General features: G+C 40.9%; 2 protein-coding genes across 3 annotated transcripts in view; both read left to right on the plus strand.

The window, feature by feature from the left end:
• The window catches only part of LOC119480674 (serine/threonine-protein kinase H1-like), an 11675-nt gene extending 9037 nt beyond the window's left edge, over positions 1-2638 (plus strand). The window contains exon 3 of the mRNA XM_037757177.1: positions 923-2638. Within this exon, the coding sequence (XP_037613105.1) occupies positions 923-1297 (375 nt within the window). The 3' untranslated portion in view covers positions 1298-2638. The remainder of the gene's footprint in view (positions 1-922) is intronic.
• Positions 2639-20488: 17850 nt separating this feature from the next.
• epc1a (enhancer of polycomb homolog 1 (Drosophila) a) lies at positions 20489-59228 on the plus strand. Of its 2 annotated transcripts, XM_037756756.1 has the most exons (15): positions 20489-20773; positions 22768-22891; positions 39586-39745; positions 41855-42000; positions 42540-42746; positions 43072-43220; positions 44430-44583; positions 46238-46396; positions 46598-46687; positions 46919-47067; positions 49034-49455; positions 54604-54749; positions 55176-55317; positions 56542-56956; positions 57559-59228. In XM_037756756.1, the coding sequence occupies exons 3-15, from the start codon at positions 39646-39648 to the stop codon at positions 57629-57631; spliced, it is 2352 nt and encodes a 783-aa protein (XP_037612684.1). In that variant the 5' UTR covers positions 20489-20773; positions 22768-22891; positions 39586-39645; the 3' UTR covers positions 57632-59228. The 2 variants fall into 2 exon arrangements, with proteins under 2 accessions (XP_037612684.1, XP_037612683.1); XM_037756755.1 differs by lacking the exons at positions 20489-20773; positions 22768-22891 and adding an exon at positions 27306-27921.
• Positions 59229-72089: the final 12861 nt, after the last annotated feature.

The following is a 72089-nucleotide window of genomic DNA, read 5'->3' on the forward strand; positions in this document are numbered from 1 at the left end:
TAAGTGGTGGGGAAATATTTGTGCATCTCACAGTTTCTCTCAATCGTTTTGGCTAATTTTTCGAAACGGTTTTAACAATCTCTAAAGTACAATTGTCACAACTGTTTGATGGGGCATCATAACTCTATTGTTGTGTTTGATACCTATCATCACCTGACTTCATTCAAACAAATAGAGAAAGAGCATTTTGACACTGTTAAAGGTCATAGTGTCGCGGCCCAATCTCCATAACCAGCGCCGACTTTTTTTAATCTGATGCCACATCATTCTAATTCAATGCCTGCATCAGTAATATGTTATTTAAAGTAAGATTGAAGCACAAAGGTCATCAATTTCCTGCGGCAGGGCCTCCACAATGTTGTCTTCATGACAAAGAACCGAAAGCCGTGATGAATAATTTAATGATTCTGAATTATGATAATGATTCGGATGTCTTCTCTCCCACCGGAGAGATGGCGTGGTCGATTTCAAAGCGTTCCTCAATGTCAGCTTGGGTCATGACAAGGTGGATGATTTCCTATTTGAATTAACAAAAGACCCCAGTGAGGCTCATCTGGGGGTGCCTTTATTGAGAAGCTAATGCGGGCTTAGAATAAACATGTGCCCAAATCCCACACATACGGCGGGGCTGCCATAAGTCCCCGGCTTCGTATTCTTTCAGCCAACACTGCTGCTTCCTTTTGCCCGCTGACATTTAGCTTTCCTTTGAGTTTAGTTCTGCTTGTTAGGCCTGCAGAGCACCGGGATCATAGTTTTATTTCTTTATTAGAATGAAATCTTTCATCCCGCTATGAGGAGGCTTTGAACCTGCGCAGGCGCCGGCGCTCCTAGAGTGTCTGTGTGTGTAGGCTGAATTGACATGTGGGGTGTTTTTATATTCACATATTTTGACGCCAACTACTCTGCTTCTTCTATTCCGCAGCCTTGGCCCTCAGTGTCCAACCTGGCCAAGGACTTCATCCAACGCCTGCTGCCGTTGGACCCGGCTTCGCGCCTGACCGCCGACCAAGCCATCCGTCACCCCTGGGTGGTCACCATGGCAGCCAGCTCCTCCATGAGGAACCTCCATCGATCCATTTCTCAGAACCTCAGGCAGCGCACATCACGCAGCTCCTCCCGGTGCATGAGCAGCGCCGTGAGCTCTGGCGAGTCCAACGGCGCGGGCCCGGGGAGGCTGGTGTCGCTGGAGGAAAACCAAGAGCAGCAGCAGGGCAGAGCATCTGGACCGACTCTGCCTCAGAGAGCCGTACAAACATCCAGCCAGAGGGTTCCAGGAGCATCATCACCACCCAACTAAAGCACCAGATTCATGAGAGGGCTAATGGGTGGAACCAGCTGCCCCGGCTCAGTGTGTGCTGCAATCTCAAACCTCAGAGCTGCAAACGGGGAGCCAAAGTGTCTGGGACAGGTGTTGTGACAAAAAAAGTTTCCTCCCATCTCTGGACTTGATACAGGCTTCTCCACTAGACTAATAACCCCGCTTCCCCTGAAGGCTGAGTTCCATCCTCCATTAGTTTCTCGTGGTCGGGTTAAGCTGTTAGTGAATATCCTTCGGTTTTGAGGTCCAGGCTTATATTGAGACGGAGCTGTCGTCCTCCACAAGGTCTCTAGCCCCTGGTTATTCACACAGCTCAGACTAATGGGTCCAAGGTCTCATCTAGATCATTATGAGTCACCACATTACCTGCCTGTGAGGAGGTTCATTCCAAAAAATGAGAAATTCATCATTTGAGAAATGGGAGCTAATCTTAGCGAGGATGATGCAAAAGTAGAAGCTTCTTCCGCTCCCATCTTTTTGTTTTAACTCCCCAACACCAAACAACAGGAAGATTTATCCTTTTTTAACATTTCGAGGAAGAGAGAAGCACATTTTCTTTTGTGTTCAACTCCGCCTACATAGCAGCACCCACAGCCCTGTTTAACCACTGAAAGCACAATCCAGATATTTGGTGACAGGCCTCTGTCAAGTTAAAATGAAGCTCTCTGGGTTTAAAGAGCTCTCCCCCAAACATTATGTAAGCTGCAAACAACAGCGTTCTCCAAATAAACCCTTTTTTTTTTTTTTTCCAGTGAGAAGTTTTGAATTAAAATGCTAATATTAGTATGCGACAGGAGTGCATTAAGCTGCGAATAGCATGCAAAACATAATTACCAGTGAGGTTCAGTCATGTTTAGCAACATCATTATGTATTGTGGATTTGTTCCTGTTTTATGTTTTAATCATTTATGATTAATGCTTTTGGTTGCAGATGATAAGTAATGCATCGGAGTCTACATACAAGGATGTATAATATCTGGATGATAGACGCATTTGAACAGAAGGACTAGTAGAGGGAATAGACAAAAACAATGTAAACACCATGGGGAAAGGACTGGAAAAGTGGTATTTTGTCATCTAAGAACATGCAATGTTTCCTTCTGCCCTTTTGGACTTACATTAATTTATTGATGTTTTGTGCAATCGTGTATTTTTCAACGGAGATGAAAGACAATTTTGTCCTGTTCATGGACGTCATACTTCACCGACAGTCACTCAAGTCCCAGATGGAAATACGATTTTTAGCTGTTTTGTGCTATTACAGATGTTTTTTTTTAGCTTCAGATATATATGTATCTTTTTAATTATTGAATAAATTCAATCAAGCAACATTAATATGATGTGGGGCAGCTATAACGTCATAATATTAGCGAATTAATATGGCATGAAAGTGCATGCTTGACCTTGGAAATAACTACAGATCCCCCTACTTACTTTTTCTTGAGTTTTCAGACACTTTGGATGGTCTTCATTGGTGGGAGACTGCAAAACGTGGTTAAAAGCCTCATGCTTGACCTTTAAAATAGCATATTTGATCAAATTTAAAAGTCCATATTCTAGTTTTTGTGCTGAGCTTTCAGTCACATTTTCTAGTTTGATAAAAAAGAATATATCTTAACTCAAGGTCCATTGATTGCTTTTGCTTTGAGCTTTAGCGGAAGACTGCAAAATGCCGCCAAAACCTCTGGAGAAAGTCATGCTTTTGACCTCGGAAACAATTCGACAGAGTTTGCTCATCTGCTAATGAAGGCAGTGAGATGCGGTTGAAAGCACCAAAAAAAAGCCATAGTAGACCTTGAGATTTTTTTGATTGTTTTTGTCAAGCTGGTCAATTAGTGTTAGTTTGCTGCTCTTGCAACTCTGTTTGGTTAGAACCAACACTTTACTCGCTCTCATTCTAACAGATATACAACAAGGCTCTATTTAGTGTCTTACTAAATTGCGAATACACACATGATGTCATTTGGAAGAGGCTCATGCATTATTTCTCCAGCAAGGGGCATTGGAGAGTTGTTAATGCCTTCCAATGGCTGCCCATACCCAGTGACCTGAGATCAATGTCCCTTTGGGAAGGAGATGAGCACCGCCGGTGTATTTTGGAAGCAACGTGTCAGCAAGTAGAAATACTGAGAGGGCAGCGAACTGAAAGCAGGATTTTAGTGGGCAGAGAGGAAATCTCCTTAAATTGCTGGAGTAAACGGTGCGTGGTCTGCTTCCTTTGTGCCCTGACGAGAACTCCACACTCTGCTTTAAAAAAAAAAAGACGGCCTCGTGTGGCTGTGAGAAAACATTTTCTACTGAATTGTTTGAACTGCATTGTGCAATTGACTCCATATCTGGCATAATCAAATGATGTTTGACTGCATGGTCGAGGAAGAGGTGATTTGTTATGCGTTTTTTTTATTTTAAACTCCGTCTGCAAACAAAATTCCACTCACAGGCTGATAAAGAAATTGGAATTGAATTAAACCAAATAGAAGTCAGCAATAATGGAAAGTGGTCTTTTTTTTTTTTTTTCTTCCCCCTAACTGTTATCGTCCCATTCTCAGTGCCATTATCTTCCAAAGGGGGATAACAAACCAACTGTCGCTTCGACGTATTGTCCGTCTCGTTTCTGCACACTGACTAATTCCATTGTCTTGTGCAGCTACAGTGGGTTTTAGAGTGGGCGGTGAAAGCAGCTTGATCTCCAAGAAATGCACCGTATATTTATTATACTGCAGATAATCCTTCTGTTATTTTAGTCTGATGCTATGTGATCATTGGGCAGGTTATTTACACATAGCCCTGGGAAGTGACTCCTCTATGGATCAGCTTTCATATTAATGGACTCATCTGTGCAGCAGGACAGTTGATCTGACCACTGAGGTTTAAACGGTTCTGCTCTTGCTAGAAGAGAAGCTTCCACATAGGTACGGTGGAGTTTGAGGAGGAAAAAAAACACATCCTCAAAACTAATTTAGCTTTGTGCGCAGCTGGGTCAATATCTTCCCGTATGGGCTTTAGTCTCATGCAGTGGTCAGCAAGGCCGAACAATTGAGAAAGCAGAGCGTGGCAAAGATTGTAGCGGATATCGTCTGGCTCTCTTAACACCAGCCCCGTGCTACACGAGGACAAGTATGACAGAGAGTGTCTTTTTCTTTTCTTCGGCTTCTCTCAGCAGAAAACCGAGGACTTATTTGCTTTATCTTTGGCCTTACTTGAAGAGATCATTTGCTGCTCAGGACCCTGAAACATAAGCTGGCAGATCCACTTGTGGATGCTATAAAAAAAGAGAGGATAACAGAGGGAGGGAGTGGTGGTGAGTCCCCCAGCTTGTGTCCTGTATAAGAGAGGAACCGTCTGGTCCCAGAGGGAATACACCCCGTCTTCCCTTCATGTTTGTCTCCACACCGAATCGCTCAATGAAAGTGCTCCTTATTTGTATAAACCAAACACCCAGTAGATCAAATATAGGGGTCTTTTGTGAGCTGCTCGCTGTAGAGATTATTTTCCCTAAACAGCAATTACAACTGCACTCCACCTTAATGATTTGAGAGGAAAGAATGGTTCACATTTTCAGTCGGTAAATTGCTTTCTTTTTTTTTTTTCCCAGATGAGCCTTTCCCCCTATTTGCCGCTGTCCTGTTATTGTGCTGCAGATACAACGCCACAGGAACACAAGGTGGGTCAATACTTTCCTCATTGAGGATGCAATAAAAGTAAACTGTCTCATTATTCTTCCTACTCAGAAATTCTCATTTAGATTGTAGCCTGGATCCCACCAGTTGTTTGGCACTTAAAATTTGCTCTTGTCATCTCCTCGGGGCTGAGTGGCTCTGGTTTAAATGCAGTGTAGACTCAAGACGTGATGGGACAGCAGGTGGATGAGTATTCACTACGGTGAGGCATTTCAGCAGAGTGTCGTGTTGATCAAAGAAAACAGGTTGGATTCAGATGATGAGTTAAAGGAATAGTTTAACATTTTGGGAAATGGGTATTTTGCTTTCTTGCCTACAGTCAGATGAGAAGATCACTCTTATGTCCGTCCGTTAAATCTCAAGCTGCAGCCAGCAGCTGCTTACCATATCTTAGCATAAGTGGAAACAGAGGCTCTGTCCAAAGGTAACAAGGTGCCTGCCAGCACCTCTAAACCTCACTAACACATGCATATCTCATTTGTTCAATCCACAAAAAAGGTGCAGAAAAAAATGTTTGGTTTTACCAGGTGGCAACCTCTGAAGTGCCTTAAACTTGCATTCTTTCTAATAGCCAGCAGGGGGCGACTCCTCTGGTTGCAAGAAGAACCAGTAAAAAATATGAATATACAAAAATGCATGAGATTGTGATGATTTAAAATCGATTTGTGGCTTGAAAATGGACAGGAAAAATCTCTAGTGGTCATATTTCCTTAAACTCTGTGTCCATTGCGTGTGAATAAGTTGGTATAGAAGTGTCCAGTGTGGCTGGATGGCCTCCGGACTGACAGCAGTAGAATTCAGATCACAGGCTGCCTTCAAATGGAATATTTGAGGTTGTATTTTTGATATGGAAATTCAAGTACAAGATACAAGTGGTAAATTGTGAGAACACTGTTGCTATGCAACTGACAACAAAAATGGAGTCTGACGATTGATAGTTTTGTGGGGTTTTGAGAGGAAAAGAAAAAACTGATCTAAAGTAACTTCCCTTTGTTCCGAAGTGAACCCTTCTCATACCAAAAACCAGCATGTGAAAGAAAACTTCACAAATATGGTCGCCTTCATTTGTGCGGTGGAAAAGTGTAACTTTCTGCTGGTTTCTCATTCCACCTACAGACCATTCAGATCACGAATGCCAAAGTCGGGGGGTCAGGAGCTGTGGAGAGCGTCTGGCAGCAGGGCCACACTGTGCTTGGTGAGCTGAGGAGGTGAGTGGCCTCGGAAATACACTCTGTCTTCTTCTTGGAAGGGATCACTGTTAACACAACCCTTTGTACCGTTTGGGACCGTGAAGAAGCTTCTCAATGCACAAATTCAGCTCCTTTGTCAGAGTGACTCTTATTGGGAAATCCTTTGTGAATTCATCCTTTGTGTAAAAGCCCAATCAGTCATTTATTTGACCGTATAAATGACATTACAGATGTAGAGTTTGACCTACAGATGTGAGTGTTTTGGAGTATGGAAAGTTGGACATTTTTTTTCTATGGTATTTCATAGGCTTTTTCTACGACTTTCTCTGGCAGGAATAAAATAATTGTGGGGAAAAATTGAAGGCCAAAACACATCGTCGCAGAACGGCTTGCGTCAAAATAAATGAGTTTATGGTCTCAATCGCTAGTTTCAAGTCTTCTTCAATACATCATGATGTTCATTTAGTAAATCATGGACCCATTTAGAGTCAAATAGACCATAAAGCAGGGGATGCTTTAGGGCGTGGCTACCTTGGGATTGACCAAATACAGCCAAATACCAAGATGACGACGGAAAAAATGCCGAACTCGAGGCTTCAAAATGTCAGTCCACAAACCAACTGACGTCATGGTGACTACGTCCACTTCTTATACACAGTCTATGGGCGGCAGTGTGTTTTCACCTTGAGAAATCTATCAAGTTTTCAATGCAAAGGCTTGCATGTCCCCATAATTATCTGTCGATATTAGGATATAACTAATCACAGACAGTTGGCTTCAAATTCCAGTTATAAAATGTAGTAAACAACATGTCTCTGCTGTGCCAGACACATATGTTAAAGACCATATGTTAGAAATGATTTATATTATATGTGACACATCCTCTGTTGCTCTATTTTGTCCCAACAGAATTACCATGAAGCAATATATAGCCTGAGTATTAAATGTGTCATTTTGAATCATATTTATTTGCACATTGAAAGCCGTGTTGTGAGAGAGAAATACATGCACACAAGCTGCTTTTAATTATCCCATTCACACTGTCTCATTATTGACTCGTCATATTTCTTTATGTAAATGGCTGTTTAGCACTATCAGTAGTGTCATTTAGTCTTAGCTGTCTCAGTATTGTGTTTATATAAGGGGTTTAACTCAACCTAAACGTGTGTCAAGAATTTTTCTAGAAGTGGGCCAGCACATATGGGAGCACTGTGACCCAGCCAGGGCGCTGCAGAGGAGGGGCCGTCCTTCTGGTCGCCTGGACGCCCCCCCAGAGGTTCCACTGTCCTTCTGCACGACCGAAAGATCACCTTCGACATCAGCGATGGCACAGACAGGCCACACAACTCCAGCCTCAGACTGTCCTGCTGTATCTTACCATCAGGGATGATAGATAAAATGCTTTTGTTTTTGACTACATGACAATACAATTTTACAGTGTTACACTTGTGGAATTATGTTAAAAAAAAAAAAGACATCACGCAAATGTCTGCAGTTAGGTTCAGGCAAGAAAACCACTTAGTTGGCGTGAGGAAAAAGGTCATGGTTGGGCTTAAAATAAGTAAGTAAACTAAGTAAAACCCGTACAGAAACAACGTAACATAACTACGGAAAACACGTCACAAACGTCACTAACATAACTTACAAAACAAAACACCGGTCAAGGTCTCGAACATGTGTCTCCTGGTTAAAGATCCGGTGTTTGTTGGGCCTTTTTTGCTTTTTGAACTATGTCACTCACTCATACGGTAGAATTTATACGTGGATGCGTTTACATTGCAGTCAGTACAGGATACATGATGTAGAAATGACGCGCGGAAATCAAGAAAGGCGTACATATTGCACGCTAAACGCCTTGTGCATTATCGTAGCATTTATACACCTTTTCTTGCGAAAGGGGTGGAAGTTCAACTACCCCTTAGACCTGATGGATCTGTCCTTCTCCATGGAGGACGACCTGCCAGATGTCAAGTAGTTGGGAGCTAACCTAATGGAAAAAATGAGGAATATTACTAGTGACTTCGGTCTCTCTGCCTCAATTTCCTCCTCACCTGAAATGTAGACTAACATCATTTTTCTTCACTTTTTTTCTTTTATACCTCCATACTCCTTTATGGTATACCCTTGTGTCACATTCACACAGTTACACACCTGGGAGCTGCCCGGTCCAATCATAATCTTACTACTGGCCGCTGAGTAGCACCGCTAGTAGCGATTGGGGATTAAGAGCTTTGTTCAAGGACAACTGGTAGCTTTTGAGAGAATGGAGAGCATCAGTTATTCACTTTCCACCCTTCAGTTTCAAAATCACTTCTCCAAACTTTACGTCGCTTCTTACTCCCCTTCCACTCACTCCAAAAGGCTTTGGTGCATTTGCGGATAAGATCTGGGAGACTGCGAGGGGACATGCTCAGGAACGCCCGTAAGAGGACTGAGCCCTACACCTTTCACCTACCACCGCGTCCTGAGCCTCACCGCCAACGGAAGCCTCTTTGCAGAGCTAGTAGGGGGCCAGCGGATCTCTGGTAACCTGGATTAACCAGAGGGGGGGGGCTGGATGCCCTGATGCAGGCCGCCGTGTGTGAGGTGATGTGAGGACGCCCAGCGGGGGGGGGGGGGCGGGACTGCAATACAGAGATTGTTGTTTTTGTTTTGGTGGGCGTTATGTGAAGGAAGTGGAAAGACTGCAGACAATAGATGAGAGGGGTATTTCAGAATACTAAGCTTCCTTTGGGAAAACGCACCAGTCCGTTTTGGGTGGATTCTAAACTCATTATGAGTTTTCAAAATATGAAGATTTGCCTTCAATAATTTCATAATGGCAGGTTTTAGGTTTCAGCCCTAAAGAGCGTGAATGCATGAAGTATTACTCATCCGCAGTCATTTGATTACATGCAAAAGCAGAAAGGTAATTCTTTTCCCAAAGCCTGTCAGAAACACTTATATCAGTCACGGGGCTCTGCTTGCTGCCAATTGGCTGCTCATTGACTGATGCTCTTCTCTTGCAGGAGCAGATCGGCTGGAGGAATGTGACTCGTCTGCTGGTGTTTTCTACGGATGCCCATCCAAACTCGTCACATACGGCCGCTTTGTCACGCCCCTTGGTGTCACTTTATTTTTGGCATCAAAACCACCATAGTTACCCCTTTGTTTCACTTTAAGATTAGGCAACAAAACCACTTAGTTGGTGGTGGGGCTTAAAGGACCAGTGTGTAACAATTAGGGGGATCTATTGGCAAGTAGGTTTTCTTTAGTGTATAATCACCTGAAAATAAGAATCATTGTGTTTTCGGTACCTAAGAATGAGCCGTTTATATTTACATAGGTAGCGGGTTCTCTTCACAGAGTTCGCCATGTTGCACCGCTATGTTTCTAGAAGCCCAGATTGGCTTGGGGCCGGAGTCGACAACGTTACTCGCTCCCATCACCACCGCTCTCTATCTCTCTCTTGCTTCACCACTCATTTCCCACATACAAACACACACTCTACGCACTGGCTCTGCTCCAAATTACCTACATTACTCTTACAACAAATGGCTCTAGAGAGGGCCATTTGCGTTTTTGCGTCATCCACCATAGCCCTCTTATACGCTCGGCACACTGAAAAGGCTTCAGCTGGTTGCAATCTCAACCTCGCCGCTAGACACCGCTAGATCCTACACACTGCACCTTTGTAAAAAGTGAAAATGAAACTGAATGTTGTGAACTCGGGACATGAACGAAGAGCTGATTGTAACGTGAAAATGAAACTTAACACACGGGACATGAACAGGGGTCTCCTGGATAAAAGCCTTTTGTTTGTTGCATGTTTTGGCTTCATGCCCCACTGAGGAACTTTCATAGGAACCAACGATCTATATCCAGTTCTCTTTATGCATCCAGGGTCTCAGGTTTGCTACCGTAGGAAGAGCATAACTTGTACTGTTTGACACCTGAGCACCTGAATAGTGACTGCCTTCAATAATGTGAATGATGACCTGTGTTTTGACCATCAAAAACATTATTAGTGCTCGCTGATTTCTTGTTTCGAATAGGCCGACAACCTGTCTAAAATGTAAAAAACCAAAGCAATTAAAGACACTTGGAAAAGAAGAATGTGTATAAAAGATGATCTTCATATAATTACAACGGGAACATTTTCATATCTATCAATGTGATGTTCTCCCCTTGGGTTTGATAGGTTTATTCATTTTTATTTTTCATGTCTTTTTATGTCTCATTTTTATGTCTTTATGTCATCTTAGAATCTGTTCTAAATCTTACTTTATGTCTTTTTTGTTTTTGCCCTCTTAGAAATTCACTGCAACACAAAGAGATAGCGCAGCTGACCTTCAGCGATTCAGAGAAGAAGAGCACTGGAGAGAGAGAGAGGCTGAGATGAAGAGGACAGGAGGAACAAAGGGAATGCTTCAGATGAAAAATAATTTAATTTCTACAAGTGTGAAATCACCTGAGGTGATCGCATTAATATTGTAGGAGTATTCCACTCACTGTTTAATTTGCAAGACTGTGATTTTGCATTTTACTTTATTTGATCCGTAATATTCCAAGGCACATTTAATCATTTTGTCAGTAAACATGTAAATTTAAATTGATCCTACTGCAGTTATTTAGTGTTTTTGGAAATGTTTGTGAGTTAGCTAATTGAATATATATTTTTTTTAATGAAAGCAAAAGTTTTCTTGAACTTTATTTACATGTTGAGAACAATACACACGTTGGACCAATAAATAAAATGTCATGAAAAGGTCTGGTTTCTTGTTGTTCATTAGTGTGACATTGTTTCAATAGAGCAAAATCAATTCAAATTAAATCCCTGGCATCCTCTTAGATAATGAGTGAATCAGTGTTGATTCAATTTGGGTTCAATGTCAGGCATCAGTGGAGTTTCAATACCTCTGCCTGACATTATCTTACTGTTGATTCAATCACATTTTGGGCTGCTAGACGCCAAACAGACAAACGAAGTTAGCAACTATAGCTTAAAAAATCTTGAATATCTAGCAGCTAAAGATCAAGATCATTTTCTCAGAAGTTAATTGAGATTAAACAAGAACTAAAAGGAGAGTAAATGTCAGATTTCTATTCATTCAGTGGACAAAAACACAATTTTAAAGGGATAATAATGTTGCAGGGACGTTTTTTGTCTGTTTGTTTTCAACTTCTTCTCCTTTGTGGAAACAAATTTATTTGAAGCAGCTTTGTGATATCTCATGCTTATATTCACAAACAAAGACCAAAGCTTTAGCTCAGAGAACAAGCCATCACAGCAGTGTGTGTGTGTGTGTTTGTGTGTGTTTTCCCGAGGAGCATATACCATGTTTATCCTATGGACCAGATATTGCAGCGTGTGCTAAATTGATTCCCGTCAGCAATCCTAGCAGCGAAATAGAGGTCCAGGCTTCTGCAGACAGAAGTCAAAGACAGTGATTTAAAGGTCAGAATCAACAGCACAGTTCCCTGGGTAAAGAAGATGCTGACAGGCACACCCTGATGGAAAACAGCTGGAGTGTTTGTGGAGTAATCCAAACCAAAGCTTTCATCTCTCAATCTCGCTGTGTTTCTGTGTGTAGGTTGGGGGGTGGTTGGGTGTATGTGTATGCCTTATTTATCTGCTTGTGAGTGCGCTGTATGTCTTTGTCCCAGGGTATTATACATCCATGCAGCTCTCTCATCGGGTTCATTAGAGTGCTATGTTTCTTGACCTCATTGCAGTCCAGGCCGCTGACAGGTGGAGTGAATATAGATACATTATTAATCTATTTCTGTCTGGATAAATGGCCACCCAAGGCGGAGAATGGATGTGCGAGATGCGGGTGCCGCTCCTCTCTGAATGGTACTTATTTATCTATTTGGAGGAAATGGAAAGTCTGTCAGGGAGAGTGAATGAAATGAGCAATTGAAAGAGTTGTTAGATGGGAGGGGAGTGGGGAGGACAGGGATAGAGGGAAGAGGGAGAGGATGCTTAACTACTGATTACACATACATATATTCTTGTCTGAGTGTTATGCATTACATTCTGCATCTACTCCGACTGCCTTCTATCAGGACTCTGCTTTGATGGCTCACATCACAGAAACATTGAGACAGGAGAAAATCCAGATCGTCTTCGCTGTCACTGACTACGCTTACGTATCACAAAACATTCCAGCCTTGCCCGAAATATTCCTACTAAGCTGTTTACATGGAAATGAATATTCCACCAACATTCCCGTTTACATGCAGCCGTGCATACTCCCACTAACGTAACCGTTGGAGGACTTGTTTAACCATGCGAACCATAGACTATAAAGATGGACGACTCGTCTCCCTCCCACTGTACAGAAGTGAAGCCAAAATATCCCTGAGCTGCCATCTTGAGATATTGACGTCATTTGGAGTCTGCGCAGTAGTGATCAGGCGGTGGAGCCACAATATCCAGGTCACCCAACCATACCAATCGCATACCAAGTACAGCCGCAGCTTGTCAGCGAGTGAGAGTCAAAGCTGCCAATCATGATGTCTCACCGCCTTTATAAAGCATCAAATAACTCATTAAAACCAAACGTATCAGAGATATAAACATCAGCATGATGAGAACTACCTAAAATGACAGAAACCATCTTTGGGAAAAATTTATTTGACGTATACTTTGACTTTTTATTTTGGCCCATCCGCTAACATGGAGGGGGCGGGATTTATGACCTACACTGCAGCCAGCCACCAGGGGGCGATCAAGATGTTTCGGCTTCACTTTTGAGGCGCTGTCATGTCATCCATCTTTATATACAGCCGATGATGTGAACACAGCCTCCCTCTTTCATTCTTGCAACCACCTTCAGTGTAGGGATATTTCATATATATCAAATCCATATCCAAAAACCTGTTGATATCCAAGTCTTTCATGATGTTTAAAAGTGGGTGTGCTTCTCCTTCCGACCAGAAATGTAGGCTTTTCTTTTGGGCATGCATCTCTGCAAACTGTTGGCTAGTTGGTTTGTGTACAACACACAGAGCTGGCTGCAAACAGCCATAAAAACCCCAATTGAGACTCATATTCCGAATGTGCTGTATACATGTCCAAAGAATGCTCCTAAACCAGAATAATATCAGCATATCCCACGTCTTAATCGGAAAATACTCCATTTGGAATAAGGCCTAAGTCAGAATATCCCAACAGAATATGCTGTTTACATGACCCGTATCAAGTTTTCGAATATTGTCATATTCTAAATAATAGAGGAATATTTGTGTTCATGTAAACATAGTCGCTGAGGAAGCCACACACTTGTATGAGGTATACAGCAGAGACTATCTGTATTCATTCATTATTCATCCATGTTTTCATAAATGCATACTTTGGAGCTATGAAGAGTTGCTTTCAATATACTGTACAGTATATGAGAATATACTATAACTATACCAGTCCAGAGGGAATAGCTGGGAAGTCGCTGTTACAGTGGTGGCACCACAGTTGTAAACTCCTGCAATGTTGCTGTAACAATTTCACTTTTAAACCACTTTTATGGAGCTTTTTCCCCAAGAAGTACATGCTAAATTCACAAGCCTCCCCTTCATGAAATGGAGATATTCTGCATTTTTGTTACTGTCAGATAAGTATTATGAAAAGTCCAAAACTAACAATGTGTTTCAAGAAATAATTTCCTAAAAGAGCCAAGTGCAAACAGGAGTAAATGGTGTATTTGTTTGGGACTGTTTTCAGCAGTGGAGTTGGTGCTGCAGCAGCAGGATGGTGTATGTAGGATCGAATCCAAAATAAACTATAGTGCCCGAGTGCATTGTAATGAAGAAACATGTCACCCAGTGCAACAGTGTGGCACACTGATGTGTTTTTAATAGTTTTTGGACAACCGTGGAGCTCTATGGCACACAGGAATAAGCTATATCAGGCTTTGCCAACACTGGCAATACTATGGATCAATTTATTGTTTAGTTCTGATCTTTTATGGGATTTGTTAACAATTACAAAATTATAGAATATCCACAGACATCATGCACATATATCCTGTGAAGGTCAATCAAAAAAAGTTGTTCAACCACTTTCTCATATACTGCCTTCATCAATCCGAGGGGGTGACTTCCAACCGTCACCGATTCAAGCATCCACGCTTCGACACTACGTTCAGTTTGTCTATGCCGCCGTAACGAAAAGGTTGCTAGAGAGAGTCGCACATAAATCAGCTGGCAGACTGTCAATGAGCACATATTCATTCATCTGTGTTGAGGATATTGTTGTTTCGCTGCAGGGCCTAAGAAGCATCTTCCCAAAAATGTGCTTTCTAACAACTCCCACAACATCCTGCAGATAATAGCCGGAGCGTATCGTGTAAGTGAGGCATGAAACTCCCTTCCTACAAAGGCCATTAGCCTCATGTGTGTAGCATGCTGACACCTCCTCCAGTTGAAGAGGTTAACTGCTCTATTGACTGCGTGCGCTGACCTCTGAGGTTGCTATGGAGAACAGCAAGCTGCCGCCAGGATATCACACCTCCTATACGTCACGCTGTAAAGGCCGTGAGCCGAGGCGGCGCAACGAAGCTCTCCAAAATCTCCTCAGGTGACAAGGTGTGTAGTCATGTGGCTTGCTCTGTGTGTGGTAAGTGCTGCGCGTTAGCATGTGGCCATTCACAGTTGAAGCAGCGCTAATGCTAATTATGATGATTCCCTCATTAGTGGAGCATTGGAATTGTGCTCAAGGAATTCTCCCCTCCCCTCCAGGTGAGCGTTAATGTAAGCATTACAGCGCCTCTGTGCGTGACTGCTTCACAAAGACCACCCGTGTTATTATTAAGCCCCAAGGCTATGATGAAGAGGTGGAGGTCCTGCTGAGCCCCATATGTGAGTGCTCATGTCAAAAGGACGTGGTCCTACGCAGTCCTCCGTGTAGCCATGGCAACGGCACTCTGGAGTGTGGCACATGCAGGTACAGGTGAAGTAGCTTTGATGGCATCAGTTTTGCTAACAAGCTTAATTTCATGGTAATCAGGCAACAGATATTTGTTTCCGTGTGTTACACGTGTAAAGAGGGCTGAGTGCAATCAAGCAGAGTCGGGCGAGGCGAGGCTGACTCATACCTTTGCAGCGGGCATGGAGAGTGTGGGGAAGTGTGTTGGTCGTAAGAGCAGCAAAAAGCCCAACCATGCGTGTTACAGGCTGTTCTGTGAATGCAGTGATTTCAGCTGTGATCACTACAGAGGACTGGGGGTATGGGTAGATTCACAAGTCAGTCATTTTGCTCAACTAGAGACTGACGACACTCGCTGTTTGAGCTTTTCTCGCGCCAGTAAACAGCTCCAGAATGTGACTTGCGGTCGCAGGTTTTATTCCTCCAGAATCGCCGGCTCCCTCCCGGCTCTATCCCCAGAGCTGCGTCCTAAAAACAGTGCATTATCCCCATGTGGCACCCATGTAGATAAATGGTTGTGATTGGCCTGTCCAAATCCAGGACATGTAAGGGAGCTAGGTTTGTTTACGGCTGTTCTTGCCAGCGCTCTTGCAACAACTTCGATAGGGATCCAATTATCTGGTATCGCTATAGATAAAGGTATGGGTAACACATGAACAACTACTGTTAAACATCTCCCACATACCACAAGAGGTGATCATATCTCATTTTGAACTAAAACTCCATTATCCTGTTTTTTCTTTATCCCAGGACATGGACCCAGCATATTCGTGGTCAAGCATGTGAGTGCCCTCTCAGCTTGGAGTCTTGCCTGTCTCAGGATAAAAAGATGTGTGCAGGCAGAGGGGACTGTCGCTGTGGCACCTGCATTTGCCATGACAACCGCTTCCGAGGCCCAACTTGTGAGCTTTGCCCTTCCTGCCACCAGCCATCTGCACCTTGCACAGGCGCCATGACCTTTTTTAGTACTGGCAAATTATTTGAAAATCCCAAAAGGAGGATGGATGTGTTTTTTGTATGAACTGGATATATAAAGATAAAAAAGGTACAAGAGGACTCTGTCTTCTTCCTGTAAATACTTTTTCAGCTCTGAAAACACGCTCTGAAAAGATGGTTCTTTCCCAGAGAATGCATCTTGTGCTTGGCCTTCTCAATGTGTGCGAGACGAGGAGTTCCCCTCCTGAACCTCGCTCCGGTAGGTCATGCTGGTGTCTTAGCAACAGGGCCTTCACAGCTATATGGAAGTGGGCAGAGTACACTTCCTGCTGATGACTGATGACAAAAAGAAGTCTCTGTCCATGTTCACGTAGCTCTTGAACGAAGCAGGCAGACCATGTTCTCTTTTCTCTTCTTGTACAGCACCAGTACATCCATAACAATAGAACAATTCAAGTCTTGTCAAGTTAAAGCAGCTCTAGGGATTCTTTTCTTAATATAAAAGTGTATCTTCTGTATGTCATGATAATGTGTCACAAAGTAGGGCTTCAACAGGGAAGCTTATCTTTTAGATTAAATTAGGGCTGTCAAAGTTAACGCGATAATAATGCATTAACGCAAAATTGTTTTAACGCCACTAATTTCTTTAATGCATTAACGCAACTTGCGATTTTTAGGTTGTAGCGGAATCAATTTTAAAGCTAAAGTGTAGTTGCTGGTATCACGAGAACCTAGAAAACCTTAAGAATCCTTTAGTACCAACCATGTGATACTAGCTTCTCGAGAAGGAGGCCCTTGATTTCTGACCTCAAGATATGTGAATGTAAATGGGTTCTACGGGTACCCACGAGTCTCCCCTTTACAGACATGCCCACTTTATGATAATCCCATGCAGTTTTGGGCAAGTCCTAGTCAAATCAGCACACTGACACACTGACAGCTGTTGTTGCCTGTTATGATTTGAGCATTGTTTTGTGTTGTTGATTTCCAATAATAGAATATATACATATGGTACACATGGTTCCTTCTACACCCACACAAATCAAGAAATTGAATAAAAGCACAAACTGCAGTCTGTTCAGAGAATAGAGCGACCATTATTTGATCTTTTTTCCCCATCTCATCAGTTTTATGGTTTGGTAGTCATTTGTGTATCATGTGCAGTGCAAAGGGGTCTGTATATTTTAATCCACTATCCAAAAAGTCACTTAATGCTGCTTGCATTTGCCACCATGAGATTTAACATGCATATTAATTTCATATGAAATACATTTCCGGAATGATTATCGACAATCTGTTTCCGATAAAGATCTTCGGCTTCCCCTCTATCAAGCATGCCCATCGGGTCCGAACGTGATCCTGATCACTGCAGTGCTATCAGCATCTGTTGTGGTGCTGGGGTGTGGCTTTGTTGCTGCTATGGAAACTACTCACCAGCATCCATGACCGGAGGGAGTTTGCCCGCTTCCAGAGAGAGACAGAGAGAGAGAGCTGGAGCAGGGAGAGCCCTGCCCAAACAAACCCTTCTGTCAGTGCCTGTCAGTCAGAGGCTGTGCAATAAATGCAGGAATTTGTCTTGGTGACATTGCTGCAGGGACATTTTGACAACTAACATGGTAGAACAAGAGCATAGTGGTAAAAGTGGTACAGATGGAACAGAGAAATACAATAAGTGCTAAGGTGAAGCATGAGACATGTTTTAAATATGGCCGCATGTACATATTCTTTAATAAATAAATAGTATGCGTACGTGTCGTTGAGACTATATTATGGCAAAACAACACTTTTTATCAGCAGCAATGTGACACAAAATGAATGTCTAAGAATAACTATGTTGTTTCCACTCTGTTGCAGAGGGACAACCCCATCTCCAAGAGTGCCATCACGACAACTGTCAACAACAATATGAAGAACCGTAATAGCAGCCATGGAAACAGATCTACTTTTCAATCAGGAACCCTGTTGTGAAGCACAATGGAACAGAGTCCTTCATCTGAACTGTTGACAGCAGTTGGTCCAACTTGTTTGGCGGAGTTGAGGGGGAGGAAAAAGGATGTTGATGTCTGACTTACTCTCCTTTGATCTCAATATGCAACCCCGGACAGCCAGTCTCCGACTCTTCCCTTCCCAGCATGCACTGCACGCACACAAACAGCATCCCCCAACATATAGGCTACTGCTTCTTCTTAAGGGTATAGTTGTCTGTGGGATGCATGCAAAGTTAATGTCCTCACATTATTATATAATACATTATTCACATTAAATCCACAAAAGCTAATTACACATAGTGTAATATTTTGTAAGGCATATGCAAGTCTCCCATATATGCTGACAGTTGGCTCAGCTGTGTAACTTGGGTCTCAGAAGGCTAAGAGATAGTGAGGCGAGCATTCTGCATTATGCACTGTAATCCCAGTGGAGACTCAGGTCTTTGTATGGGTCTCCACTGCCCTCTAGATGAGAGGAGAAGAAATTGACACCCTGCTGGAAATGATGAAGAAGCTTCACATCCATTTACAGTTCAGAGAAGATGCTATTTTGGATGCCAACGTGCAACCGAGACTCTTGTTGTATTTCAAAAGACACCTGTGAATTCATCAAACAGAACACTGCAGGCTTAATATGGTGCAGTGTACTGTACAACTTTAATAGAGCAGCCAGCGTACGTGCCTGCCACTTTGCCAGTGCACTGGGCTGAATCGTGTAAGCGCAGAGAAACAATGGGATGTTCAAATCTAAATGGATATTAGGGTTTTTTCGCTGCCTACAGATGGCTGCTGATAACCTTGCTGGGAGAGTTGAGCAAAGCGATATTAATCATAGCGATGCCTCCTCCACTCCCAGAGTCACCGGGCAGGCGTGCATGCAGCTTTAACAGCCAGTGGGAGGTGGTGGTAGTGGTGATGGTGTTGGCGGTGGTGGTGGTGGAGCATGACTCCTGAAATGACTCCATATGCTTCCACTATGCAGCATTCTCTTTCATCTGTGTCTCATCATAAAAAATGTGGGGTGCAAATATCACAGCTTCAGAGGAGGCAGCCCTGCCCTGCGACGGTGGGGGGGTTGAGGGAGGTGACTAGCCTTGGAGACAGTTACATAACAAATAATATGCTGCAACCATGTTGGGAAAAAAACACTGTAGCTTTTGCATCTCATCACTTGTTGGTCTGTGAGTGGTTTAAATAAATTAGTAATTTTAGTTAAAAATTAGTATAATTTTTTTTATATTGTTATGTGTAGCCTTTGCTCTTCTACTGCATAATTTGAACACAAAAAATACAATAAAAATGCACTATTATTATTATTATTGACAAGTTATTATTATTATTATTATTATTATTATTATTTTAAATATTATTTTATTATTTTATTATAGACAAATTATTATTATTATTATTGTTATTATTATTATTATTATTATTATTATTATTATTATTATTATTATTATTACTGTTATAGTTATTTTTATTATTATATTTGTATTATTAACAAGTTATTTTTATTATTTAAGTTATAATAAATTATTAAAATAAATTATATATATATATATTTATTATTTTAAATGTATTATTATTATTTCATCTGTATTATTGGCTGATTATTGATTGTTATTATTACTATTTACGTTATATATATATTATTTATATTTATTATCATTATTTTATCTGTATTATTGACTGATTATTGATTGTTATTATTATTATTTACGTTTTATATATATATATACATATATTTATACTATGCAAGTTATATTTATTGTTTTAATTATAATTATTATTATTATTATCATTATTATTATTATTATTATCATTATTATTATGATGATGATGATGATGATTATTATTATTATCATTATCATTATTATTATCATTATCATTATTATTATCATTATTATTATTATTATTATTATTATTATTATTACTATTATTATTATTATATATTATTATTATTATCATTATTATTATTATTATTATTATTATTATTATTACTATTATTATTATTATTATATTATTATTATTATTATTATTATTATCATTATTATTATTATTATTACTATCATTACTAATATTATTATTATTATCATTATTATTATATTTATTATTATTATTATTATTATTATTATCATTATTATTATTATTATTACTATCATTACTAATATTATTATTATATTTATTATTATTATTATTATTATCATTATTATTATTATTATTACTATCATTACTAATATTATTATTATTATCATTATTATTATTATTATTATTATTATTATTATATGTATTATTATTATTATTATTATTATTATTATTATATGTATTATTATTATTATTATTACATGCATTATTGTTATTATTAGTGGGTGGGCTAATACCAGTGAGCTCATCCTCCCCGAGCTCTCTACAGGTGATTGGTTTTCTTCCCCCTCCAATCACAACCCGCCTGCAAAGTGGCTCTGTGGTCAGTTTGGATCTCTTTTCTTTTAGTCGAAGTAACCTTTTAGCGAACTATCCAAGTTTACCATCACCGACAGGATATAACACTTCCTCCACCGTGGCTTTCTGCATCCATCCTCCTCTCTACAGCGAGTTAACCTCACTTTTATAACACAAATAACATTTAATAAATCCCTCTGAGAGGCGTCCTGCAGGGAGCTAACCAGCGTTAGCATCGAGGCTAGCATGACAACCAGAAGAAGAAGAGCCATCATCATCTTCATCATCCTCTCCTGTGGCTCTAATAGCAGCAGGTAAGTTGAAACTCCTTCTCAAGCTAGTTTTCTTTCTGTTGTCTCCGTGGGAATCGAGTGGGAAGCCTTTTAATAACACACAAGTTAGTTGCGAGTTGAAATGAAAGTGTTAGCTGGCTGCTAAATGGCGCAGGGTTCAGGGTAAACTGAGGCTAAGCTAATGTTAGCAGCCCTGTCAGCTAGCCTCAGTGTCTCTGTTCCTTATGCAAACACAGCTGTCTGATGTCTGATCTTTGGGCTTCAAAAGCTGCTTTGCAATCGGCTGCATGGTGGTGCATGGTTGTCGTGCACATTTGCACAGAAGATATGTCTTTTTTTCTGTCGTGTCCTCTTTTATTTACCACTCTACTCTTCCATATGTGGGTTTCTGCACTAATGTGCACTCTGTGGTGTTGAAGCAACAAAACTTGTTCTACATTACTAAAGACTAAAGGAAATGTGAATTGGAAAAAGAGCAAATGGGAACTTGAGAATGCTAGTGTAGGTGTGTGTTATACATATTTTCCTTTTTTTTTTTTTACTTTATTGTCATTAATACAAATTAACAGGCTATTTACATATTTACATGTTACATATATATGTTATATGTTTACATATTACATATTTACACATATTTCAGTTTATGATGTAATTATTGCTCAATAGAGAAGGAAAATACATCATGTGACAACAATTTGCTGAGACATGGTGCATCTCATGGTGGCTAATAAAATCATATTAATCATGTATTTTTATTTATTTAATAAAATTAATCATGCATTTTTATTAATCATGCATTTTTAAATAGGGAGATACAGATATGTGACAACAATTTGCTGAGACATGGTGCATCTTCTGTTGCTAATAAATCATATTAATCATGTATTTATTAAATAGATTAGACTGTTTTATATTAGTCTGTCTTTCTTGCATCTCTCTGTCATATATGGGTTTTTGCACTAATGTGTGCACTGTGGTGCTGTTGTAGCAACAAAACTTGTTCAACATTATTCATTTATTTTTATTATTATTATTAATATTATTTTCAAAATCTAGCTCCATATTGTATCCCACAGTGATCCCACATGTTTCAGCTTATGATGTAATTAATGCCCAATAGAGAAGGAAAATACAGACAACAATTTGCTGATACATGGTGCATCTTCTGTGGCTAATACATCATAGTAATCATGTATTTTAAATAGATTAGACTGATGTATTTTTATATTAGTCTGTCTTTCTTGCCCTCTGTGGTGGTGTTGTAGCAACAAAACTTATTCTACATTATTAAAGACTAAAGGAAATCGCATCATATCATATTGTGTCCCACAGTGATCCCACATATTTCAATTTATGATGTAATTAATGCCCAATAGAGAAGGAAAATACAGAAATGTGACAACAATTTGCTGAGATATGGTGCATCTTCTGTGGCTAATAAATCATATTAATCATGTATTTTAAATAGATTAGACTGTTTTATATTAGTCTGTCTTTCTTGCACTCTGTGGTGGTGTTGTAGCAACACAACTTGTTCTACATTATTAAAGACTAAAGGAAATTGGAATTGGAAAAAGAGCAAATAGGAACTTGAGAATGCTAGTGTGGGTGTGTGTTGTGCATATTTTCAAAATCTAGCTCCATATTGTATCCCACAGTGATCCCACATATTTCAGTTTAGGATAGAATAGAATAGAGACTTTATTGTCATTGTCATGGAAAACAACGAAAAACAGTTGAGCAACTCTTGGCAGTAAAAGCAAACATAAAAACATTCAAATTAAAATATAGACAAATAAAAGGATCATAAAGTGCAGGTGCCATGATTATGGTTCAGCAGCTAGTGTGATGTAATTAAAAGCATGATGTAATTAATGCCCAATAGAGAAGGAAAATACAGAAATGTGACAACAATTGCTGAGACATGGTGCATCTTCTGTGGCTAATAAATCATGTATTTTAAATAGATTAGACTGATTATTAGTCTGTCTTTCATGCATCTCTCTGTTTCACAGGTCTCCATTATGGTGTACAGCTGTGAGCCTATTGTTCCCAAATGGATGATGATTATTATGATGTCAGCCTCCCACATCTGTATCATTCACTCATGCCTGCAGGAATTCTCACCAACCCCTACAGGTTATTTGCATTTCTTTTTTTATCTTTCTCATTTGGTTTGACTATAAAATATGTATATTTGCATATATTGTACCCCTGTGTATCACAATGTAGCTAAGATCAGGGCTGTGTTCAATGCCCACCTTAAAAATGTCTGCACACTCATTTCTTATTTCTCAGTATTGCATATGCAGTGAATTGGTGTTTGCACAGTTCATCTGGTGTTAGACATATGTATTGCAGTGTCAAACGTTACCCACAGATGTGTTGTAATCATGAATATATCTAATGATGTTATACACAAACTATTGTTTGTGTGTAGACAGGTGTTGTGTGCAAACAGTATGATAGTTGGTAATGCCTGAGAATGCAGATATTATACTTTGAAACATCTGTATAGAGGCTTCCTTGAGTTTCCATATTGATTCTTACTGAAAATACTTAATAATAGGATTATTAACTAGGCTTTACACTCTTACATCTGAAGCAAGGAGTTACAGTTAATGCACTTCTGTGTGTATACCTCTACAGCTGCAACGATTAATTGATTAGTTGTCAACTATTAAATTAATCGGCAACAATTTTGACAATCGATTAATTGGTTTTGAGTAATTTCTTTTAAGAAAAAAAGTCCAAATTTTCTGATTTCAGCTTCTTAAATGTGAATATATTCTGGTTTCTTTACTCCTCTATGACAGTAAACTGAATATCTTTGAGTTGTGAACAAAACAAGAGACGTCATCTTGGGCTTTGGGAAACACTGATCGACCATTTTTCACCTTTCTGACATTTTATAGACCAAACGACTAATCGATTAATTGAGAAATAACTGACAGGTTAATCGACAATGAAAATAATCGTTAGTTGCAGTCCTATATACCTCTCTGTCTGTCTTTGGGCCAGTGTTGAGTACCATATGCTGAGTAACCACATATCCATTCTTTATGCAAGCCACTCTTTTGGGACACATTTAAATCAAACATAAACATTAAACCTTGTGTTGAAATGTTCAGCAGCTGTTGGCCTACATATTAAAAATGGATGAGGCGTATCATTTTGTTGACTTAGAAAGTAGTCTGATCATTTGTGCCAAACACATTGCCTTCAGCATTTCAGAAATGATCAGCTTTGGAAGTCGGTGACTGATTTGTGTGCAGTAACTGAGAGTTGTTTGATTTAAACAAACATCCAGACAGCTGCAGTATGTCGTCAGTGGAAAAGGCACGACATGTCTCATCTAACAGGTGATCAAATGTAAATAACATCGCAGTACGTCAGTAATGTGCAGGGGGACCTGTCAGGATGCACAGTTTGCCCACCCTCCAAGCTTTTGTGCTGCAGCAGCCAGAAGACTGTGCTGGTTTCCACATCTGACAGTTACGAACAAGAAGATGAAGCTACACTGGGATGAAGCAACACTTGTTGGCAGTTGACAAATTAAACAATGTTGTCTGTCTGAGTGTATCTTGATTTCTGTTTGCTTGACAAAGCGTGAATCCATGGATCTATCCTGCGTTTGTTTTGGTCATAACATCATATACCGACCATTACAAACAATTACAACACCACAGCGTACTATTTTTTATTGTTTATGGCCAGGCACATTGTCAAAAATTACATAAGAGTATCAGTAATTTTAGGTAAAGAGTGTTTGTTTTGGACTGTTAATTAACTTCAAGAATAAGTCAACTTCAGTATTTTCTTCCTGGCTGTATTTGTATAGCTTTTGCCATATTGCCAATCTTAATTTTATCAATTTCTTAATTATAAGCATGGCATACTTTCAGTTTGCAGGGTGTACTCCTCTCCAGCACTGCTTGAGACAATGAATAATTCATCCCTAAACCAACATTACATAGCTTTACTAAATTGGATTTTACTGCCCAACCATTTTATAATGAGTAGGGATGCACCGATCCAATTTTTTCAGTCCCGATACCGATAGCGATCCCTGGGCTTTGGGTATCGGCTGATACCGAGTACCGATCCGATACCGGTGTTTAATGAAGAAGATGTATGCCTCACTGGGTGGAAGTGACCAAGATCATTCTTTTATGTGTAAGACAGCATCAGACTCGACTTAAAAATTGCTTTCCTAATAAATAAATACATAGATATACATTTACTGAATTGTTATTTATTAATAAAATAATAAGTCGTACTCCAGCAACTTGGTAATTTTTTTTCAAAATTAACAGTTGAAATGTGAAGTTTTTTAATGCAGCAACAAATTGGTCAAAACTTAAACAGGAATTAAAATTCCAATATAAAATGTATATAAACATAGAGTCAATATCAAACCGGTATCGTTATTGGTGCATCCCTAATTATGAGATATTCTATTTGTTGTGTCCAGTCTCTGCAGGTGCATGCATAGTATGTGAGTAAACACAATATTTTGTATTTTTGTATAACAAATATATATATTGATGGCAACACAGTTGTAGGGGATGTGAATGTTTCCCCACTTTTCTAGCTTTAACCCTGTTTAGCAGATACAGTTCACTTGTAATAATAGTGGAGAATTGTAGTATGTTGGTGCTTGTACCACAGGGTGGCGCTACCTGCAAAATAATTTAATCTACCGGGCAGAACAGGTGTCCTATTTTTGGTTGCACATTAATTTCAACACACGAGACGGAAGTTTGAAATTGTGACCTTTCAAGGTTAAAAAAAAAAAATCTAACAAAACCATATGTGATTGTGTTTTTACCTGGAAATATAATGTGTTTTATTGCTGTAGTGTGACAGTTTTTCCTTTTTCTTTTATTGCTGCAAAATAAATAATAGATATGGTCAAAAGAAGGATTTTCTGTGAAATAATATGAGTTTAGAATGATTTATTCCAGATGTGTTCAACATTGTTTTTATCTGCTTTATACATATTTAGTTATAGTTCTAGATATTCACATGGTCTAAAATTAACTTTTTTCACTGCCTGCCACTGTGGCAGGTAAGTATTTTTTTTTTGTCTGCCACTCAGAAATTGTATCTGCCACTTTTAAAATCTATGCGCTAAATGAAGGAATAACATTTTAGATCTGATGTAATTCAATGTTCAATATAATTTACATGAAAAACATTCTATACATGGTAAATTACAGTGTTCAAATGACACCGTAGCTTCCAGGGGAGCCCTGTTTTTGGGGGGTGGGAGGGTACTGTAGCCTACACACTACTGTACTGTAGTTTGTTATTGCCATCTGTAGTGGTTATTTGCATAAAAACTTAATTGTGATTATTTAAATATAATATTTATAATCAGGTCATAATTCCCTTTCCCTTATATTGCTGTGAAAAAAATATTTTTTTTTTCTCAAATATTGCTTCATTTTTTTTTTATAGAGAATAAATCAAAAATCTAATCTAACATAATTAGGTGATTGTGTTTTTACCTGGAAACAATGTATTTTATTGCTGTGTGGCGACAGTTTTTCTTTTTCTTTTATTGCTGTAAAAAAAAAAAAAATAGATATGGTCAAAAGAATTATTTTCTGTGAAATAATATGAGTTTAGAATGATTTATTCCAGATGTGTTCAACATTATTGTTTTTATCTGCTTCATACATATTCTCTTGTTTTCATAGTTCAACATTATTTTCTCAAATATTGCAAAAAAAATATTATTTTTTATTTTTTCATCATAGAGAATAAATCTGTCCTCGTACATACATCAGCATCATCATCATCATCCCTGTCGTATTACAGGATGAGAACATCCCGAGCCTGGGAAGTTCTCATCCTCTTCATCAGCATCCAGCATCTCAAATAAAATATCTCAGAATTAGGGATGCACCGATATCGATACCGGATCAGATCGATATTGACTGTTTATATACATTTTATACAGGAATCTTAATTCCTGTTTAAGTTTTGACCAATTTGTTGCTGCATTCAAAAAATTTACATTTCAACTGTAATTCCTGTTGATTTTTTTTTCATAGAGAATAAATCGAAATCTAACTAACATAATTAGGTGATTGTGTTTTTACCTGGAAATATAATGTATTTTATTGCTGTAGTGCGACAGTTTTTCTTTTTCTTTTATTGCTGCAAAAAATAATAATAATGTAATCTAATGGGCAGAACAGGCGTCCTATTTTTGGTTGCACATTAATTTTAACACGATACGGAAGTTAGAAATTGTGTCCTTTTTAAGGTTAAAAAAAATAATCTTATTTATTATTTTTTTTTTTTTTTTTCTTTTATTGCTGCAAAATAAATAATAGATATGGTCAAAAGAATGATTTTCTGTGAAATAATATGAGTTTAGAATGAATTATTCCAGATGTGTTCAATATTGTTTTTATCTGCTTCATACATGCATTTTTTTTTTTTTATTTCATACAGAATAAATCTGTCCTCTTGTATACGTCAGCATCATCATCATCATCCCTGTCGTATTACAGGATGAGAACATCCCGAGCCTGGGAAGTTCACATCCTCTTCATCAGCATCCAGCATCTCTCACCCCCACCGTTGCTACGCTACCTCCTCCTCCTCCTCCTCCCCCCCCCCACCACCACCACCACCAAGTACCCCAAGGGTCTCGCGAGCGCGCACGCGTGCGAAACTGCGTGGGAATGGCTGTTTGTGTGATCGAGGGGGTTGGGCCGCTTCTCGGATCTGAAGCTGCGAGAGCTGCATGAGTTTGTAATGTCCGCCATGTTGGCCATGGCGTATTGAACCGGAGGAGGGAACAGCGGAGCCTGCGAGAAAAAGAATCCGACAGAGAGCGACCGAACTCGGGCCTGCTCGGGCTCTGTTCGGACCCCCTACTTTACACCTCAATCCACCGGTTTGACTCTTCAAAACGCTTCCTCCATGAGAACTCGAGGCGTTCCTGCTGTTATTCCTAGCAGATTTGAATATATGCTGCATCTTTTAATATAAAAACAATGAGTAAGTTGTCGTTTCGGGCTCGGGCGCTGGATGCTAGTAAGCCTCTACCCGTCTTCCGCTGCGAGGATCTACCGGACCTGCACGAGTATGCCTCCATCAACCGGGCGGTGCCGCAGATGCCCACCGGGATGGAGAAAGAGGAGGAATCGGTATGTTGTTTCACTGCGTGCCCGCCTCATTGTGGATGTTTCTCGGCCGTGTTTCCACCATCCCTCCGAGGCTCCTCTTGCTGCCTGCGCAAGGCTCGGTGCAAAATGGCGGCCATAATCTTTTCTCATACACACGACGGATCTCGACGAATACTGAAGATAACCGCCATTATCCACCACTTATGTGACCGTAACGTCTCAAGGGTTTGGTATTGTGTTAGTGAGCCGTGTTTCTGTGTGTTGTTTTGCTTGAAATTGCACCAGAAAGCACAAAGAAAGTCACGTGACTTGTTTCTGCTCCACCATTTTGTTGACTTTCTCTTCGGGTATAAAGGCAGAGTAGATGGGCCTCCTCCTCTCTCTCTCGGACGGGGTGTACTTTCAGTGAACAAATGCCAGGGGGAGACAGTGAGACACACTCCTACAGCCCTGGGTTGTTTGACAGCTAGGTGTTGACAGCTCCAGCTCTGCCATGTGTGCTGCACACACTGCCTGGCTGCAGAGAGAGAGAGATCCTGCAGATCCTGCAGGATTGCACAGTGTGCACAGGGAGCTTTATGGGTTTTCACATGCATGGTATGGCGATGATAGTGTTATCCTATAGAGGGGAGGATGCATTTGTGTTTTGAGCACCTGTTTTGGTCAACTAGATAGCAGTCTGGGTTGGTGTAGCCATGCTTCAAGTGCTTCTTTCAGTGTGGTTTGTAAACAGTTGTGCTTTTATTTTGAAATGTGCACACATTTCTTTAGAACCTTCATGGATGCTTTGATTGCCACTAAGAGCTATAGTTTAATTACTGATAAGGTGGGTTTTTTCTATATATATAACATGGTATGGCGATGATAGTGTTATCCTATAGAGAGGAGGATGCATTTGTGTTTTGAGCACCTGTTTTGGTCAACTAGATAGCAGTCTGGGTTGGTGTAGCCATGCTTCAAGTGCTTCTTTCAGTGTGGTTTGTAAACAGTTGTGCTTTTATTTTGAAATGTGCACACATTTCTTTAGAACCTTCATGGATGCTTTGATTGCCACTAAGAGCTATAGTTTAATTACTGATAAGGTGGGTTTTTTCTATATACATAACATGGTATGGTGATGATAGTGTTATCCTATAGAGAGGAGGATGCATTTGTGTTTTGAGCACCTGTTTTGGTCAACAAGATAGCAGTCTGGGTTGATGTAGCAATATTTAAAGTGCTTCTTTCAGTGTAAACAGTTGTGCTTTTATTTTGAAATGTGCACACATTTCTTTATAACCTTCATGGATGCTTTGATTGCCACTAAGAGCTATAGTTTAATTACTGATAAGGTGGATTTTTTCTATATATATAACATGGTATGGTGATGATAGTGTTATCCTATAGAGAGGAGGATGCATTTGTGTTTTGAGCACCTGTTTTGGTCAACTAGATAGCAGTCTGGGTTGATGTAGCCATGCTTCAAGTGTAAACAGTTGTGCTTTTATTTTGAAATGTGCACACATTTCTTTATAACCTTCATGGATGCTTTGATTGCCACTAAGAGCTATAGTTTAATTACTGATAAGGTGGGGTTTTTCTATATATATAACATGGTATGGTGATGATAGTGTTATACTATAGAGAGGAAGATGCATTTGTGTTTTGAGCACCTGTTTTGGTCAACAAGATAGCAGTCTGGGTTGGTGTAGCAATATTTAAAGTGCTTCTTTCAGTGTGGTTTGTAAACAGTTGTGAGTTGAAGTGAATTTATTTTGTAATCTGTACACATGTGTTACAGTTGCAATGCAGAATGCTCTTTATAACCTTCATGGATGCTTTGATTGCCACTAAGAGCTATAGTTTAATTACTGAGCACCTGTTTTTTCAGTGTGTGGTTTGTAAACAGTTGTGCTTTTATTTTGAAATGTGCACACATTTCTTTATAACCTTCATGGATGCTTTGATTGCCACAAAGAGCTTTAGTTTAATTACTGATAAGGTGTTTTTTTTCCCTATATTTAGATAGTCTAATATTTGTTTTTAGCTTGTTGACTCTCTTGACTATTACTAGTTTGTTTACTCTTGTGTCATGTTCTTTCCTTCTGAAACAAAGGAACATAATTCACATTGATAGTGTTATCCTATAGAGAGGAAGATGCATTTGTGTTTTGAGCACCCGTTTTGGTCAACAAGATAGCAGTCTGGGTTGGTGTAGCCATGCTTAAAGTGCTTCTTTCAGTGTAAACAGTTGTGCTTTTATTTTGTAATGTGTACATGTGTTATCCTAGGGAGGAAGATGCATTCGTGTTTTCAGCACCTGTGTTGAATTTATTTTGTAATGTGTTACAGTTGTCATGCAGAATATTCTTTATAACCTTCATGGATGCTTTGATTGCCACTAAGAGCTATAGTTTAATTACTGAGCACATGTTTTGGTCACTGGGCACACAACAAGATAGTGGATTGGTGTAGCCATGTTTAAAGTGCTTTTTTCAGTGTGTGGTTTGTAAATAGTTGTGCTTTTATTTTGAAATGTGCACACATTTCTTTATAACCTTCATGGATGCTTTGATTGCCACAAAGAGCTTTAGTTTAATTACTGATAAGGTGTTTTTTTTCCTATATTTAGATTGTCTAATATCTGTTTGAGCTTGTTGACTCTCTTGACTATTACTAGTTTGTTTACTTTTGTGTCATATTCTTTCTTTCTGAAACAAAAGAACATAATTCACATTGATAGTGTTATCCTAGAGAGGATGCTGCATTAGTGTTTTGTGCAAGACACATGTTTTGGTCACTGGGCACACAACAAGATAGCAGTCTGGATTGGTATAGCCACGTTTAAAGTGCTTCTTTCAGTGTGTGGTTTGTAAACAGTTGTGAGTTGAAGTTAATTTATTTTGTAATCTGTACACATGTGTTACAGTTGCCATGCAGAATGTTCATTATAACCTTCATGGATGCTTTGATTGCCACTAAGAGCTGTAGTTTAAATACTGATAAGGTGTTTTTTTTTCTATATATATAACGTGGTATGGCGATGATAGTGTTATCCTATAGAGAGGAAGCTGCATTAGTGTTTTGAGCACATGTTTTGGTCACTGGGCACACAACAAGATAGCAGTCTGGATTGGTGTAGCCATATTTAAAGTGCTTCTTTCAGTGTGTGGTTTGTAAACAGTGAATTTATTTTGTAATGTGTACACATGTGTTGTCCTAGAGAGGAAGCTGCATTCGTGTTTTCAGCATGACACATGTGTTGGTCACTGGGCACACAACTAGATAGCAGTTTGGGTTGGTATGACCATATTTAAAGTGCTTCTTTCAGTGTGGTTTGTAAACAGTTGTACACATTTCTGCGTAATGTGTTACAATTGCCATGCACAATGTTCTTAATAACCTTCATGGATGCTTTGATTGCCACTAAGAGCCAGCGGTATATCACACTAAACAAATATATATAACATGGTATGGTGATGATAGTGTTATCCTAGAGAGAGGAAGCTGCGTTCGTGTTTTGAGCACATGTTTTGGTCACTGGGCACACAACAAGATAGCAGTCTGGATTGGTGTAGCCATGTTTAAAGTGCTTCTTTTAGTGTGGTTTGTAAACAGTTGTGAGTTTAGTGACTATATTTTGCTGTCATGCAGAATGTCCTTTATAACCGTCATGGATGCTTTGATTGCCACTAAGAGCTATAGTTTAAATACTGATAAGGTCTTTTTTTTCTCTATATTTAGATTGTCTAATATTTGTTTTGGCTTGTTCACTCTCTCGTCTACGACTATCCTAGTTTGTTTACTCTTGTGTCATACTCACACGTAAGTCTTGTTTAAATATAGAAATGATTTGCATTGAGCTTGTAGACAGATTATGTAAAGCCACAACTTTTAAACCACAGATAGATGTACTTTATTGATCCCAAATTGGGAAGTTAATTGTGTTACAGCAGCAGGTTATCCAGGTAATGCACATACAGGAACAGTACTTTAAATGTACATGTAAACACTAGAGGAATATATCCATAGAATACAAAATATAAGGAATATCAGAATACACTATAGATATACCAGACTACTACAACTAGCATACAAAATCTAAATTATAAACATAGAATAACCCACTATATACATTAGCAAGTGTACAATAACATACTGTATACATTAGCAATGTGTGCAAGTTAAAATGTTCCGTTTTTTAGTTACAAAATAATTGAGGTAGTAAATGTGCAAATAATCAACATGTGAAAGAATATTACAGGACTAAACTAGGTCAGGTTGGCGATAGCTCAGATATAGCCATAAGCACAAGTCAAACAGGGTCACTCATTCATTGTCCACACTGTAGAATAGGCTCTCCAACTAACCTACCTGAACTGCTTTTAAATAGTTAGATTATTTATGGATGGATATTGTTGTTAGTTAATAGCTGGAAAGAAAGAAAGCATAAATGCCTAGCGTATTAGCTGGTGTTTATTACCCCTTTCGACCCCGCTCTCTGTCCCTTCGTCAGCAGGAGAGCCCCTCTATGCCGCCGAGATGCCTCAGCAGACACAAACACTAGGAGAGCACATACGGGAGCCCGCGAAGTCAGCAGAAATCCTGCCCCCTCCTGCCGGCCCTCCCCCCCACCTACTGTACACATACACACAGCGGCATTACATAACAGAGTGACGGTGGAGATAAAGAGGACAGTTTTACTACAAGGCTGTGCATGGCTTAGCTCCCTGACCCACATCCTGTCCAGCAACAATGGAGTCTTGCTGTGCCGAGCTGGCTGAGTGACCACACACTGACCTGAGAATATTGTCTATTTAAGAAGCAAGTAAACATGCGTGGTGATGTAGCTTTGACGACGTGCACACATAGGAAGGAATATATGTTTGTAACCCGCCAGTTCTGTTTGCAGTTTATCAGGATATACAGTTTGATGCTGGAAAGAATACATCTGGAGTCAGTGATAAGCTGAATCGTAGCTGATGGACGTCTTTTTTTGGCTCATTTGAATCACCAAAATAAGTGTCTTTGTGCGTCTGCCTCATCAGCATTCATGGCGTCAAACCTGCCAGAAATAATTAACCTCTAAAAGCACTATTTGTGCGCCATCATTAGTTGCAATGGAACCGGAAATATGGCACTTCATTCACTAATAATCTGTCCTCGCACAATCTCCTGCACGGCATAAAAACAATTCACCTGCTGTGCTCCACTGTGGCTTTTTTTAACAGACATCACATGAGTATATGTTCTGTTTTAAAGCTTTGTATTTCAGTGCGACAGTACATTGCAGTTTGCAGAAGCAGTAGAGTTAGTGTACATCACCATGACGGTGGCCAACAGGAACATTTTGTCCCATCACCTAATCAGGGAGTCTGTTATTGTTACATTTGCACTGATAGTTAGAAATGCAGAGATTCATCGAGTCTGAGGAGCGTTGCGTGTCAAGGTGTCATAAATTATAAAAGTTGTCTTAGTACTCAAAATAAAGAGAACTTGCCACGATGACCACATGAGCTTTTGAAGAAACACACCCTCATTACGGTTGTATAGCTCTTCTACACCACCAACAACATGTGTTGCATGTCTTGCAACTTAGATGCTGTCATAATGGTGTTTTGCGGTAGTTTATTAAGGGCAATGTTGTTTCTCCTTTGAATTATAGATGTTGTAAAACCTCAATCGTGTTGAGTTTACTTAGATGGGAAGGAATTTAGTGGTAGCCTGTCTTGTTTTTTTGGCTGCCTGCTTGTTTCATTGCATGCATTGCTGTGCTTTGTGGATATTTTTTAAATGGGGTGTATATGCCTTGACTCACTGAGCAGATTGCATTTTCCCCAAGACTTCATTGCCTTCCTCTAGTTCGGCATGAGCTGAAAACACCTGCTGGAGGCCACACTTTTGTTGCCATGGCAACTTTTGTTGGAGTCATCTATTTTTCTTGGGAACATTTAATGGAAGGAACGCGTGGTGCTGTGAAAAATAGATTTTCATTTGTCTCTCTTCTATCTGCATCTGTGGCCGTGACAGAAAGCGGCACTGCCGCTGTGAAGTCTCCACAGTCCCAGAACATTTTGTGTAGAAAGAACAAGAGAACTGGAGGCTCGATATTAGTTTATTTTCTGGGGTGAGAAGCAGAGGACTACTACTACTACTACGCTGTGACTGAGGGGTTTTCAGTATTTGTGCCCACTGTGTGTCCATTAACAGGACAGAAATAATGTGCAGTGGTGTTTTCTCTTAAAGTGTCCTTGAACTCTTCCCTAGGGATGGCAAACCCCGTATTTAAACGAGCCCTGGGGGTTAAATTATTCAAGACCGTAGTGTTGATAAGCTTCAACATTACTGGTTCTTGTATCAGTACTTCTTAATGTTTTAGTGTCATTTATTATCACGCTGCAGCATCTCTTCTGTTCTCTGTGTCGGGGCTGAGCTCCTCCAACTACGCTCATAACTCTTAAGTAAGTGCAATAAAACCTTTGCGAGTAAAAAGCCAACACTGTATCTTATCAATACAACAAGCATAAATAAGCATGTAGAAAAGCAATATTTAAATTGGCTCTGTCTGCAGTCTCTCTTCCACCGCGGCCCTGTTTTACACAACCACAGCGCGCTACCTCGGCTATAGCAAATTGTTGCAAACAACCTAAAACAAAAGCTGTCTCTATGTAGTCTAACTGTGTAGCTTAGTTTGCCGCGTATCTTAAAATCTGGCATATTCTTGTAAACTTAGCTGCTGGCTGAGCCAAAGCAGCCACTCCTCTATTTACCAGCGGTACCTGCAGGCAGTGACTCACATCAGCAAACAGAGGAGAGTTTATTGAGTTTATATAGTGACTCTGCTGTTGTAAACATGACTGCTGCTGCTCTAAAAATATTTAGTTATATTTTAAATATAAACTAAGTACCAAACTGATCAGAAGTATCAATAAGAGTAGTGGGATTGATCTATTCTTGCCTCTTCTCATTGTTTATTTGTGTGAGAAGATCTAGAATAAAGATAATTTTTCAGTGTGGACAAACTTTTCGAAATTATGCCAGAAACAACATTCAGTAAAGACATGTCAACTTTAAATTTTGATTAAAACAAACAGCTTCAAGAGGTCCTATAAATACCTATGTTACTTTTGCCTATGTGCCATTCTCAAAAGCCCTTTTATCCCTACTCGCCCTATTCCTCAACAGAGGAAATCCCAGGCTGTGAACCTCGGTTGTGAGGATCACAGCTGCGAAAGATCAGGATATCTTTAAGTCTGAGGCAGCTCAGGGTAGCCTGCTGCAATCTGCCAAGCTGATATCCTCCACAGAGGCGTGCAAAGGCGAGGCTGGGCCAGGCTCAGGTTTAATTGGTTCCTTACGCTCACTCTTTATGCAGGTTCCTTAACTTGCAAAGCTCAGGGTTCATCAGCATGTCAGACAGTGGGGGTTCAGAGAGGGCGAGATTTGAGGATGTGTTTGACAAGTTACACGAGGGAACAAACCCAGCGCCGTGTTGGTTAAGCATTGGTTCGGAGAGTTTACATAAGGTCATGTCATCTCGGCTAGCAACTCCTTGACGAAACAGTAGTCTGTCCTTGTGTTTGCCAGCGTCTGTTTGTCATCAGAGCCCTGTAACTACTGGCCACACAACCATGCCAGGTGGCTGTCGCTGAGTAATGGTGCATACAATATTTATGGATGTCTGGAAGAAACATATTTTACATTTAGACTTTTTAAAAAATGGTTGGTTTCCTCCGGATGCTCTGGTTTCCTCCCACAGTCTGAAGTGAGCTGAATTGGAGACAGCCCATAGGTGTGAATTGAAGTGTGAATGGTTGCATGTTTTAGTGTGATTAAGCTAAAACAGAGTTATTATATTTATGTACACATTTTCATCTCTACTTGTAAGAAACTTTATGGACATTGTTTTTGTGTTAGCACTTACCATGATATGTACTAGGGCTGGGTGTCATTTAAAAAATCACAATATCAGTACCAATACTAGTATCTTTAAAGTGATACTGATAACAGTACTTCATTTGATACCCATCATGTGAATGGAAGCTGTGTGTGTGTCCCACTGGCTTGTTAATCGGCGCCGCACTGCAGAGCGCTCATACAGCGGTTAGCGCTGATAATGCCGTCCCCCGACACACGGTTGCGGGACCGTGTTGTCCCAGAACCTTAACAGCCACCCTCCGGTTGCCCCCCACGTTAACTGTTAGCTCTGTCAGCACTTGTTGCCGTTTGTTAGCATTGTAAACACCGTTAGCTGCTTGCTGTCGGCTCAGAAATCTCCGTGTTCGAAGCCGTGTGCAGGCAGGCAATTCTATCTGTATGGGTTGTAGCTGCTGTGGTAGAGGGCCAATCGAATCGAATCGAAGAACGCTCGCCGTGGTTGCCTAGATCTGGGCACAAAAAGAATCGATTGCAGGTATTGTTTGACTGGAGAAGTTTTGATACAACTTGGTACCTCGGTACCTTAAAGGTACCGATACCCAGCTCTATACGGACATGTCATTAAAAAGTTTAATTCAAATGTTTCTCTATTTCAAAACTCCCTTCAACATAGATTTACAGTAGCTTTTGCTTGCACTCATTGGTTAAGGCTGGAAGTGTGCTCCAAATTAAATAGATTTTTACTTTGTTCTCAGCTGTCAAACTGTTATTAAGAGCTGAGGCAATTGCAAGAACGTTATTGCAACTCAACTGTGTGTTCAGATTTTGTTAAATTTAAAGTTGAGAGTAGCTGCGATGTGGGGACGGAGAACCACAGCCTCTGCAGTTTTAGACCAAGGGGTTGTTAAATGTAGGAGGACACAAAACTGGTGGCTTATTGCAGGTGGTTGTGTATTTGTGGGCAGCGAACAAGACTATGCAATAGTTTCAACAAGCTTGGCTGGACTGTCTGCACACATTGCAACAATCAAAGCCAAATACAGCACTTTTTTTGGGTCCAAAATCTGTGATTTGCGTGTGTGAACATGCCAATTTCAGTCGTGTTTAATGTAACACGCCAGCTTAACGTCAGTGACAAATTACTAGTGATTTGTGAATAGAAGGCAGTTTGTTTGTGGCATGTTTACATCCCAAACCCATTTAGAGCCACTAACAACCAGGCAGCGGGTGATGGATGTGGCCTGAAACCTCTCGGGTGAACACTTTCACTTTAGTCCCAAGGTTCTCATGGCGAACTTAACAATGGTCTGGCTGACGCAATAAGCTGTTTTTCTTTGTGCATTGGTCGTAGAGAAAGTGTTCAACGCACGGCTCGTTGATAAAGCTTACCAGGGGCAGATGGTTCAGCTCTGGACACATGCTGTGTCCTTTCATGCCAGCTCACAGCTCTGATATGGTTCTCCTGTTACTCCACGCAGAGCTCCTCATGGCTCTGGATTATACTTTAAGGCCCTAACCACTTAAAAAACTCCCACGCAAGTGTGGAAGTGTCTAAAACGGAAAAACGTTTTTTGGGTAATGAAAATTAGCCATGCACAGACGTGGTTTCGTCGCCCGGTCACATTTGCCAGCCACAATTGGTATGTCCTTGAACACTGACCCATATCTCGAAATCCACCCAAGAAACTGTGGCTGTGAAAAAAAAGTGTGTAATGTGTAAAATGAGTAGGAGCCCTGTTAAAGTACTTGTTAGAGCAAGATGGGCCTCAGTCAGTTTGACTGTATTGGCCATCTGTTGCATCAACCGCTGAGAGAAAGGCCTGCAAAGATTGTGCAGTACAGAGTGAGCATACATTTGTAATAAGCTGCAGTGTACATGATGCAGATGTTATTAAAATAAGTCTGTTTGTATTGGAGTCATTCAATAATAAGGGTGTATGTGAAGACCCATCGCTAATATGTTATTCAGACATATTTTCGACAGTATGTGATTAATGTTTGTGTGGGATTCTTCTTAGCAGCACATTTTTTTGGTGACTCTCAGACTAAATAATGTAAAAACATTCTGTGCTTGCGGAGTTCAAGAGTCAAACTATGTGGCTCATTTGCCAACATCCTTGCTTGTGCTGCCAAGTTAGTTAGAGTAGCAGTTTTGCTGCTGGAAAAAGAAAACTTGCAGGTATTTTCATCTACGATCCCAAAGGCTCAGAATGTGCATTTGTAAAATTTTTGGACAGATTTCTTTTCCGACTAACTTTGTGACTGGCTCTAGCTGGGAGTTTGCAGAAAATATGAAAACAATGAGTCACTGTTGTTGTTGTAGTAGTGTTACCTGTGCGGGGCCTCGCAATGACGTCTTTGCCTGAGAGAGTACACGCTTTGAAGTACAGCAACACTGACTGAATCTCGTATTGGATTGACACACCAATGCACTCGCTGATACTCCTTGTATTTCAGAGAGACCCTGCTCAGCACCCCAAATCCTACACAATCCTTCTACTAGTGACTCATTTCTCTTGAGATACAGCATTGAGAACTGTGATGGTATAAATACTATGACAAATAGTATGTTCTGCCTGGTTAGACAAGCCTCGACAAATGATTAGAGATAAGGTTGAAAAATAAGAGCCAGGAATTGCCAGAAAAAAATAGAAGATAATCTGTAAAAGGAATTGAAAAGGATTTAGGATGATTCGTGACTGCGGAGGCCCTATCCTGTTTAGAAAATGCTTTGTTTTTGGATAATGGCCAGCAGCTAATACCCATTACATGCTTTAGGATTAATACCAGTGTAAACAACAAAACCAAAAAAGGAAATTCTTGTATTTTTTTCATTTATATATTTTTAAACATTGTACAACTATCTCCCCATAACTCCTGCAACATATGGGGTTAATAATCTATCCTGCAAGTTTAATGAGAGTTTGAGATTGTAATCTCTCCTAATGTGAGATGTCATTTGTGATTGTGCTGAGGCTCGAGTGGAATGACCTCAAGATCCTCTGCTGCAAACCGCATTAATTAACCCACAAGCCTGTGCTGTTAAATCCAGTACTTTAATATTGGTAATCTGGAATATCTGGTTGTTTTGTGGTTGTTAATCCTCCCTGAAAGAGACGTTTGTTGTTTCCACATATCTTGAGGTCTTTGAAATTGGCCATGCCATTTTTTCCTGGCTAAAATTTAGCCCAACTTTGGAGCGTTATTTAGCCTCCTTCCCGACATGTTGAAAGAGAGAGATGTGTTCACCAACTAAATCAATCTTGCTCATTTTTATTCCCATTACACACCAGTATACGTTATTTTGTCGATGCATATCCATGTCATGAAGCGATATTTATGTAAAACTGTTTTTGGTCTACTGGTTGATAAATCTGATATTTACTTTGCCCTGCTAGTGTGAGCATGTCTCTGGGAGAAAAAGAACTAGGGCTGCAACTAACGATTATTTTCTTGATTAATCAATTAGTTTGATCTATAAAATGTTGAAAAGTGTTGATAAATGTTTCCCAAAGCCCAAGATGACGTCGTCAAATGTTTTGTTTTGTCCACAACTCAAAGATATTCATTTTACTGTCAAAGAGGACTAAAGAAACCAGAAAATATTCACATTTAAGAAGTTGGAATCAGAGAATTTAGACTTTTTTTTCCCCTTAAAAAATTACTCAAACTCATTAATCAATTATCAAAATAGTTGGCGATTAATTTAATAGGTGAAAACTAATCAATTAATCATTGCAGCTCTAAAAAGAACAGTGTACAACTAAAAAAAAAAGTCTAAGTGGCAGAGAGTCTATTGTAAACAGCTGTTTTCTTTCTCTCTTCCAGGAGCATCATCTCCAGCGGGCCATCTCGGCGCAGCAGGTATATGGCGAGAAGCGGGACAACATGGTTATCCCCGTCCCCGAGGCAGAGCGCAACATCACGCACTACGAGTCCCTCTACCCCGGGGAGTTCAAGATGCCAAAGCAGCTTATTCACATACAGCGTGAGTAGCAGCCCGCTTGCAACAGGATTATCCTCTTAGCTGTGTTAGTGGTCTGTGAGCACGTGGTGATGTTGTCGGATGCTCCGCGTGTGTCTGATGGTTTCAGAGGGCTTTACGCTGCTGATTGACAGATTTGCGTATTTAAGTTTGGGTTTTGTGGAGCAGTTAGTCATTATGAGTTCAGTCAAACTGGCTGCTACATACGCAGACTTCATTTATGTCAGATCACATGCTGGAAAATGAATAGATTTGTCATGTGTGGACACTAAAAAATCACTACCATATGTGATTGAACACAGCAGGGTCGCAGATTTCATGTGCGAAAGGGACATTTTTATATGTCTTGACATGCGTCTTGTGTTACATTGTGAATGTTTTTGTCCCCGGAGGGTCTGACAGCAGATGTGTGATTTCAGAAAAATGTTTGGAAGTGTTGAAGCAGGATGATAGAAATTAGGGGTCAGTAGGTTATTGCTGGAGATTGAAAGGAGAATTGCACTGAAAGCATGCTCCATTCAAAATTTAATTTGGTATATTCGCACTGGTGAAATGATAGGTTTGCAACCAGAAAGAAGTGCTGTATCTGCTGCCTAACACGTCCCTCTGTGCTGCGGTTGCAGCGTGGTTTTGTTTTCTGGTTCCTACAATGATTATAGAAGTTCCCTCATCTGGAGAGAATGGCATTAAACAGCTGTATACTGCAGCCATTAGATGCACTGTGTTTGAATTAGCAATATGTAAATCAGAGGGAAAGCTGTAGCAGACGTTTTCATTGTAAAACAACATATTTTTCAGCTCAGTTTTTCTGTTATCTAACAGTTTAAATACGGGGCATGCTGCATACCTTTCCAAGTGCTTCAGGTTTTGACAGGTTAATGTGTTGATTAGGCTCTGCTAGTGACACTGCAGTAAACATATGTTGTTGTTTTTTTCTATCCAGTGGTCACAGTAGCTGATGGATTACAACAAACAGCCACTTTCCACATTTTACCAGACCATTATGTTATTGTCTGGAGAATCTCCAGGCCATGACTGGAGATTCTGGCCAGACTAACTGGTTGGGCAAAAAAAACGTAGCCACAGGCAATATTTATGAGCAAGTAGCTGGTAATGTTCCCAGTCTGGATGCTGGTGTTTGTCCTGAAGCACTGCTTCATTGAGTTGGTGAAGACACATAATCAAACACAAACACAGCGCTTTCTCATGATAAATAGTGTGTTTATTTTTTTTTTAACAAAGTTTGGCAGCAGTTGTTTGAAGACAAAGGCATCTGTTTGTCATACCCCATGGCTTGTGTTTATTGACTTACTGTTGCTAAATACAAATGACTCTGAATTATGCAGTCTCCTAAAAATGACGTTCCCAGAATATGAATCTACATTGTGAATTGCGTTTCGAGGGAAACGTATTTTGTCGTAGATTATGTTTGTGACGTATCACAAATCTGTTTGTAATGATGGTCCGCGTAGGGAGGAGGTCGGGGGTGGTGGATGGATCAAGCAAACACATGACTTTCACCCAGGACACTGAAAGTCAACTTTAACTCATTTTAACCATGATGTTTTACTAAACCTAACCACGTAGTTTTGTTACATTTTTGTTTTGTTTTGGTTCAATTTACAACCGCGTGTTTAAAACTGCGACCGTAATCTGGGAGGAAATACCATCGAAATGTAATGAGAATGCAGTTTAGTTGTATGGGAATGTCATTTGAAGGAGACATGGTTGCATTATGGAATCATAACATGGCATTATTTCACTTTACTGGATCACATTTGCTCTTGAAACACTCATTTTGATTTACGTTCCCCTAGTCCATCTGACAATCTAATCCAACACATGCTCCAGATTCTCAGGAAAATTAATAAATTGTCTTTGCAAGTTTAAAAGTGTTGCTTTTCCCACTGAGTAATAAAATGTGCTTAATATTCTTCAATCTGTCATGATTATTTAATAAGTCATCAAGTTCTTGCACAGTGCAGCCTGCTCAGACAGTGTTTACAGAAGCGATGTCGTGTCTAGTTCAGGCGCTCCTGTTCCTGGCAATGCCTTTGAGTTAATGTGTCTGTGTTCCGTCTCTTCAGTAACCGACTCTTCTCCATCTCACAGCTTTCAGTTTGGATACAGAGCAGCCAGACTACGACCTAGATTCAGAGGATGAGACCTTTGTGAATAAGCTGAAGAAGAAAATGGAAATCACAGCCCTGCAGTTTGAGGAAATGATAGACCGACTGGAGAAAGGCAGTGGACAGCAGGTATTTGTCAGTCTGTGTGGGGGGGATAATACGGGTTTGCATGGTATTTGCACAAACACATCTCTGGCTTTACTTTAACACAGAATAAATAAGCCCACTGAGTCAGATTGTGCTTTAGTGAATAAAGCACTGGTTCTTACCCTGTAAGTAAGTCATTTGAGAGGTGTAGTCCTTTTGTTTCTTTAATAGTTACAAAAAGCTTCTGCATTTTCTACTCCAAGCTACTGCATGGCGTTCTTGTCATCTCTGACTAATAAGTAGGCTACTTAAATTCTTGCAACTGTCAAACTTAGTGGTATGAGTTTATGACGTGTGCCTGAAGGCAACACGACTCCACCACACTGCTCAACCCCAAAAAGCAATGTTTTGTAGTGTTTACAGCTGTCTGAAATGACTGCAGCTTGTTTAAAACACCCGGTTTCTCTCTTGTGTAGTTTATGATGTCTTTATTATACATGCAACACACGGATGTGCTTGTTAAATTTATTGTCACAGTTCTGTGGCTCTGACCTTTTGCACCGACTCGGGTCTCTCCGCAGCTCGTCAGTCTCCAGGAGGCCAAGCTGCTGCTGAAGGAGGACGACGAGCTGATCAAGGAAGTGTTCGACTACTGGAGCCGCAAGAGGAAAACCTGCAAGGGTGGCTCCCTCATCCCCAACGTGAAGCAGGAGAAGAGGGATGGCTCTAGCACCAGCGACCCCTATGTGGCCTTCCGTCGACGGACGGAGAAGATGCAGACCAGGAAGGTAGGAAATCTGTGGCCAGGAGAAAGAGGCAAATGGAAGAAGTTGTGCTGTTGGATATGTTGCATGCATATTATGGCTTCTCGGTAGCCTGGTATTTGAAAATTGTCCTTTTATCTTAAAGAGCAATGGTGTTGTTTTAACCCATTGTGGGACAATTAGCCGCCAAAGAGCAGTGCCTCTGATCTCTGATCTTTGTGGGAGGGAAGTTATTCATAGTTATATAATAAACCCTAAAATCAAAGTTTTAAAAACAGTTGAAAAAGTTTCAGTATAAACGGGAACACTTTTTGGCTTTGTGTCTGAATTACCGCTGTGCCATTTTCAGAACCGAAAGAATGACGAGGCATCGTACGAGAAGATGCTGAAGCTGCGCAGGGACCTGAGCCGAGCTGTCACCATCCTGGAGATGATCAAGAGGAGGGAAAAGAGCAAGAGGGAACTGCTGCACCTCACGCTGGAGATTGTGGAAAAGAGGTAAAAAAGACCAGCGAGGCAAAATTGGCCCGGAGAGAGTTTTGGAAGTGGTTGTTAGGGTTGTCTGCACTGCATCAACTACCTTGTTAGGCAAGTAGCTGCTATTAGGAGGCCTTTTTTTCACAGAGATTTATGATGCAGTATGATAAATGCATGCTTCGCTTGTCCGATTAGATGACAGATGTTCATGAACAGATAAATTCTTTTGGACAATATCGTGTCATGCAGCTGCGCTCTCGTTCTCTGCAGCGGCGCTTTGGGAACGCTTTCTGATAAGGTTTTAACACTAATTGTTTATCTCCTGAAAGCTGAGAAGGTGACGGCGTCAGACCTTTTACTACACGCGGCGTTTTGGGTGGCTTATGTGGTTAACCTTCATGTTTGATTAGGCTTTTGTTTACTCGCCAAGTAGAGGCCATTAGGACACAAGATTGATGGTGTCAAGAGTCGACCACGTATTTTCTGTAAAGTCAGGCTTCGCTGCTCGTGTTAATTGGGGGCACAGTTATGTACACTGTTTTGCATGCATTATCAATTTAAAGTTCACCCTGTTTTATTCAGTAGTGTCATAAGCAAATTAGCTTATTGACTTCTCTGTGGCTGCTAGAATCTTTTTCCCAGTCTGTTAGGAAGTACACTAGACTACATGTTTGTGTTATTTTGTGGGGTTTTTTTTCTTTTCCAAGCTCCACTTTGAATCGTTCTTTTGTTTCCCCAGCGGAGTCTTTGTGATCCATCTAAACATGACATGCGAACGGAATGAATTTGCTCTGAAAGCAGCTGTCAGTGTGAGCTTAAATTGGACCCTTCTCCTTGAAGTGCTTTTGATTTGTAGTGACATTTCAATTTCCTCTGGTTATCCCGGCCTGGTTTCTGCCTGCGCATCACTGCCAGGGTTCACCCCCAGATTGGGACCGCTCTATTCTCAATAGATAGCTTCTTCTCCGGCCCACTTCATGATATTACGCCGCCGTAGAGTGACCCAGGTGTACTGCAAAGTGTGTGTAGTCTGACAGTAGTGTGGATGGGCTTTTTCTATGCACTGAAGTTTGAGGTTCCTTTGTCTGTTGGCCGCGGCTGTATGGTGTTGACGATTATGCATTAATTAGTAATCATGTTGCTGAATATTGCAGTATGAATTAGGCTACAATACTATATGAACATCTCTAATACTGTTGCCCCTTTACCCCTTTTCTGTCTGTCCTCCAGGAACACAATGACAGACTTTGGCAGTGAGGTGATGGCAGAGGCCCTTGCACAGCGAGCTCTGGTGAAGCCCGTCTACACCATCCCCATCATTCCCCAGTCCAGCAGTAACCAGTACAGACACCAGGACCACATGGACATGAAGGACTACAAGAAAGTAAGGCCATCAGCATTCACAACGCAACACTGGCTTCCTTCTAATAATGTCAGGAGCAGAATGGGAACCCTTTCCGGCTCTTGATGAGATGATATTGACTTCACATTTCTCCTTCACTTCGAATCAATTCACACATCAATGATGGCTGAAGTGAGGAGATGTACAATGCAGTTTACTGTACTTCACATTGAACTCAAAGGAGATCTTGACATTTTCATTGTTGAAAAGGTACATTAATTTAAAATGGGAACTCTCTATGAATTAATTATAATTAATTGCCACACTGGGAGTACGTAACTGATTTTTGATACTGTAAACTCCACCATTTACGATGCAGATTTGAGAGAAGAAAAAAAAATTCTAATGCCCATTTATTTTCCAAAAGATAACAAGAATTAGAGGAATTGGTTTTACCAGACTCTTTGGTAGCCCTCAGCCAAAAGACTTGACAGACTAGACAAAACACCCACCTAACACCCACTAACATCTGGGATTTATCTTTAGTGGGAGAGGTTACATTCGTCATTCATTCCTGGGACAAATGACTCTGCAGTAGTCACGGGTATTTATCGGCTCCAGCTCCGATCGGCAGCGACAGAAACGTGACACCCGGGTGGACACGCTAATTTGTTTCGCCCCAAATGAATATATCATAAATAAATTCAATATGGATTTGGACAGTTATTATAATTTAGTAACATACAATTAATATGCTGTCCTCAAAGCCACCAGACTCCAGTCAGAAAAACAGGAATTTTACGTCGCCGATTGCCGTAAAACACACTTCATTCAAGCTTGACATAGAGAAACAAAATAAAACTCATCTTTGTTAGTGTTCCAACAATCACCAAAGATTAGTCATTTTGGTGGGAAAGGGGTATATGGTTCACTCTGTTCATCAAAGTTGTGTCATTGAGGCGGTAGGGAACAAACTATAAGTGCTGACTCCTTCAAACTCCAAAACATTTAATGTAAAGCTAAGTTGCCATATGCTCCGACAATGTAGCACTTCATTACACAGCAGTATCGTGAACTCTGTGTCACCTCTTCTCATTATAACTTCATTAGCGCCAGTGACCAACAACCCTCCCCCCCGCCCCGCAGGGAGACAACTATTTCCCCCTTTTTTCCGCTCCCTTTTCCTCTACCAGCTGGTTGACTTTTCCCTTTTGTTTACAGACGCTCATTTTTGGTTTAATGTGCCCCCCCTCCTCCCTCATCACTCTAACCCTCACTCCTTCCGTTGATTTGACACAGCAGTTCTACGCCACGGAGTCCCTGCCTCTCTGTTTGCTTTGTCCCCTACGTCTAAGGACTGAATAGGATCTGACTAATCCTAGTAGAGTTGGAGTCTGTTCAGACAGGGAGGGGTCGTCCCACAGGGGAAGTTGGGGTGAACGGTGGCACGGGGTGGATTGAGGAGGGGAGGGGCAGCCATCTGGCTCGGCAGCAGCATCTGGCGCACGCTGCCATCTGCATATCAATGCCTCTTTTACTCACGGTTGTTTTTCTACACGCACTCCTCGCCTGTGCATAGACCACCAACACTAGGCTGCCACCAAACAGCAGCACTGCTTTGCATCTTGAAATGCCTTTTTGATCCCGCAGACTGTAGTATAAACATTAAGCACGGTTTCCCTTTCCCTCATCACAGCCGGAGAAGACGGAGGCAGTACGACCCAAAAGGAAATACGAAAAGAAACCCAAGATCCCTCCTCTGTCAGCGCCTCAACATTCAGGGCCCTCGGTGTTCAATCCCAAGGACCTCAACCAGTACGATTTCCCCAGCTCAGACGAAGAACCCTTCTCACAGGTAACAGGATTTAATATCCGACGAGTGCGAGTTGATTTTGTTGCGGTGTGGTTTCAGTATGGAAACTAATATTAAAAATGAGAACCGAGAATGATCACCCAGCCAATATTGACTGTCCTTAAGCAAATAAAGATCATGCTTGGCTAGGTGTGGTTTCAAATCCTAAGCTCTTCATTCACTTTCGTTGTTTTTATTGTACAGATCCATTCAGGTTCCTCCGAGGCAGAAGAGGAGAATGACCCAGATGGCTGCTATGCGTTCAGGAGGAAGGCCGGCTGTCAGTACTACGCTGTGAGTGCCCTCCTGTGACTCCCGTGCTTCTATTTATAGTGCCAACAGCAGGCCGGCCAGTCTGGCTGGCCTGGCCGTTAGTCTTCCACACTCTGCTGGACAACACAATGCAATAACAAAAGACTCGCCCTTTTTCTTATCCAATATATTTCTTTGCTCTCAGATTTAATATGTGACGTCTCCTCTCTCCCCTGTTTTCTCTTCCTGCATCTCCTCTTCACCTTCCCTCAGTCTCGTCCAGACCAGAGTGGCAACTGGCCCTGGGTAAGCCCGTCAGAGGGTGGGCTCGGCGACCCACGCTTCCGCTACTGTCTGACCTCGCTGAACATGCCACGGCGCTGCATAGGTTTGGCGCGACGCCGCGTGGGCAGAGGGGGCAGGTGAGTTCGGTCTGACTGTTTGGTTTCCTCACACTTGTTGAGGTTTGATCAGTGATGCTGCAGGTACACACTGAAAATGGAAGTGGATTGTTTCCAAGTCCTGCTAAATCAAAAATTCTGATATATGCATGACTTCATATTTTTTTTTTTTAAGCTTCTGGCATTTGCGATGTAAAGCATATGTGTGATATGATCAGCACGTTGCCCTCTTTATGCATTCATCATATTCATGAAAACCTACAAATTCAGTTAAGGAAACAAAGTCAGAGAAAATGTTGAAATTTGAAATGAAATGTGTGTAGGAATGCTGCCAGTACCAATACTGAGTAGGGGAAACTCAGCCAAGTGTTGGCTGGAGCTGCTGAGGTTGTTTACCATACCAGCTCTTTGGCAGGTTACCAGCGATCATTTGGCGGGCACATTCTATTATGAATATCAAGCTGGCTGGGAAAAATGATGAACATGACAGTCCCATTTTGGGGATTCACCCGCCACTGTGGCCTCTGGACAAATCAGAAAAACTTAGCTTCTGCAAAATGTCCTGCAGCTTTGTCTCGTATCTGCTCGGTAATTACACAGACGATTGAATAAAGCACACTGACTGGAGGAGTTTAGCCAGCAGCTTCCACCATGCCAGGTGTTGTCGAGGAGACCAACTGGGTTAGGCGGTATCTGTTTCACAGACGCACATCAGATTAGCAATGTTCTGTTTCTGTCTAGCAATCAAGCTTATCGCCTTCCCCGAGGGAGACCAAAGGACCAGTCCATCTCTGAATTAAAATCTTCAATATGATGCGTTCTCATGATAGCAATACTTGATGTTAGAAAACATGGAGTTTGATCTGATTGTTTCGGCAGACCAGAAGTGTGCCTGTGAAATGTTGGTACGACATCTAAACATGTCAGCGCACAGTTTAGATGTAGTTAACAACATGTTCTTTGCTCCTATAGCCTCGGGTTAGGGCTGCACGATTATGGCCAAAATGATAATCACAATTATTTTGATCAATATTGAGGTCACGATTATTCATTGATTTAAGGGACAAAATATTTGTATTGCACTTCCACATTTAAATAAACACAGCACTACTTTCACTTCCATGTTGTGCTACATTGCTGCTAATGTACAAATCTTTGCATCAAAATAACACCGCATGACGGCTTCCCAAAAGTGAAGCTAAAACATCTGGATTGCCCTGGTGGCTGGCTGTTAGTTAAGGAGTTTTCTATGTGCTTAGCGCACATTTTAAACATCAATATCACAGTCGATCATGTTCATTTAGTTTCGGGGAAGCCAAAATGGTGATCGCAATTAATATTCGATTAATTGTGCAGCCCTTCCTAAGGCCGAACCAAAAAATATTTGCCTCCTCTTAGTCGATTAGTCGACTAATCGGTCGTTTTGGTCTTAGTGGACTAAGATTATGTTTTTTTCATGCTGAATGACTTATTTCTAAGAGACTTATGGTCACATCTCTGGTAAACACCAGATTTAAAGTGGTGCTTTTGTGTGATTCTTTGTGGAGAAACTCAGTTTTACAGATCAACTAATCGATTAGTCGACAAAATCAAGTGTTAGTCGACTGAGTATTTCTTTGGTTGAGGACAGCCTCTCTCTTTTTCTGGATTTTAAGCATTGCAGCATTGCGTCTGTAAACCTTGACTCCTGTTCCATTACATAAGTGTTCTGCTCTGTACTCATGGCAGAACTGCATGTTTTTGTCCTGTGTTTTTGTGCAATACCCAGCTATAGTTGGTGCTGGCCCATTGCACATTGTAATTAAATGAATGGAATGCGAGGGATAGCCGCTCTTGTGCAATACCTCAGTCACAACCAAAGGATGTTGTAACATACTGATAATGACTACAGCGTGTTTTTCATTTTATCTGACCTCAAATGACTCAATTGGTTTGTAACGGCTCACTGATGGGGATTTATTCTAATGAGTTTTGTTTTTTGTTTCAGGATCTTGTTGGACAGAGCGCACACAGATCTAGACAGCATCTGTCAGAGCCTGGACTCTGACCCGGAGCCCGAACCGCTCGCCACACCACTTCCAAGTTCTCCGCTCCGCAACTCCAACGCCAGTACCTCAGAAACCAATACCTCGGACCCCACCAGCTCCTCCCACCGCCCCTCCTCCTCATCGCCCCCGTCGTCGTCATCGCCAACACCTATGGACCTCAGCCGGATTCTTTTGAACATTAAATCTTGCCGCTGGAGGCACTTCAGACCACGGACGCTATCCCATCACCCCTTGGGTGGAGGAGACTTGTCTCGCAGAGGATTTAGGGATTTTAGCCGGACAGTGTCAGGACTAACCCGGACCCTGTCTGGAGGAGCCAGCTCCCAGAACCGCACCGGCCCGCCCCCCACCCCTGTCAATGGTGAGTCAGTTGTTTCCATCGTGCTGCTCAGTGTCTTCTTTTGCATCTTTGCATTGTATGTCTTAAAATTGTACAGCTAAATATTTTCATTGGTCTTGAACACGGAGTGGAACAGTTACATTTGTTGCTTTATTGCACTAGGAGCGAATTTAATATAGTTTTGATAAGCTGTCATTCTACAACGTTAGTGATTGTGTCAGTAACTTCTGGGAGTAAATTTAGCAAAGCTTGATCGCCATATGTGCGCTCTGTGCTGTAATTAGAGAAGTTGAATTTAGTCTGAGCATCAGTAAGAAATGCACTTTGTCTTGAGTTCATTTTGCAACTGCTGTTATCAGATGTCAACATCCATCTCTTTGAACCTAGGTACTTTGTTTTGGTGTGTGGTCCAACATGTCTTAAGCCGTTTTGTGTGACTCTGTCTCATTTATTTATAATTGGAAAGTTTTAGATTGGTGTTATTTATCTTTATTGTTTGTTTTAGACCGCTCTTAGTTTGTCTTTTAGGTTGTCCTAGAGTGTGATCTTGTATTATTTTTACATTCTGATCTTGGTTTTTGTGTAATTTGTCGTACGCTGGTGGTCTGTTACTCATTGTTATTGCTCCCCATATTGGCCAAGAAGTGTCCTGACCAATAACAGTGAAGTTTGTCTGGTCAAAATAGAAGGCGGGGTTGAATGATATGCATACAATCTTCTATCACTGTATGTTTATACCCATGTGAAACTAGATAAGGGTGTCTCTTGGCTTATCACATTGATGTAACAGCCCTGTTAATCAAATACTGCAATGGCACAGTCCTGCTCACTGATGAGCAACAATGTCACCAGTAGCCTGGTGAAACCGAAGATATTAAAGATGCTTTGTTTTCTTGCAAACCAACAACAGGGTTTACACCAGAAAGGTTGTTTGGCTTGGCGGCCAAGTGTTGTTGTTTCTTTCAATTGAATCAGCAGGTGGGAAGCAAGACACAGGAACTTGGCTTGAGTCTTGAGGAGCATTTAGTCACCGACAAATAGCCTAAACTGTACACACACTGCTACGTTCACAGCTGTAACGTTACTGCTAACGTCATACTCACCGTCACACACGCTCTCTCTCACATATGCCAATGTTACGCACACAACCTACGCACTCAGTTGTTCCTTTAAGGAGTTAGCTACTTGATTAACACATTTCAGTTTAATAATACATCTTAAAAATGCATATAAAAACAATCCCAGATGTTTAAGCCTGGGGCAAAAGGAACTTATGCTCACATGCAGCTATTCTTACCAAAACGCATCGTGTGTATCCTTGAGATCTAACACATGTTATTAATGTATTTCTTTCCCCAGAAGACATTTGCATAGATCGATATTTTAAATCATGCATGTTAATATCCATGCTTGCCAGCTTGCAGTCCTCTTCTTCCTTGCCTTTGGTGGCACATTGCTACGCTTCTCTGCAAAGCAAAAGCTTTTATAAAAAGGTCACCGAGTATGGCGATATGAAAGTTATAGACACATTCCAGTTTAAATGTTTTTTCATTAATGAATAATAATGTTCACAATATAATAGGCCATCCTTCCTGCACATAACGAGGCGGTTGCTAACATGGAACGAACACAAGCTAGTCTTATATTGATCTCATGATTTGTCTATTTATTTACTTTATTTGTATGTTGCCATTTATTGTGCAACCACTGAGAAACCGTCCAGCATCAGTAGGATGACTTTGATAACTGCTTGTACTAGGTTTGTTTGTTTTTGTGCAATGGAGGTGTGTTGCATGGCGTGGCGAGGATGTTGCTCCACTTTCTCCGGTCCATGAGTTTCGGTTGCCAGTTGCTCTGGAGAGAGGTTTCACACCTGTGGCTACTAATGGCCGTAATCTCTCTTGTGTCAAGAACCACATCAGATAGTTATGGAAAGGTGGTGCTGCGGAGGCAGTTGTTAGTGTATTGCTGCTGCGTTCCTGCTTGTTTGCAGATTCTGGGAAACATTGTGGAACCTCCTCTTAACGTAGCGCTGCACGTCGTTTAGCAGGTGGATTGTTTTCTGGAGATGGGCATGGCTAAATCCACTACTTTTATTGAAGTTAACCTGAAACGTTTCCATTTTGTAACGGGTTTTAGCAACTAACTTTGTGTCTGTAACCTCTTCCGGAAGTGATCCCTCTGTGACCCTGTCGCTAAGCAACCATGACAACACATCAGTCTAACGTCTTTTCTTAGATGCGGAGTGATACTGAAAGTGCAAAGGAATAAAACGTCATAGCAGTGATATGTGGTTATTATATCACGGCTATGAACCAATCAGATTGTTTAGAGCTCAGCCAGATGAGGTGGCAGGAAAGGCTGCTTGCTTTGACCATTAGAGGATCCTCTCTGTAGGACTTCCGCTCTTCATCCCTCTCTGTACAGAAAAAAGTACGAGAATTGCCTTTTGTGGTGTGCACGGGGAGGGACGTAATTGAAAAATTCTCCATGCATAAAACGATGTGAGGTGCTGTTGTTTTATTGATTTTATGCACGTGAATAATCAATTCTTAGAATAAAAAGTTAAAAGGCAGCTCCGTGTTGTTTAGCTGAGGCTTGCTGCTGAGGCACCTCAAAGGTAGATTGCTCTGCTGCAGCCTGGGCTCCCATGCTGCTGGTAAATCACACACACTTTCTGCTTTCAACTCTCTCTCCATATTATAATACATTAATTCCTGCTCCACTGGCTTGGGGGAGTCAATTAGAAGTGGTCTGGTATAAATAGATTCATGAGATGTGTTGGACTCGGTCTGTAGAAAGGGTGAATATTTGAGCCACACTAGGCTGGCTCAGGATAGTAGTAGAATGTAAAGCAAATTACAAGGGATATGAATCCATCTGAAACCTCTGAAACCTCTGAAACATAGCCTCACCTGCCTCAAACTTCCTCACCTGTCGATACTCAGGTTTAATTTGCCTTGACGTCAATGTAGTCAGCAATTATGGAGTTGCTACACAAATCTTGGAAATGTTAAGAATTTGTTTCTCAGGTATGTTTTTGTTGCTGTAAACGTGTTTTACTCTGCGGTAACTTCTGTGTAAAGAATTTGTTAGCACTGTGATGGATTAGACATACTGCTAATTGACAAATCTTCACAACTAGTTATAAAGTAGTGGCGCCACTTTAAACGTTGTGTTTTTCTTGGAATTAAGTAATTCAGCATGAGGAGTTGGCAGCGCTGGTTGCCACCTTGAGGGTTATTTCAGTGATTAAAGTGGAATGAGGTGGAAAACATATGTTATTTGTTGTAAATTATACCCACATCATGGAGGTATGAGTGGGCGTTGCTCTGTTTTGGTGGTTTTTCCAGAGAAAGCCATTTATCTCAGGTCTAATCTCAGCCAGTTCTGATGCAGGAATTCAGTGTTTTTCTTCCTTTCCTCCCTTTTTTTGGAGCAGGTGTGTTCTAGCTGTTGGTGAAGACTCGTCTGTTGCATCGTGCTTTTTGTTCATGTTGTTAGCAATTGTGTATTTTAGCCTGTTGCTGAGCTGAATTCCATTTAGCTGCTTCAGTTTCAGGTTTCTGATGTTGTGCATGCTGGCTCACTGTCGTGGCTCCGTGGGACACTTGAATACAACGGAGCATCCTTAATGTTGTTAGTAACAGCTGTGCTTTTCCTCTTATGACAAGTCAAAATGCCTGCTGTGTAAAAAGCCTGCAAGATACCGGAGTAAACAGTACTTTTTCACATACAGTACCTTATATTGAGAGTTCTAAACATGTTGGTTTATTGAGGGTTAACACCCAGCCCTTGTTGTGATACCATTTTGAAATGTCATATCATGCAGATGTGCAGTTTTGTCAAGTTTGACCTCATTAGTTTATTGCTTGAGTCTAAGTGTTCTTGCTATTTCTGATACAGTGAAATACTGACTTCATATGGAATATGTGCTACTATTAGGGCTGCACAAATCACGATTATTGTTGATCGATATTGAGATCACAATTATTCATTGATTTTTATAGTTCTTTTACATGCAAATCAAATCAGATCTCTGCTTTCACTTTCACGTCGTGCTACATTCCTGCTAAAGTACAAATCGTTGCATCAAAATCCGACTGGTCCTTATTCACAGTGCATCTCCCACAAGCAAAATTAAAATTGTACTAAAACGTTTTACCCTAAATTGAATCAACAGAGCACAGCTTTCACGTTCACCTTGTGCTACATTCCTGTTAATGGTCCTTCTTCACCTGAATTCAGTGCATTTTTGCTTTTTGGTATTCAGTATATTACTCTTACATTATACTACATTACTCAACATTCAGGAAAGTTGGTGCGCACACAGCGGCGTGAAGCCAAAAGTGAAATCAAACCATCTTGATTGCCCACGTGTGGCTGACTGTTAGTTTAGGACGCATTTGATTTGATATGCAGCAGAGTTTTCTATGAGCGGAGCACGCATTTTAAACAACAGTATCTCAGTCGATCGTGTTCATTTAACTGTGGAAAGTGAAAGCAAAGCACGATTAATATTTGATTAATTGTGCAGCTCTAGCTACTATACTGTTTGCATTGTGTCAGGACTGTTTTGACCACACAGATAACACCACAGGTAGAATACCTCGTAGTGTGTACCTTGCGCTATTGTGCAAATTTGAAGAGAGAGAGCTGTACAATCAGGCCTCAGGTGTATAAACCGTTGTTTGTGACTTTTGTTGTTTGATAAGCCTTCAAACTGGACTTTCTAGCTTGTGTTTCATTTTCTTTTACCTTGAACCCCGGTAGCAACACGCCCACATCAACAAGACCCTTTTGCTCTTTCTGTCTGAAAGCCCACTGAGGCATCGCTTTTGTATACACACACACAGAAAATCACTTTATGTCGGTGACTGCTATTCCAGTTGACAAGCATCCTGGGAGCATGTTGATAAGGAATGCTGTTTGATAAGGCTAAATGACTGTAAAGTTTCTTTACATCATGGAATAGAGGTTGTACTGTCCGAAAAAGCTGCAATAGTTTGTTATATTTCAGAGATTTTTCCCTCCAAGTATATCTGTTGTCAGTGTGTGTCTTGATCTGGATAAGAGTCTGCTAGATGCCGAGTGAACCGACTGCACCACACAGTAAACGATGTCCAAATTGTGGTCTTGACCGGTGCATCTTCTCCTTCCTGTCCACAGTGTTCACGGCAGAGCAGTACCAGCAGCACCAGGAGCAGCTGGCCATCATGCAGAAACAGCAGCTGGAGCAGAGCCAACAGCAGCAACAAGCCAACATCCCTGCACCAACCACCACCACCACCACCACCACCACCACCAACACACAGGTCAGCGGGGACGGACACACCGCTGAGAGTCTCCACTACACCTGTGCTAATAGTCGAACTTTTTGAACACCAAAAAGCAGATCAATATCAGACATTATGGGTGTAAAAGTATTGTGAGAGGAAGACGTTTTTTATCTCACAGGTGTTGTGTGGACTTCTCACATGTGCTTTTATGACCAGCTTAGTTAAACAGAAGAGTTCTTTTCCCAATATGGAAATCATTTACAGTTGAAGGTCAGTTCACCCATCCTTAGGAAATGGGACACATCCTCATTCCCACGAGCGGTATTAATGCAACTGGCTCAGTTCCTGTCTGGCAGCAGATGTGCTGACTCGGTAGTTTCTGCAGTTTCATAAGTTTTAGCAAAGAGCGGTCAGGTTCTTTGGCACAGAAACACATGTTCTCTATCTGGTTTTCATCTAAAGGCTCTCGCGTCCAAGACGTTGGACCAGGCCAGCGCCCAGTTTGCTGCTTCGGCCCTCGTCACCACGGACCAGCTGCTGGCCTTCAAGTCCAAAGAGGAGCTGGTGCTGGCGAGTGGAGTCAACGGGGTCCTGGCGGGAGCAGGTGAGTGTCACTTATTCTACTAATTAAACCAAAAAGTTTTTACTCCTGTCTAAGTTTTCAGTGGAGAAAGGAAGAGCTACTTCAGCCTGTCATGTTTTGTACTATGGGGCCCCGCTCCACATGATTAATGGGATAAGAAAGGGAAATGTTTTGGTTACATGAACTTTTTTTTAATTATTCTTCCTTTTTCTTTTGAAATATTGGATACTTTTGCTTCTTGAGGCCTCTAAAAATCCTTTAAATTAAAACAATCCAAAAAGGAAAAATCACTCTTTGTGTCTTAATTGTTAAAGTCCACACATGGCTACATATTTGTAGTGTCAGTAGCCTTCCCCCCCTTTCCCTCATGATAAATGGGAATGGAGAGAAACATTCAAACACATTTTAATGAGATGCATTTATTACACCATTACCTTTTTCTTTTTTTTTTTTACTTTTTATTTATTGACTCAATTAATCCATAAATACCGTACTTTGTTCTCCAAGATACAAACTCATTTTATCATACAATATAAATGAATAAGACAAAGAAAATACCTTAAAAAAAATCATCATATCTAAATCCATAAGCAGCATTTTTATGTAAGGGGAAAAGAAAAGAAGAAAAATTAAATAAATAAATAAATACAAAATTTAAACAGAAAAATAAAATAAAAGCAAGGAGTAAAAGAGGGAATATATATGTGTGTGTATATATATATATATAACACCAGGTGTTATATGTATACAATAATAATGGTAAGTAAATAAGTGAGTAGAAAATAAATGAATAGAAAAAAAGGAAGTTCCTAATATAATAAAATGAGTACTAACAAATTTAAAGGTAGATGAAAGCTGATTGCGAGACAGTAATAGAGAGGAGGGGCTACAAAATATGTCGTCATAATAGTTCATAGATAACTTGATCAGTACATGGGCCATACTTGGAAAAGAAAACCTGGTTAATACATGGGCACCGTTACAAACGGTTGCATCAACACCTCACTGACGGCGTCAACAAAACTGAACATTATAAGCTTCACAGTGATGTGATTTATTGCTCGGCTGTTGTATCAGATTGCATTAGATTGTGTGAGGGCGCCTCATTAACTGGTATATTTACATTGAATGTGCCAAAATGCGTCTAGCCAGAGAAACATGTTCATGGGAACATTCAGATGGTGATCTTGTTTTCATTAAACTTGTTTTCATGTGCGTTTACGAGAGCGTCTCTCTGTTCACCAGGTGTTTTCAAAGGCTTGCATCTCTCCAGCACCACCGCGTCCCTTCACCAGACCAACCAGTCGACACACACTACCACCTCCATGGCCCCGACGTTCCTCCAGCCCTCCTCCAACTCGGCCACCCCTTCCTCGCCCGCCAACGCCGTCCCCACCTCCCTCGCCTCGGCCCCCGGCGCCCACGCAGCAGCAGCGCTGGGGATCCTGGGATGCAGCGCCGCCAACGCCACCCCCGCCACCACTCAGGTCCTCATCGGGAACAACATCTGTCTGAGCGTGCCGTCGGCCGCCAGCCTGGCCGGACGCCACATTCCCCGGACCCTCGGCAACGTGCCACCCTCTGCCTTAAAGCTGTCGGCCACCACCAACCTGCAGATGCCCAAAGTCTCTGGAGCATCGTCCATGGACATGGGCTCAAGGTGAGGCAGTAAGAAAATGACATTTGTTTTGAATGACTTCATACTGATGCAGAATAAACCGACGCTTAGCCACAGGCTGTAATTAGTTTACACTGGAACCAAAGCTGCACAGACTTGAAGCCTCCACACAGAAGTGGGCGATCAGACGATAAGTTCCTTATGGAATTGTTTCAAACAACGCATCCGTGTTCCAGACACGATTAATACAGACAAAAAACAAGAATATGCAGAAGATAACTTTATTGTAAGTTTGTCACTCTTGTTGTAGCAGTATCGGATTACCTTTTATGTAATGTTTGTTTCTGGATAAGCAACAGTTAAGCCTTCGCATCAACACACAATCCCTGGTTTAAAGTATTCAGTTGGACCTGGCACCCAAATATTGCCAACGCAGTGTCTGCCAGAGATAACTGAGAATCCACATAAAGCTGCCTGTAAGAAGAGCTGGAATAATGTTACATCAGAGCTCTTCAGAGAAAGAGAGATCTGTTGACTGAGATCTGGGACAGTTAAAGATACCGTCTTTTTGACAAAGTAACACAAGGAGATAAAACGTGAAAGAACATGAGCGCTAATCTCCGCGTTCCTCTTCCTCCCCACAGGGATAATCACGACGAAGACAAGCCAGCACTGAACAGTATAGCAGACAACACAGTGGCCATGGAGGTGACGTAGTAGCGGTGCAGTGAAGAGTCCACTCTTTAGGTGCTGTGCATCGTAGCATCGGGAATGCAAAAAGGGACAGCAGGACTCTGATGCAGACTGACAGAATGACGGGTGGCCGCGGGGCCGCTCGCTTGCAATTCTCATCTCTCATACTTTTTAAACCTTTTTTTTGTTTTTGTTTTTTTTGTTACTGTTAAAAGTAAAAAGATCGACATCTGTAAATTATGAATATGGCAAAAATTAGTATCTGTACAGTAACTACATATTTGTAATATCCCCCTTGTATATATTACTTGAATACAGAAACTGTCCATTTGTGATGTTTTGCACTTGGGAGTCAAACTTAAAGGAGAAAAAAAAGAAAGCCAAGTAACTTGTGGCGAGTGTGAGAGATGTTGGGAGTTGTATAGAGAAGAGTTTTATCACATCATGTGCATGGTGCGGAGCCTGCTGTTTTTATCTATTTATTGTGCTGTGTTTACAGTTTTTTTGTTTTTGTTTTTGGTTTGTTTTGTTTTTTTATTTGTACACTGTACCTTCGTTGGTTCCTGTGCTGTAGTAAATGTTAGGTAGCTACGGACTCCTGGGTATTTTTGTATATTGTGAACACAAAGCAGGTTCCCCCCCCACGTTTATTTTGGGTCCCTGTGCTTCTCTCTGTGGATCATGTGAAAAATCAATGGTGACATACATACAGACCGGGAGGCCAGGAGAGCCAGGAGGAGGAGGAGGATGAAGATGAGGCGGTGTGTTGGCGGGTGACTGCGGTTCACTTGAAGAGAGGTGCTCCTCTCTTCCTGGGAGCTTCCATTAACATTGTCCCAAACACAAGTAACAAAACAGGGATGAAGTCTCTTCCCAGAAGCCTCTGCTGCTTCTGATTAAAGCACTATTTTTTTGTGACGTTTTTGTTCATGGTTTTTTGATAAATATTAATGCTGCTTTTGTATTTTTTGTTTTTAAAAAGGGGTTGTTCTTCATTTTCATGCAAGCGGAGTCCCCTTTTGATATTTTGTTTTATCCCACAAACATTTTTGTAAAACAAAAAATTCAGTTATTTTTGTATTTTGTTTTTTCTCTTGTTCTTGTGGTAAACTTGATTGTAAGCTTTTCGTTAATTGAAAGACTTCATTCTTTTGTTAATTTGTTACTTGTTCATGCATAGGTGATAAGGGAGGTGAATGGGCAGTAATCGCTGTACGTGTTTCATCATTCCAGTTTTTAATAACAAAAAAATGCTAATGAGGGGGGCGGAGGGGTGTTGGGGGGAAAGACAGCAGTTTTCTCCTCCCTCTTCCCCCTGTTTTCTTTATTTTCCTTTTTTCTTTGAAAAAATAATCTCCAGACGGCTGCAAGGCCAAAAACCACAAGTATTGGGTGCCTTCCTTTGGGGAATTATATGTACTCTCTTCTGTGAAGAGTTAGGCACAAAGGCAGCATTACTTAGTAGTGCTTCTCGTCTTTGTCTGAATCTGAATGCCCAGTCCAATGGCAGGATATATCCTTGAGGTTTACTTGTCCCACCTGGAGGCTGAAAAGACTAAAAAAAAATGTGACAGAACTCTCACTAAAATAAGACAATAAAGCCCAGGGCATTAAATGTGAACCGTTTGGACTCTGTGTCATTTATATACTTGTGTGTGTGTTTGTGTCTTCACTACAGTACCTATCTCTGACACTTCTCTCTTCACCTCAATGCAAAAAGTTACACTGAGCAAAAAATATAAACGCAACACTTTTGTTTTTCCATTTTCCACAAGTTGAAATAAAAGATCTTTATCTACGCACACAAACAGCTTCTTCACATCTGTTTAAATCTGCATTAGTGAGCACTTCTGCTGATTAAACAGCATGACTGTTACTGATAATGTGCCTTGGGCTGGTCACAATAAAAAGGCCGCTCTAAAATGTGCAGTTTTGTGACACGACACAATGCCACAGATGTCGCAAGTTTTGAGGGAGCGTGCCATCGGCTTGCTGACTGCAGGAATGTCCACCAGAGCTGCTGATGAGAAAAAAACAACTTCATTTCAAGTCTGCACCAAAAATCTCTCGCTGTAGTTAATGAGAAAGCATGTGGCGGGGGTTAACGCCCACCCTGCAGATTGTGAGATGGGCCAGTTGTCTTACTGCTGACTGATCTCAACAGGAATAATAATCTGCGGCTGAATGATACTGGCAGCGCTCCAGCAGGGCTGAATTGGAAAACTTGGAGTAATTTGGGCCTCTGATGGGAAAGTGATATCTATACAGCTGATTCTATGTTATTTAAAGTCATAACTTTACGAGAAAAAAGTCATAATATTACGAGAATAAAGTAATAATTTTACGAAAAAAAAGTCGTAATATTACAAGAATAAAATCATAATTTTTCGAGAAAAAAAGTGACTTTATTCTCATAATACTACCACTTTTTTTTCTCTTAAACCTTTGACTTTATTTTCATAATATTACAACTTTTTTTCTTGTAAACCTATGAATTTATTCTCGTAATATTATTTTATTCTCGAAATCTCAGATTTTTTTTTTTCTCTCTCAATGTGACCCTAATACTCCGTCGTACCGTCGTACCATAGACCTACAACAATTATAAATATAAATGAAAATGCAAACAAAAAACAGTTTCCATTTTTTAAAATCCCCAGGGAGCCACTGGAGAGGAGCTAAAGAGCTGCATGTGGCTCCGGAGCCGCATGTTGCTGACCCCTGAGTTAGGGGGAACACGTGTTGACGGGGAAACAGTATTCAGCACAACACCGACACATCAAAACTACAATTTGTCGATTTCATTCTTTGGTTTCTGTTTTAAAAAACTGTATATAATGTGTTAATTAGTTACCTTTGGAGCAGCAGTGGTCCTGTAAAGTGTAACTGTATTCCGCACACACTTTACAGTTTGTTCTGCATCAGTGTCTCAAGAAGAATAAAACAACACACACTAATTCCCCGTAGCAACTCAGCTGTATAGATATCACTTTCCCATCAGAGGCCAAATTACTCCCAAGTTTTCCAATTCAGCCCTGCTGGAGCGCTGCCAGCATCATTCAACCACAGATTATTATTCCTGTTGGGAGAAGAGAAATCAGTCAGCAGTAAGACAACTGGCCCACCTCACAATCTGCAGGGTGGGCGTTTACCCCCCGCCACATGCTTTCTCATTAACTACAGCGAGACATTTTTTTGGTGCGGACCTGAAATAAAGTTGTTTTTCTCATCAACTTTTCTGGGTGTTAACAGTAGCTTTGTGGCGGAAATAAATCACTGATGTCCTCTGGGGAAGATAGCCGCAACTCTAGCTCATATCTTGGTATTTTTCCATTAAATTCACTACACATTTTTGTTCCCCCGAAATGACTTATGTGCGTGCAAACCGAGTCTGCAGCTTCTTTCTCTTTCTCTCGGCTGTAATTTAGTCTGTAATGGGAACTAAGCATGTGTGAGGGTTAATGTCCACCAGACCACCAGTTTTTTTTTGTTTCACTTTTGAGTTACTCATCCTCTCAAGCCACATTCTCACCAGGAAAGTTAATTTAAACTTGCATTGTTTACTCTGAAAAAAAGTCTTTTGGCTTTTGCAAACAGATTCCTCTGCATCCGTGACGCATTCGGAATAAGCGGGGATATCTAAAGGCGCGACAGGCGGGGCGGTGACAAAAAAACGTGGTGCAGCTGTTGGCCACCACTGGGTCAGATGTCGCGATCAGGGTAGCGATTGGACGGGCGGATTGCCAGGCCTGTTAACACTGCTCACACTTTGTGTCTCCCCGCGGTGTCAGACAACAGGTGCGAGGCCAGAGGCAGCGGTTCAAGCGGTGACTGGCACCCTGGTTCTGTGAAATGTGACTCCGCTTTCCAAGTAATCAAGAACAGGAAATGACATGCACACTTAATTACAAGTCAGAACAAGGGTAAACAGAATGTGGGTTGTCAGTTTAACAGCCAAGCCATGTTTGAACTCTATTTCTCTCAACTGCGGCTGTGATAAATACTGGAGCCGGAGCAGTGGCATTGGTGTTTGGCCCTACTCCTCTCTGCAGTGTTTTGAAGTGCGGCTGAAGCGCTCAGGCCCTCTCTGCAAAGGAAATGAGTCACACAGGCTGCGGACTGTGAGGTGCAAAGCAGTGGCAGCAAAGTACTAGTGCTTTTCTCTGTAACGGCAGTTCAGAGAAACTGGAGGGTGAAGAGCTGCTCGAGCTTTCTGTTAACCACAAGTGAGGTGGTTTCATCCTGAATGCTGTGATGTGAGAGATAAAGCAGTGTACCGCTGTGGCACTTTGGTGAGAAACCCGTAGTCACTTACTTCAGCCATATTACCCCTTAAAGAAATAGTACGACAGTTTGGGAAATGTGCTTATTGGCAAGGATTAGATGAGAGGATTGATGCCTCTCTTATTTGTCCGTTACGATTAGCTTAGCTTAGCATAAAGGCTGGAAGCCTACCATCTGCCTACCAGCACATCCAAAGCTCACTAATTAACACATTATATCTTGTTTGTTTAACCATTTATAACAATATATATATATTCCTCGCCCAAAAACAGGAATGACACTAAAATAATAACTTGGTGACTCTTACTTTAGTTTTACTTTAAGTCATTTCTTTAATGATATGGGGAAATGCAAATGAATTGGCATCGTTATGATGTTAATGTGCCAGATTTAGCCTAATGGCTAGTTTTCATCTTCAAAACTGCAGTTTCACACAGCAGGTTGCAAATCATTTGACTAATTGAATATTTTTATAGGAATATACAACAACTAAATGTACAAACTAATACAGGTCATCCGGCATTGCTTAATCTTTTGGCCCTGTCTCGTTGAGGACCATGAAATATAGTCTGAGAATTTCAAACCAGAGCTGTTTGGTTTTCTTTTAACCCATAAGAACCCGGACCCATTTCTCCTTCAAGGAAAATTATGGGGGATATAATACAGACTAAAGAGACCACATAGAACACATTTCTGAATTTTTTTTCAAAATGTCTTTAAAGACCTGTAAAGTTACATATTACGTCACATTGGGCGTTTATGGTAAATTTATTCCTCATTTGAACATAAATCAGCCTGACAGTATTTTTGTGTTTGGTAACAAAAACTTGTCTTTTTATTTGCATTTCCACAAAATTATAACTTTACTTCTTAGGTTTAACAACAAAATCTTTTTTTCAGATTTGTTTTACAACACAAAAATCACTGTCATCTCCCTGGATGACTGCCAGTGCATCCTGAACACTGTATTGCTTCTTGTTATCCATACTACAGAAAAAATAAAATGGCATTGAAATATAACTGATATAGGGTAGAAAAATCTTGTTTGTCTGTTTATTTTATTTACTGATAGGCGAAAATTGTTTCCTTATACATTTTATTAATAATTTAATTAATATAACATGATTTTTTGTTAACATTTGTTTTAATATGCCCTGAATTGAACAATATAAAATATATTAACTAAATATCATTGAATCAGCTAAATTAACTGAGCAGATCATAATCATTTTTCTTATTGTGACATTAATGTCACATCAGGTTTTCCGTGACAATTTTCAGGTTAAAGGCCCGATGTGACATATATGTCTCAACGACATTCATCTGATTTGTTTTATATCAATTTGTTCAAGAAATGTGATCACAACAGTTTAAATGTAATAAAGGACATGTTATTTAAGTATTACAATTCTTAAATGGCTTGATTCTTACCTTTAGCAACAAAAAATAAGCTTTTTCAATTTAGCTAGTTCTGTCACATGTGTTAACCTGGCACACAGACATCTTGGAAATGTTGCTATGGAAACACAAAATCACATGACCTGTCACATGACCCATCAGGATGTTCAGTATGTGTCACTTAGGGACTCCATGAGTTAAAGTCAAGGATAAAGCTTTATAAGGAACTTTCCAGAACGTTTAAAGGGCGTGTGACACCGTGGGTTCTTATGGGTTAATTTCTTTAACGCATTAATGCAATCGATCTTTTGGAGATTGTAGTGGGCTCAGAGTGAAAAAGCTAGAGTGAATCATATGAAACTAGTAAACCATCCAATCCATTGGTACCAACCATGTCATACTAGCTTGTCGTGAAGGAGGTTAAATAACGCTCCAAACTTAAGCTGAATTTTGGCGAGGAAAAACTGCCATGGCTATAGTCAAAGGGGCCCCTTGACCTCTGACCTCAAGATATGTGAATGTAAATGGGTTCTATGGGTACCCACGAGTCTCCCCTTTACAGACATGCCCACTTTATGATCATCACATGCAGTTTGGGGCAAGTCATAGTCAAGTCAGCACACTGACACACTGACAGCTGTTGTTGCCTGTTGGGCTGCAGTTTGACATGTTATGGTTTTAGCATATTTTTTTTATGCTAAATCAGGGGTCTCAAACTCGCGGCCCGCAAGACGATATTTTGTGGCCCCCACCTTGATATGAAAGTTTAATGGTAGTGCCGCTGCAAATTTTTTTTTTTTTTTTTTATAAAGTTTTTTTTTGGGGGGCATTTTTTCATTTTTATTGACAGCACAGTGGATAGAGTCTTGGAAAGGGGGGAGAGAGAGAGTGGATGCGGAAAGGGCCACAGGCCGGATTCGAACCCGGGCCGCCGCGGTCAGGACCAAGTCTTGTTACATGAGCGCCCGCTCTACCGACTGAGCTAACCACGCGCCCTCGGCCCGCGGGCTTTATGTGAATGGCAGTTTGCCGTGGAAGGTCCCTTTGTTGCGCGAGCCCGAGCTGAACGAACCGACCAATCACAGCGGGGTATGTGGCTCCCGGGGGCGGGCAATCGGCCGGGCTTGATGCAAGCAGAGAAACATTTCACAACAACTATGGCGGCCCGTGTAACATCGCATAAGCTTGATTAAAGCTTGATTTATACTTCTGCGTTGAATCGACGCCGCAGCCTGACTCCACCTCTCCAGACATGGAACTACACGTCGCGGCGGCGCAGACCGCAACAGCTGTGATTGGTCCAGTCTCTCCGCGATGCTGAGCGGCCAGGACCAAGTTCTACTTCTCTCTGCCTCCATCTGTTCAATGTTTGTTCACACAGATCCACTCAGACATATGTTCTCTTCTCGGCGTTGCAGTAATGTCAGTAAAAGCTCTGTGGTTCAACAGTTATTAGCTCCAACTGCGCTCAGTTTCTGTTTGTAGTACAAGAAGAAGAAGAAACTCATAGAGACGCCGCCAACTAGCGGCTTGGTGGTGTAACTGCAGAGCGACACAAACACAGCAGGCACAGCTTTACTGTGGAGTGACACCAAGTGGAATGAATATATATCATGTCTTTTTCAAAGCCTGCAGTGAAGAGAAAGGTTGGTGACGAGCACAGACAATTTCAGGAAAAGTGGGAGACGCAATAGAGGCCATGTTCAGAAGAACCGTTCATGTTCAGAAGAACCGTTCATGTTCAGAAGAACCATTCATGTTCAGAAGAACCGTTTATGTTCTTCAATGTTCCATTCATGTTCAGAAGAACCGTTCATGTTCAGAAGAACCGTTCATGTTCAGAAGAACCCATTCATGTTCAGAAGAACCGTTCATGTTCTTCAATGTTCCATTCATGTTCAGGACAGTTCATGTTCAGAAGAACCGTTCATGTTCAGAAGAACCGTTCATGTTCTTCAATGTTCCATTCATGTTCAGGACAGTTCATGTTCAGAAGAACCGTTCATGTTCAGAAGAACCGTTCATGTTCTTCAATGTTCCATTCATGTTCAGGACAGTTCATGTTCAGAAGAACCGTTCATGTTCAGAAGAACCGTTCATGTTCAGAAGAACCCATTCATGTTCAGAAGAACCGTTCATGTTCAGAAGAACCGTTCATGTTCTTCAATGTTCCATTCATGTTCAGGACAGTTCATGTTCAGAAGAACCGTTCATGTTCAGAAGAACCGTTCATGTTCAGAAGAACCATTCATGTTCAGAAGAACCCATTCATGTTCAGAAGAACCGTTCATGTTCAGAAGAACCGTTCATGTTCTTCAATGTTCCATTCATGTTCAGGACAGTTCATGTTCAGAAGAACCGTTCATGTTCAGAAGAACCGTTCATGTTCTCCAATGTTCCATTCATGTTCAGAAGAACCGTTCATGTTCAGAAGAACCCATTCAAGTTAAAGAACTGTTAATAATGACGTTTGAGAAGATTGTTTTTTTTTTAACAAAGCTTTTTTTGTGGAATACCTGATGCGGCCCAGCCTCACCCAGACTCTGCCTCCAGCGGCCCCCAGGTAAATTGAGTTTGAGACCACTGCTTTAGAGCCTTTTTTGCCCACCTGATGAATATAAAGCCAATATGTATCCTCTCTTTTTGAAGGAAATATCTGCCTATTTAGCTGCTAAATACTACATTTTCTTTACCAGCTAGCTGTCTGCTGTTTGGTACAGGGCACATCAGAGCATTGTCACTAAAAACAGCTGCAGAGTTGGAAGATAATTGTTTGCGTCCGTCTACCAGCAACCTTTTTACATTACACAAAGTCATTTGAGCCATTGTTAATATAGAAATATTGATTATAGCTGCTTTAATTAGGGGTCTGCCATCTGTAATGTTACAGCCACCTGGTGTTCTTCTTGATGGGAACAGTGCACATGGTACATATACGATGTACAGGAGGTGGGAGGTGTGTGGAGGCCAACAAGCACAGCTACACTCTTTTTGCTCTCTAGCAGGTTAGGCTGCATGTTTGTCTGCAGCCCCTGCAGGCAGCCTGACATCATTTTAGAAAATAGTGAACATGTTTAAATGTCAGTAAACGTCCTTCTTAGCTGCATTGTGTAATGGATGTGTACAGTAAAAAGGCTTACTGGATCCCAGGGTGTGACATGACCTGCACGGCCTTTTTTTTTTGATGGCATTTGACATCAGATTTTCTGCGTAGAGAAGAAGAAATACCGTACAAATACTGCTAAAACCACAGTGCCTCGGTTAAACAAGATAAAGCATATGCATGGGACAAATTAGGAGTTGTTGGGAAGTTTAGTTTTCGGTGAAGCAACTTTTGTGTTTCCCCTCAGGTCCCAGCCTTTGTGCTAAACTCCGCAAACTGATTTCTATACAGGGAGCACAAAGATTAAATGAATATCGATCTCCTCATCTCACTCTGACATGTTTCCCAAAATGTCGAATTGTTCTTTAAACTTCTCGGCTGCATCGAAAAATGTTCTCTGAGTTTGCGGTTTCCGTGCGCAGGTTGAAATATGAGGAAAAAGCCTGTTCCTTGGATGCTCTGAGGAATACGGGCCCGATAAGCCGGGGTGTGTTTAAACAGAGCTAGGATTTAACAGACTTGTCACAGTGCTCTGCCTGAATCAGAGAAAGAGAACCCACCCAGACACACACTACATGCATCCACACCCTGCGCTGCAATCTCTATTTCATGCCAGTGGCACAAAAGGTCCACAATCACTGCACCATAAATAAAGTCTTGTGTGAATGTGTTCTCGTATCAAGCCTCGGAGGCAGTATGCTAATATTATCCCTCAGACAGACTCCTTGTTCCAGTGTTTGGCTCGGGCTTAGTGTTTCGCTGTGCCAGAAATGAGCTGCCACTTTGATGACACATTAAAATATTCTGACATGAGAGCAGAGAAATCCATCTCCCCGCTGAGTGCGGCCACTCGCAGTAAAGGCAAATGCATTGTTGAAGGTGACTGTGGGGAATGTTAATGAGAGACGGCTTCTTTAGTTCTCCTCCATTATACATCCAGGGGACTTAGCTTTCTTTGAAGGTTGCCTGTAGCTGCGTCTGCCTCGCTCTTCCTCTGATAATTATGTGAAACTTTATTGATCAGGTCAGAAAAGCAGATGTAAAGATAGAGGAGGGACACTGACTGAATCTTTTTCATAATACTGATCTTTGATCTTCCTTTTGTGACGATACAACTTTTACATTAACATTTTACATTAATATGTTTTATGAATGGTGATGCAGCAAGAGCACTAAAACAGCGACCAAAGTAGCTACAAAACTTTACAAGAACGTTGTGATACGATATCCAGAGCATTAATAAAGCAGCAAACAACTAGTAGCTATGTAAAGATATAGAGGAGCAATGTCTACCTGAGCAGAGAATGAAGTCACACTCCCTCTGTGTTGTGTTGTAATCAGAGTTTCTGCCTTCTTTGTTGACATAGCCGGGCTGGCCGTGCATGCCTTTAGTGTACTCTCACCCTCCGGTCGTTGTTTCCACTGTTAGCGCTGTTAACGCTGTTAGCTGCAAACTGCCGGCTCAGCCGTCGCCATGTTGAGAGCCGTGCGGAGGCAATAGAAATGCTCCCAATCTCACATTTAGCACCTTTGACATATTTCACTAATCCAAGTCAAATCTCAAGTCTTCATAATGCAAGTGGAGATGTAAGTCTTTCTTTGGAGTGCCAATAAGACCAAGTGCTTTCAATGCATTTAACCTTCATGACATAAAAAGTTGTGCAACCATTTGCACTTTGGGAAGAAACATCGTATGCAATAACTGCTCCTACATAATGGAATGACTCAGAATGAAAATAATATATTTAAGGTGGTACTTTTTCCACCAACATTAGTGCTTATATGCAGTTTTTTTTAAACGCAGGAAACCCCGCGAGAAACCACGTTCGACATCACAAACACGCTGGCAGGGTTAGTGAACAGTAGAGGCTAGTAAAAATGTCACGGTGGTTCCTTCTTTCTATATATCTGTTACTTGTTCATACTCTCTTCAAACTTGTAGCTGACTATTTTGGAACGATGTTCGAGCGCTGCATGGACGTAGACGGACGGAATTTGTGGCTGGCATGACAAAGAAAGCGCTGAAAAAGGGACGAGTGTTAGTGTTTGTTTGTTTTTAGTTCAGTATAAGGGGCTATAGACAAATCGGATCATTGTTTGTCTTTGCCTCAGGTCACCCTTTCAGTAACTTAAAGACCCCTTTAACACTGTATGATTTCATCAGAATACAACGTAAAATGACCCACAATACACTGGTGATCTAGCGTAATGCTACTTCTAAAAACACATTTACCTCAAACTCACTTCACTTTGCATGATTTGCATTTCATGTAGCCTTCTTTTCCCTGTCCATGACTGGCTTTACATTCTCCTCGTCTTCGTCCTTTGAGGGTTTTCTGATATATGAAGCAGCTCTGTGACCAATGCTTGTTAATGTTTTTTTTGTACATTTTTAAATCACGAGAGTAGGGCAAATGGATGATATGTCTCTGCTTTTCTATTCACATTGTAGCTCTAGGATTCACCTGACATTCATGACTTTATTAATCCCATTTCGGTCAATGATGTAAAGGATAGTAATGTGGATACAAATGATTGTCCATGTCTTAAGTTCCCGAGCAGGAAGTCAAACCTTATCAATCTGCTTTCCCCGCCGGCAGTGAGCGCCTGGTTGGAAATTTAGTCACATCACATCTCCTGTCGTACAATCACGGAGCTCCTTCAGCTGAATAAACATGTAGCCCCCCCCCCCACGGTGCAGTTAATGGTGTGGGTCAGATTGAACCAGGGCACCGCTGACAAAGAAGCATCTCGTTTTGTTTTAATTTCCGCCTCATCATTTTCACAACAAATGAGTCATTCCACTCCTGTTCCAAAAATATGAAATTGAGGTTGTGATGTGAAACCTCATCCGTTTACAACCTGAGCTGTCAGTCGATCGGAGCAGCAAACAAATCACCAGTTATAGAATACATTTTGCTATTCTTGACTATTTTATTTTTGTGTTTATGTATGTGTACATTGATATATGGAATTAATAGTGATTGTGAAAGTTAACGCAATAATAAGGCAAATTTGTTTTAACGCCACTAATTTGTAACTTGTGATTTTTCGGTCTCGGTTTTAAAGCTGGAGTGAAGATGGCATCATATGAAACTAAAACATCTAATGAATCCATTGGTACCATGTCAGGGTCAAACTGGGTCATGTCACAAGGTTAAATGACACTCCAAACTTACGCTAAATTTTGGCGAGGAAAAACTGTCACGACCATTTTCAAAGGGGTCCCTTGACCTCTGACCTCAAGATATGTGAATGTAAATGGGTTCTCTGGGTACCCACGAGTCTCCCCTTTACAGACATGCCCACTTTATGATAATCACATGCAGTTTGGGGCAAATCATAGTCAAGTCAGCACACTGACACACTGACAGCTGTTGTTGCCTGTTGGGCTGCAGTTTGCCATGTTATGATTGGAGCATATTTCTTTATGCTGAATGCAGTACCTGTGAGGGTTTCTGGACAATATCTGTCATTGTTTTGTGTTGTTAATTGATTTCCAATAATAAATATATACATACATTTCCATAAAGCAGCATATTTGCCCACTCCCATGTTGATAAGAGTATTAAATACCTGACAAATCTCCCTTTAAGGTGCATCTTGAACGGATAGAAAATGTGTGATTAATTTGTGATTAATTATGATTAACTATGGACAATCATGCAATTAATCACGATTAAATATTTCAATTGATTGACGGCCCTATTAAAAACCTATACATATTTACCATTTACCACCAAAGGAAATTGTTGCGCATGGGCAAAATATCAAGTATGACCACCGACACCATGACCGAGACGTCTTTGCCTTAGATACAGTGTTTTGGGCTTGATGATAATCCACGACAACCATAGCATCAGTAGTAACGGCAGTTATTCTAAGAGCATAAAACAGTGTGTAGATTCTATATTTGCTCTGAAAACCTGCCTGAGCTCTCATGTGGATTGTCCCGTGGGCTCCGCTGTAAAGCTGTTTCAACAGTAGTCGGCTTGTTCCCACATCTCAGCATGAAGGTGGTGAGTAAAACGCTCCCATAGCTGATATGAAGGATTGGCCAAAAATACAATACTATGACCCAGTTTGTAGCCAAAAAAAAGAAAGAAAAAGAAACAGACTTTTCCTTTAATACCACACCACAGGGCCTCTCTGACCTCTCCAAGAACAACAATGGAGCCATCCGATGGGGGTCACATTCAGTCTGTGATGAGGAAAGTGTGGCGTCATCGATCTAGCAAACCCCCCCCCTTGGCCGCTTCGATCAGCAGGTCTGTGGGGTGTACACTGCTGCCGCTCTGCCCACTCATCACTGAGTGTTTTTACCCACAGTGAAGTGTACCCCCCCCACACACGCACACACAGAACACACACACATACTCTTCAGTGTTTTCAGAAAAGACAATCTGTGCGCTGTCAGACAAGGCGAGGAGTGAAGTGACCTTTCAATCATTCCTCCAGGGACGTATAGGGGCGGAGCATCCCCCTGACAGAAGATTGGAAAAACGTCTGCCCGGATTTTGTTGCTAGGCAGCAAGGCCCCGCAATGACAGTGTGTCAACAATGAGAAGAGAATGAGAAATAGATTACTGCCTGGTCGCTGGAGATGAGAGGGCATTTGATTCAAGGCCGCTCTGCGAGCGAGAGCTCCTCCGCCGGGCTCGAGGCTGGGGACTGTTAGGAGTAGCGTTCGCGGACGTGCTCTCTCTGTATGTCGGTAATTGTCATATCCCCTCAATGGCAAACGACCTTCAAATTACTTTAGTGTGAGTCATCTCAAGTGTTGGCCATGTGAAAATACAATCGAGACAACTTCGTATTGGCTGGAGAGTGGGTGGGCCCTAATTGCACATCCTGGATGGATGATAAAACATTAATTAGAGATGTGTGACGTGGCTTGAATTCAACATTTTTGGACAGAAATGGTGTGGTCCAATGATTAAGTTCTTTACTTTTTTGTCTATCCCGTTGAGTTTTAAACTCCTCAATAAATAATACCTATATAGATGTTTTCTCAACCCAGTCACCAGAAAGAATGTTGGCATTGTACATTTCTGCAAACCACGGGATATGTTGAATGTTGACGTTTCTGAACCACACATAAATACATTTCATATCAGCCTTGTATCACGCTTGCAGAAACGCACTATGCCACATGGTTAACGTGAAATTTTTTTTTAGGCTTAGGCAACAAAACTACTTGGTAAAGGTTAGAAAAAGATCATGGTTTGTGTCAAAATAATACCGTAACAACATGTGTAGTGTAAATAAATAGCAACCACCGACTTTCTTACGTAAATTTACTTAACGTCAACGTTTACAATTTGGTTTCACGCTGGACTTGGACAGCGATCTCCTGGGTGAAAGTGCTGTTTGTTTGACCCGTCCACCACCGCTCCCACTTGACCTTAATGGACTTTCTCGCTTCTTATACTCTTTATTGCACAGAAATTTCAATAACGGTCACTCAATATACTACGTCACTCGCTCTGTGCGTCGCTTGTTGTACTACGGCACTTGCTCTGACTGAATGCAAAAACTTTGACATTCAGCGTATCCATGGATTGCAGAAACAACATTTTTTTCCAGGCGACTGGGTTGGTTTTTCTCCAAACTTTAACTACCCTGTTGCGTATTTAGCATGAATATTTAATGTTATCAAGACAAACTGAAGATTTGTAATCAAGTTGTCAGGGGCTT

Source organism: Sebastes umbrosus, chromosome 21, assembly GCF_015220745.1.
Source record: "Sebastes umbrosus isolate fSebUmb1 chromosome 21, fSebUmb1.pri, whole genome shotgun sequence".
NCBI lineage: Eukaryota > Metazoa > Chordata > Actinopteri > Perciformes > Sebastidae > Sebastes > Sebastes umbrosus.

What these genes read in the sequence shown, in the direction of transcription:
- epc1a (XM_037756755.1), top strand. Translation starts at nt 27,769, where the DNA reads ATGAGTAAGTTGTCGTTTCGGGCTCGGGCGCTGGATGCTAGTAAGCCT. An exon ending in GCAGCTTATTCACATACAGC is followed by an intron (nt 39,746 to 41,854) that starts GTGAGTAGCAGC and finishes TCCATCTCACAG; the next exon opens with CTTTCAGTTTGGATACAGAG. An exon ending in AGAAGATGCAGACCAGGAAG is followed by an intron (nt 42,747 to 43,071) that starts GTAGGAAATCTG and finishes TGCCATTTTCAG; the next exon opens with AACCGAAAGAATGACGAGGC.